The sequence below is a fragment of the Petromyzon marinus genome, unplaced genomic scaffold (genome assembly GCF_048934315.1).
Source record: "Petromyzon marinus isolate PM22_M1 ecotype Great Lakes invasive population unplaced genomic scaffold, UKy_Petmar_22M1.pri1.0 PM_Scaffold_71, whole genome shotgun sequence".
Classification (NCBI taxonomy): domain Eukaryota; kingdom Metazoa; phylum Chordata; class Hyperoartia; order Petromyzontiformes; family Petromyzontidae; genus Petromyzon; species Petromyzon marinus.
In genome coordinates, this window is record NW_027423679.1 from 9720 (window position 1) to 81808 (window position 72089).

Below are 72089 nucleotides of genomic sequence, written 5' to 3' on the forward strand. Positions count from 1 at the left end.
GAAAGCGTGGGTGCCGGTCAGTCCAGATGTCGCTCGCCACTGATACGTGCCGTGGGTGGGAATCGAACTCGGGTCGCCGGGTTTGTATCGTGATGCGCGATGCACTGCATCACCGCTTCCCAAACGCACGTATTGCACCATGTACCTGTACTGTGCAAAACAAGTGTTGGCACACGCGCATGTCCTCCTTTCTTACAATTGCCATGACGCTTCTCTGAATCCCCTTGCTGGCAGGTGCTCAAGTCATCCACTCGCTCACCATAGCACTCTCATGGGGCAGCTGCCGGGAAGAGGTTTCTGATGGGGGCGGAGTGGTATCTTTTAAACAGCGCCAGGCACACCCCCAAATCTCCATTTCACAGCCTCGAGACGTTTTGCACATTTGTAGATGCAGGGCTTTACATTCCTCGCTCTACATTCCCCCCAGGATGCTACTGTAGGCTGGCTCGGAGTGGGAAATATCAGCGTAAGGCACTACCACTAGAGTGTAAGGTATGCCTTTCCATAATAATGTTTCATTATCGTCCTCATAATCTTATAAGTCTATAAACAGGTTTATACAAAATTATGAGGACCAAATGAAGAGAGATTGATGTGGCGTGGCAAAATAATTCCCAGTTCAGCGATCCGGAGCCGTTCCGGCTGAAAGTAAACATTGAGCGCCGCGATGGAGAGAAAGAGCAGTCTAATCACGAGAGAAGAAGGAGCGATGAAGGGACCGCTCCTACCCTTTGTAGCAAGCCTCCCTTCTCACGCCTCTTGATACTTCACTGTCTATCAATGCTCACAACACGCTCGATTCTTTCCTTGTTTTTTTTATTCTCGTCGATTCTTTTGTATGGAAGCCCCCGTTTCAGTGAGCCCGGTGCTCTCCTCCATCCCGTAGGCATTAGGACGTGACTCGCCTCCTCCCGTGGAACGTCTGACCTCCATGCCCCTCCCTGCGCTCCGCTCCCACAATGCGCCCTCTCCTCACCAGTTCCCAAGTTCTCCATTCGGTGGCCACACTTCCCCTACAAGGTGAGCCTGCAAGCGGACCCGGGAAGCTGCGATCCTTCGTGAACTCGCCAGCGCTTTCCTTCAGCATCTTTCTCTGGAGGCTTCCTGGGGTTCGGAGCTCCGGGAAGGTGGGAGGGGGGTTCCAGGCAGCGTGGACCTGGGCTTCACGACTCGGCTACCCTTATGCCGCCCCCTGCTGGCGTGGGGTGGCGATGCCTGTTCATCACCCAAATTCGGAGTGCTCATTCCCCGCCGTTCTGGCCTTAGTGACGGAATAAGGAGGTGCTTCGGGATACAAATTAAATGAAACTAAATCGGAGTTGATGCCCCAATCATATGTGTCCCCCCAGTCCCTGGATGGCTTGGTGCCCTTCAAGTGGTCTCCAGCTCACATCAAATACCTGGGAGTGATGATTCCTTCCTCCTTGTCGTTAATTTTTCGGAAGAATCTGCCCCCCCCCCCCCGCTCCAGTACATCAGTGTTTCCCTGTCCACGTGGGCAGATTACCCTTTCTCGTTTAATAACAGGATGCATCTGATTAAAAAGCTGACTCTCTCAACTCTTTTATTACCTAAGGATGATTCCTTCCCGCATTATTTTTTGTACGGTGTGGCCAAAAAATCAGGACACATCGGGTTATTATTGTAGAGTGTGGCCCAAAAGTCAGGACACATAAGGTTAATTTTGTGCAAGGTGGCCCAAAAGTCAGGACACATTGAGTTATTGTCCAGGGTGGCCAAAACGTCATGGCACATCGGGGTTATTGTTGTACAGTGTGGCCCAAAAGTCAAGACACATAGGGTTATTGTACAGGATGGACCAAAAGTCAAAAGACAACTGGTTATTATACAAAGTCGCCCAAAAGTCTTGACAAGTCTCACACAGAAAGACATAGACTCACACTCAAACTCACTCAGGCGAAGACCCAGAGGCATTGGGACCATGGAGACCCCTAGATTTACATATAGCCTCACACCGAGACCCATCGAAACACAGACAATATACTTACACAAAGACACATAGACTCACAAAGAGACTCATATGCTCACACAGACAATAGACACTCACAGAGAAAAGACTCACAGAGATCCATAGACATACACATAGATTCACACTAAAAACCCATCAACTCATACAGAGACCCATAGACTCACACAGAGACTCATCCACTCGCTCACCCATTTATTCACTGCTTGTACACCCACCCACTTACCTACCGACTCACTCACAAGCTTACTCGCTCACTCGATCCCTCACCGACTCACACATCCAAACAGCCACTTACTCACGCACTCACTCACTCATAGACTATTTCAAAAATTCACCCACTCACACACTCAAATGCTCACTCACCCAAACATTGACCCACTCATCCACTTGCTCAACGACACGTGCCCAGACTCACTCGCACCCAGTTTCATTCGCTCCCAGACTGACTCGCTCCCAGACTCACTTGCTTTCAGACACACTCACTCACAGACTTGCTCAGAAGCTCACTTACCCACTAATTCAGAAACTAACTCAACCACCAAACCACCAACTCAAATAACTCCCTCAATCATCCGCACCCACTCACTGACCTATTTCTTCATACATTCACTCAGCCACTCACTGGCCAACTCGCTCACTCATCCACTCACTCAGAAACTCCTACAACCCCCGACCCATTCACTCAAAAACTCACTCAACTTCCCATTCACCCACTCATCCAATAACCCATTCATTAAAGTACTCACTTACTCACCCACTTTCTCAGCCACTCAATCGTAAACTCACCAACTCGCTCAGAAACTCACTAACTCAGAAAAGGACCTTCTCACTCACCCTCTCTCTCAATAACCCGCTCCTTCACTCAGAAAATTACTCAACCTTTCAGTCACAAACTCGCTCATCCACTTGCTCAAGCAGTCACTCGCCCACTCAATAATTTTTCCATTTATTCCCTCCGTCAATCATTCAGCAACCCAGCCAATCATTAAATAATGATTTAGTCACAAACGCACTCACAAACTCAGTTAACCACCCACCTTCTTACTCAAAAACTCAATTATCCAATCATTCTCCTACCCACTCATCCACCCTACTCGCTCACTCCCTCACCCACTCAGTCATATACAAACTCGGTCACCCACTCACTTATAAACTTACTCACTACTCATTCACCCACTCACTCACTCATGGACTCACTCACAAATTCACACTGTCACTCACTAAGAAACTCACTCATCCATGTGTAACGACCCCAGGAAACCATTCATCACGCGGTTTCCACCACGCGAACGACTGCGGCTGCTGATCGCGCAGCTCCGGCCACGACGATCCCCTCCACGGTTTACAGTGTTTCCCCCTCGTAACCGTGGAGTTTCTCCGGGTGCTCCGGTTTCCCCCCACTTTTGTAAGCGCTCGTCATTCATTGGTCGAAATATCTTAAAATGAAAACTCAATTCAGGACCTTACTATGACTCAGTGTGGCTTTCCTGGAGTAAATATATTATTATAAAACATTACAGGAAGTTAATATTCAATTCTGATTCCGCACCCCTCAATGCCCTTTTTAAGTTCAATTTGTGCATGTCTAATGACATGATGACACCTGCTGGTTACAAAAAGGGAAGCACGGGTACAGGCACCGCTGAAACAACATCCAATCCAAAAGGGAGAGGCATCTGGGCCAAAGGTAATGGGTGGGGCTGGCCGGGATGCTCCGGGAACCCACTCGAAGGTTCCACGATAGGGCGTGGCCAGTGGCGGAGCCCAGCCGCGCTTGCGGTGATATAAGCGGGGGCAGAGAAGGACTCTTGGGTCCGGACTGTGTCGCTGCTCGCCGTCATCTCTCTTTGTCGTCCGACCACGTGGAACATCTCCTGCGTCTTCCATCACCCTCCCCGGCACGCCACCAGCCAGCGGCCTGGCCGAGCGCGGATGGTGGAACCACGCCGAGTGATCGGCCATGTGTGTGTGTAGCCCGTAGAGATGCTAACATCCAGTGTTGTATTCAGAGTAAGAGATACGGTGTTGTGCCCGTATATGGATAAAATAAATACCCTCTACACGACGTGTCGCGGAAATCGCTCATTACACATGTAAGACTCACAAAAGCATCCATACTCAGAGACCCATAGATTCCAACAGACATCCACACACTGCAATACACACACACATAGACTCACACAGCGACCTTATAGACTCACAGCGACCTTATAGACTCACACAGCGACCTTATAGACTCACACACAGACCCATAGCCTCACAGAGATCCATCCATTCAAAGAGACCCAAAAACTTATACCGAAATCCATAGACTCGAGGCCAATAAGAATAAAAAATATGTATTTGTACTGCAGGAATCTAACGAGCGATAAAGATATTTTTCACAGATGTCCAGTCAGGGGGGTCAAAATGTAACAACAAAAATAGAATACAAAACACGACAGGAGAGGTATACAAATTATCTACAAATATACAAATGAAACTAAACAATTTTTTTATCTTATCACAGACCCCTTAGACTCAAAGAAACCTAAACTCCTTAATTACTAACCCTCTAAACCTCTAAGAATCGAAACCCATAAACCCGCCAAACCTCTAAACACCTAACCCTCTAAACCTATAACCCTCGAAACCTGTAACCTTCTAAACCCTAAAACTCTACCCTTAAACTTCTCATCCTCAAAACCGTAACTTTCTAAAACCCTCAATCCCTAACCTTCTAAATCCCAAACCATCTAAACCCCAATCCTCTTAAACACCTAACCTTCTAAACCCCTAACTATCTAAACCTCTATAACCCTAAATACTAACCCTCTCAACATGTAACTCTCTAATCCCATAATAAAGGGTTTTTGGGGTAAGTTCATATAAATGTGTCGTTACACCCGCCACCACACGACAGCCAATTCATAAATTTTATCACGTAACTAAAAAATGCCGATTTGTTTCTACTTTAGGACACTGGTGTGTTGGGAGACTAACCCAAAAACAACGTTTATTACAGATAATATTGTTGAGTGTAGGTGTTAAACCCTCTCATCCCTGGCCCTCTAATCCTTTAGACCCTGGAAAATTCTCAAACCCATAACCTTCTAATCCCTAGTTCCCTAAACACCCCGAAATCTCTAAACTCCTAAACCCATAACCTTATAAACGACTAAAGTCCTAACCCTCTAAACCACTAAAAATCTAAATCCATAAACCCTCTACACCTCTAAACACCTAACTTACTAAAACCCTAACCATATAAACCGCTCACCATCTAAAACACTAACCCTCTAAACCCCTTCACCCTTGAAACTCTAACCCACTAAACCCCGAACGCTCTAAACCTCTAACTCTTTCAACCCCTAACCTTCTAAACCTTTAAAAACCAACCCTCTAAACCCTCAAAACCCCTGGCATTTTAGGAACCGGGCCGCACAGCAAGAGGTGAGCAGTGGGCGAGCGAGCGAAGCTTCATTTGTATTTACAGCCGCTCATCGCTCGCATTACTGTCTGAGCTCCGCCTCCTGTCAGATCAGCGGTGGCATTACATTATCATAGGAGCGCAAACCCTACTGTAAACTGCGCATGCGAGGGATCTAGGTTGCGCACTCCTTATGAAAAGTCAGAATCCGACACTTATTTTAATCCGCGCGTGGCCTGCCCATTTTATTTACCACTTCCGTCCGCGAATCTTTCCCGCACTGCGCAGTTTTGGTAAGCCCACAAGCTAACCCTAGCCGAAAATAAGTAAAAAACAAACATCGCTGGAGAGTTTCTTTGAAACAGGGGAAAGACCCAATGATGAACCCCCCCACCTCTGGTCCATGAAAAAATTGTCTTCCACGAAACCAGTCCCTGGTGCCAAAAAGGTTGGGGACCGCTGCTCTAAACCACTCACCCTCTAAACCCCTAAACCAATAAAACCATAACACTTTACAGCCCTAACCCTCTCATACCATAATAATGGTTTGTTGGGTTAGATTGTGTAAATATAAATGTGTCGTTAAACCCGCCACCATGCGACAGCCAATTAGTAAATCTTGATTTGAAGCTTTCGTGACTGCAGGAATCCATACTCTTTGGTTTTTTTCGGTAAAGTCACGTAGTTAGAAATAAAATAAATTATGACGTTTCGATCACAACACAAGCTGTCATCATCAGGCAAAGGAGTCAGCCTCTAAAGGCAAACTGTTTATCAGGGTTTGGGATGGGCATATCCCAAGTGTATCAACAGCACCAGGAGCATGGGCGGTGCACGAGTGCCAATGCAGCAACAATGCCAATGCAGCAACAATGCCAATGCAGAAACAATGCGAATGCAGTAACAATGCCAATGCAGTGGGTGAGAGAGCTGCCGTGGCAAGAGGTTAGATAGGTAAGAAGCAAGGAGGTCAGAGAGAGGGAGGGGGGGAGTGGGGTAGGGGGATGGGGGGGGGGCTGCGTGAGCGCTAAGGGGAGAGAGGACGTGAAGCTGGGGGGGAAGTGGGCGGGGCTGCAAGTGGAAGGCTGGGAACGCTGGGGATGCGGAGGGAAATTAACTCTGATAAATAGACTAGTACCCGGCAGATGTGATGGAACAACCATCAACAGTTAAGGTTTTACTTGGTTAATAACATCCTTCCAATGATTGCTCAATTTGTATCCATCTTCTCGGTTGAAGTTATGTCTATGTTTATAAATCTGGATGGCTTCATGAACAAACCTTTGATGGTAGCCCAAAGGTTTGCAGAGTACCTTGGTATCGGAAAAAAACAATATCATGCGAGCTCACAGCATTATAATAATGGTCAGCCACGGCAGAGGTACTGCTTCTGCCGTGTTTCAGATGTCCCTTGTGTTCGCGAACACGGTCCGAGACATGTCGTTTTGTTTCCTCAATGTAGCTGCTACCGCAGGCACAAATCAGTTTGTAGACTCCAGATGAGATTAGATCACGGATTAAGAAGGTACTCCACTTCGGCCAATTGTTTCCACTATCAACTCACCTACCTACAAACTGGCCCGTTTTCTGTCTGATAACTTGCTTCCATTCACGGGCAAGACTACCTCAGCAGTACGTAACTCAGCTCACTTGGCCTCTCTAATCAAGAGAATTTCACTGTCCCCAGATGATTTGCTAGTCAGCTTTGATGTAGTTTCTCTGTTCACCACGGTTCCTGTACCTGAAACCTTAGCAATAATTGAAGATTTAGTCCAACATGGACTGAATCTTGATGTACCTACTCTGGTTAGGCACTGCCTTACCAACACTTACTTAACCTGGAATGGTACTTTCTACAAACAAAATGAAGGTACCCCCATTGGTTCCCCCTCATCACCAGTGATAGCGAATGTTTTCATGGAGAAATGTGAAACAGATGGCATCCAGACATCCACCCTAGATCCTTCCTTGTGGAAGAGATATGTAGATGACACTTTTGCCATTTGGGCACATGGCTTGCCAGCATTGACCCAATTTCTCAACCACATAAATTACATACACCCATCCATCAAATTCACCATGGAAGTGGAGAAGGATGGTAAGCTACCATTCCAGGATGTTTTGTTTGAGAAGAGACCTGACCGGCTCGTTGGGATACTCTGTCTACAGGAAAGCCACCCATACAGATTCCTATCTGAAACCTAATTCCCACCACCATCCGCCACAGAAGAATTCCCTCATCAAAACACTACACCATAGGACCCACTGCATTTCCGACCAACACCATCGAGCAAGTGAACTGGAACACGTACACCAGGCCCTCAAGATGAATGGTTTCTCGGACCACATTATTCGCAAAGCTGTTTCTCCAACCATTGGAGAAACAACCCCCTGAGAAGCCAATCAAAACCATTACATTACCATACATAGAAGGTGTTACCAAAAAGATGTCCAAAATCGTAAACAAACACAAGATCCAGGTCCGATTCAATACAGTACACAAAATCCGTGATCTAATCCCTTCTGGAGTCTACAAACTGAGTTGTACCTGCGGTAGCAATTACATTGGGGAAATGAAACGACACGTCTCGGACCGTGTTCGCGAACACAAGGCAGATCTGAAACACGGCAGAACCAATTCCTCTGCCGTGGCTATAACGCTGTGAGCTCGCATGATATTGTTTTTTTCCGAGACCAAGGTACTCTGCAAACCTTCGGGCTATCATAGGTTTGTTCATGAAGCCATCCAGATATATAAACATAGACATAACTTCAACCAAGAAGATGGATACAACTTGAGCAATCATTGGAAGGATGTTATTAACCAAGTAAAACCTTAACTGTTTATGGTTGTTCCATCATATCTGCCGGGTACTAGTCTATTTTTCCGAGTTAATTTCAGCCTGCATCCCCAACGTTTCCAGCCTCCCACTTGCAGCCCCGCCCACTTCCCCCCCAGCTTCACGTCCTCTCTCCCCTTAGCGCGCACGCAGCCCCCCCATCCCCCTACCCCACTCCCCCCCTCCCTCTCTCCCCCCTTGCTCCTCTCCTCCTTCTTACCTATCTAACCTCTTGCCACGGAAGCTCTCTCACCCACTACATTGTCATTGGTGCCACATTGGCATTGTTGCTGCATTGGCATTGTTGCTACATTGGCATTGTTGCTACATTGGCATTGCTGCTACATTGGCATTGTTGCTGCATTGGCATTGTTGCTGCATTGGCATTGTTGCTGCATTGGCGCTCGTGCACCGTCCATGCTCCTGGTGCTGTTGATACATTTGGGCTACGTCTATCCCCAAACCCTTATAAACAGTTTGCCTTTAGAGGCTGACTCCTCTGCCTGATGACAACCGCTTGTGTTGCGATCTAAACAGACAAAGTTTATCACATTAACAAAACCTGCCAATTAGTTTCTCCTTTAGCACACTGGTGTGTTGGAGACTAACCCAAACAACCTTTATTATGAATAATATTAGTTGTGAAAGTCTAGGTCTTAAATCCTCTACACCCCTAACCCTTTCAACCCCTAAACCTCATCACCCTATAAAACTCTAATTCTCAAAACCCCTAAACTTTGAAAACCCAAATCTTCTAATCCCCCAAACATCTAAACCCCTAAACTTATAACCTTCTAAATGTCAAACCCTCCAAACCAATAAATATCTAACAATCGAAACCCATAAACTCTCTAAACTTCTTAAACACCTAACTCTCTAAACTCATAAACTTCTAAACCCTAACCCAATGAACCCCTAACCCTCTAAAACCCTCACTAAGCACCTATACCATAAAACCTTAAACCTCTAACCCCCTAACCGTCTAAACCCCTAAAAACCCCCAACACTCTAAAACCTATAACCTTATAAACTACTAAACTTCTAACCCCCTAAACCTCTACATATCGAAACCCATAAAGCCTCTAAACCTCTAAACACCTAACTATCTAAATCCCTAACTCTCTTAACCCATAATATTCTAAACCCTAACCTTCTAAAACCCTATCCCTCTGAACCCCAAACCCTTTAAATCCCGAAAACAATAACCATCTAAACACCTAACCCTCTAAACCCCTTACGCTTGAAAACGCTCACCCTCTAAATCCCTAAAACCTCTTTACCCTTAAAACCCTAACCCTCTAAACCCCTTACCCTTTAAACCCCTCTCTCTAAATCCTTAAACCCATCATCCTTTAAACCTGTAAACCCCTAAACTCTTAGTCCAATAAATGTCTAACCATCTAAACTTCCAACCCTCTAAACCCATAACCCTCTAAACCCCTATACCCCTAAACCGCTAACCCTCTTAAACCCCTAACCCTCTTAAACCCCTAACCCTCTTAAACCCCTAACCCTCTTAAACCCCTAACCCTCTTAGACCACTAACCCTCTTAAACCACTAACCCTCTGTGTGGAGTATGTTGAGTAGTCGATATCACGCTGTGGGTGGGTGCAGGGTGTGTGTGGTGGGTGCAGGGTGTGTGTGGTGGGTGCAGAGTGTGTGTGGTGGATGCAGGGTGTGTGTGGTGGGTGCAGGGTGTGTGTGGTGGGTGCAGGGTGTGTGTGGTGGGTGCAGGGTGTGGGTGGTGGGTGGAGGGTATCACAGGGTGGGTGAGTGCAGGGTGTGTGTGGTAAGTGTGGTGAACGTGGTCATGGTTCACACCACGCATACTGTGAAGTGGACCGGCCACCACAAAGCAGCACGCGTCGGAGGAGTGAGCGGATGGCTCTCCCTATGCGGGCCAGGCTCCCTTGCTTCCTCTTCTCCTCTTGTACCGCCAACTCCTCCACCAGGATCTCCTCCTGTACTACCAACTCCTCCACAAGGGTCTCCTCAAGTACCACCAACTCCTCCACTAGGGTCTCCTCCTGTACCACCAACTCCTCCACCAGAGTCTCCTCCAGTACCTCCAGGTCCTCCACTAGGGTCTCCTCCTGTACCACCAACTCCTCCACCAGGATCTCCTCAAGTACTACCAACTCCTCCACAAGGGTCTCCTCCTGTACCACCAACTCCTCCACCAGAGTCTCCTCAAGTACCACCAACTCCTCCCCCAGGGTCTCCTCCTGTACCACCAACTCCTCCACCAGTGTCTCCTCCTGTACCACCAACTCCTCCACCAGGGTCTCCTCCTGTACCACCAGTTCCTCCACCAGTGTCTCCTCTTCCTCTTGCACCACCAGCTCCTCCACCAGGGTCCATTCTTCCTCCACAACCTTCAACTTCGCTTTAGAGGTCTGGGCGAGCCAGCAGGATGGGCACTGTGCCGGCTCCACTCTGTGAAGAGATGCGCACGACACCGTTCCAACTTCCTGCTCCAGCAGAGATCAGTCCCCCCCCCCCCTCCTCCCCCCCATCGTCCATGGGTGGACTAACTCTGTACCACAGAAGATTAACCCAGATAATTAACAGTGCCGCAATAATGCAGCATAGCTTTGCCCACCGTGAGTCTGGTTACGAAATGGGCATTAGTCTGGCGGTGTCTCAGTGGATGCAGGGCAACATGGCAAAGAAATTGCCGCTTCATTATCTGTCCTCACCCAGAAACCAATTATGGAATCTACACGTTCTTTATGGCTGGAACTCACAGCCAGAGAGGACCTGGGTTTGATTCTCTGTGTGGAATGTGGAGTGTGTTCTACCAACCCCCCTACACTGCCCCCCCCCCCGCATGGGTTTCCAGAATCAGAATCTTTATTTAGACTGGATGAAGAGGAGTCTGATGAGCTATGAAGCTCTTCTTTCACAGATGTCCCATCATGGCACAGAGTCAGCAGGTTACAACAACAAACAAAACAAAAGGAGTACAAAGTCTATAAGAGTCACTAAAAATAATAATAAAGTGTATAAATACAAATGTCATAAGTCAATAAAATCCTGTCGTTTTTCAACAGCAACAAAAACAGCCTCACACCACACCAAGACAATCCTTCAATAAAATTGCACATTAAAATTTCACTTCCATTCCTCTAGGTTTGGCAACTGAACCCTCAGAAACACGCCGTGCAACCAGTGTTGGATGGACATCTCTGCCAGTGTTGTAAATTGCACCTCCAAATCACTCAATTGGGATCATACAGCAGCAGTAGCAGTAGATGTGTTCTGTACAGCAAACAACTTGGCAGGACCCTCCTGAAAAAGTCTTGAGACTGAGTGAGGCTATTGCTGGTTAAATAAGCGTAAAAGTAGAATGAAGAGAAATCGATATTAAACACACACAGGACCAGAGTCGTCCCCTGGGTACGATGTATGGGGGTGACGACCCCGGGCCCTGAGCTTTGGGGGGCCCTGCGCTACGATGTCACGGTGTCAGACATGATATTTCCGTTTAACACATAGGCTCTCGCTCCGGATTGGCTCACAAGTGATGACATTACATTCATCCCTCTATTTAAGACCGAAAGAGGAGGATTTCTCCGCGATTCGAAAGCCCATACGGTGTAACTTGCCCCAGGCCCCGCACCCTCCTATAGACTGCCTTGACCACTGGACAAGCAGATAGTGGCTTACCGTCGCTTAGCAGCTCCAGAGCGCTTCACACTGCCAGGAGCAGCAGCGGTGGTGGTGGCTTTGCTGGCCGTGGTGGTGCTGGTGGCTGCGGTTCGGAGCCAGCTATGAGCCAACGCCTGCGCTGGCGTCATGCGACGATTTGGATCCCATCTGTTGAGAGATGCATGGGGGACACACGCGGCACGTGGTGAGAGAGGCATGCTGAGAGCTTTGATGTTCCTTCCTTTTCCCACGAGGTCCAGGAACGCACAGCAGCAGCGGAAGCTGCAGTAGCAGTGGGAGCCCTCTGATACCCAGCAGTGGCTTGCACAGACCTCCCACTCCTCCACAGAGGGCTAACTTCACAGAGGGCCAGTGGCACCGCTTATTGGCAGGTCCACTCAGCTCCACATCTTCCTGGTGATCGGTGCAGAGCGGTCGTCAATCAATTGGAGGGGGGGATCCTCGTGGGGAGCGGGGGGGGGAGTGGTGGGTGGTTCTTACCGCAGACAGCAGCTGATGAATTTGACAAACTCCGGGTCGTCGCTGTTGAGCACCTCGTGCAGTGGGAAGCTCCCAGGCACCCTTTTCATGCCTGGGCAGAACATCTTCCCCCGATGGTCTGCAGGAGCCATGCACAGCGGGAGAGACGAAGTCACCAACCAGCACGTCGCCCACCTACTCACTTACTGACCGATCCATCAACCCACTCATCCACCTACCCACGCATACTCTTCCACCTACCCAATTGCTCACCCACTCATCTACCCACCCACTCACCCACCCTCTCACTGACCCGCTGACCCACTCACTCACACACTCACCCATCCATTCGCGCAATTACCCACCAATCTACTCGCCTACTTACCCACATACCCACCCACTTGCCCACACACCCATTTACCCACCCACACACCCAAGGAATTAAAAATACAAAAACGCCCCCTCCAAAACAAAATAACAACAGCCTGAGGCTACTCCATAAAACTGAATCCGGTCTGTCACTCACCCCACGCTTCAACTCACCAAAGAACTGCATTCTGTCGGGTGCTGCATTCACCAAGTACCTTGGAGGCATCCCCAGAATCTGCACATGGTTGACATGAAGACAAAGGTCACCCGTAAACTGTAGGGGCAAGTGCTGTTAGATCGAGTAGCAAAAGCAGCAGCGTTTGTTGAGGGCCAGCACTGTGGCGCACAGAGACAGGAGTGGCGGGCCACATTGACCCAGGTACTTCACACACTCCACGAGGTACTCAGTTGAGGCTGACTCAAACTAGAGGAGGCTCAGGACAGTTCAGACAATCGTCACTGGTGTTGGCCATGAGCTGGAATCGAACTCTGTTTCTAGCACAGCAGGCTGACCGCTACACTACCGCTCCCCTACACATACAAGACACACACGTGTACACACAACATATGACGGCCGTTATTCACAGATCACCAAGTGACCACCCCCCCTCCTGCCACCCCCATAGCCCACGACTCCACGGAAAGAGAGGGGGATCACGAGCAGACAGACGCCGTGTGGGAAATACCTCTATGCAGCGCGGGAGGTGATCTTCGTGGCTGTTGGACCGGAATAATTTCCTGCCCGTCGCCAACTCCGCCACCGTGCAGCCCAGCGCCCACATATCCACTGCACATGTCAAGCTATAACCCAGCAACAGCTCCGGAGCCAAGTATCCTAGGGTCCCACCAACATTCTTAGCTGTACAATAATCACAAGAACAACAAACATTGGTGCGTGTGTACACACTGTGTCTTAAACAGCATCATCATTATACACATAAACAGTCACATGTACAGACACTCAGATACCCACACACAGACACACTCAGACAAACACTAACATATAGACACTCACCCGGACGCAGAGACACCCATGCATAAAGACAGCCATACAGACACACACACGCAGACACTCACACACCCAGGTGAGGTCACTCACGTTGATTTTCCACGAAAAAGCTCATGCCAAAGTCCGTGATCCTCACGGTGCCAGTCACGGTGTCTTTGACGAGAACATTTTGCTGCAGGAGGGGTAGAATGAATACAAACTCAGAGGTTACGCCAATATCATTCAGCCAGCAGTGGATCAATCACATACCACGACACGCACTAAACAGGGGAACTAGATGAGGCATAGCGCTGTCGACTAGCGTCAGTCAAGTGCAATATTCGCTGTTTTCTGACAGCTGTCACTGGGCTGTGCCCCTTTCAAGTGCGTCAAAATTGGAGATGTGAGTAGAGGCGTGTCACGTTCAAAGCACTCTCAGGCACCATCAAAGTAAAGGGGGTGGCTCTATTGACAACCGATTGCCGTTGCTCCAACAGGAGAGCTGCATGGAGCTCACAGCCGGATGAGTGCCCGTTAACGAGTTACAGACAAAAAGCCACTCACAAGAGAGTGCAAGGATTCCGTGATGCTTTCCACTGCACCTTTGTCTTTGGACGTTTTCAATTTGCAGATTGGAATTCGATAACGAGCAGTTGTCAGGCCAAAATGTAAGTTTCGCACGTCTTGAAAATTATTCTTTTTGACTCCGTTTTGTGTCTCCCAGGGTTTGGGGCAACGCTGATCAACGTTGCCGGTTTTGTCTTTGGTGAGTCCCCAAGAGCGACACGACTCTACACTATAGTTTAATTCATACCAGATCATCTTCACCAGAGGTAGCATGACCCTGCCTCCTTCCAGTGAGAAGGGCAGAGCTAACGTATCAACCTTGTGACCAACATGGCCGGATTTCTCTGTGGAACGAGTCCCCAATAAAGATACACCTCTGCACCAAAGTGAAAGCTGAACGCTGTGTCCACTCACTGGCTTGATGTCCGCGTGGACGATTTTCCTGGAATTGATGTGGCACAAGAACTTGAGGATGCCCCTGGTGTAGGTTTTCACCATCGCCATGTCCAACCGCCGGAGCCCCGCTTTTCTAATCACTTCATGAAGGCTCTCCCTGCGAGAGAGGCAGAAGCAGCAACAAAAACAGCATCAGTGCCATCCCCTACAATGCTGCACTGATTCTGATAACGAAAATCATGTTAATATTGTACGTTCATGTGCACGTTCATGACCAATATTAAGAGTTATAGTTCCGTGTGGGTTGAGGTCGTCAGTTTGCCAATAGACCAATTAAATTGGCATATATGCCAACTTGACAACTTTATATCATTGGCTTTGTTGCCGGGTGGTGGAGGGCTATCTATTGGGAGAAGATAAAAAACTCCACACAGAAAAGAAGCTCGGATTCTCGCCGAGAGACACAAGCATCACCACTGCCATCCAGCCACCCTGCTGATTGAGTGGAGGCGTGGCTTGGTAAAAGTGGCAGGGCTAATGGAGAAAAGAGAAGTGGCCTCCAATGCACCCATGACACATGGCAGCTCCACAGTATTGCAATGCATGGGTGGCGTGGGAATCTCAAAATTAACAGCTTGCCGCGGTGGCGAGATGACATCTCCCCCGCCTGGTATGGAGGAGGTCGTAGGTTTGATCCCCACCGTGACGCCTGTACATTTGGAGTTTGCATGTTCTCCCCGTGGGCATGTGGATTTTTCTGTGGGTCCACTGGTTTTCCCCTCCACATTTAGAAACTACATGCTACTTTTTAAATTTTGATTTAAAGCTTTCGTGATTGCAGGGATTCATATTCTTGGTTCTTTCGGTAAAGTCACGTAGAAGGGAAACAATAAAATAATAAAAATATAAAACAATAAAATTCTCACGACGTTTCGACGGCAACACAAGCAATCATCAGGTGTGAAAACCACAACAAGAAAATTTTTAAAAAGTGGCGGTTATTTTTAACGTCGTGAGAATTTTATTGTTTTATATTTCTATTATTGTATTGTTTCCCTTCTACGTGACTTTACCGAAAGAACCAAGAATATACATGTTACTTTGTTAAGGTCAGGTCGCTTCTAAAAAACTAACGAAAGTTTGTTAAGTAAGTTAACCACATTATTGGCGGAGGCGGGGGGGGCGGCATGCAGTACATACTTCAACAGCTCCAGGACGATACAGTGGTGTCCTCTGAAATAAAATTTATTCAGGACTTTGATGACGTTGAAATCTTCATCACTGCCCTTGCCTTGAAGTTCCAGAGCTATCTGGAGTTCCATCTTCTGGTATGTTTCTTCCTTGGAGCTGCACAGAGGAAGTCCACAAATGAAGATCCTATATTTGCTTAAGGGATATCCAGAACCAAATTCTAGTCAGAATAAATTAATTAAATATGAATTCACCAGGTCTAACAGCACCATGAGTTCCAGTAGTACACTCAACTATCATTGGTGAGGAGCTACCACAGAGGGAGCAGGAGCCGATGTAGGGCACCCGATAGGATTTGGAAGTGAAGAGCCATTCAAATCGGATTGGTCATTTGAGAAATCTAAATGCAAACGCATGTTAACACAACGCATATTCGCTTCAATGTGGCTCTTCCATTAGGGCACACTTTTCGCACAAAGCGGAATGTGCCCGTAATAACACGAACGCGCCCATTGCATAACGGAACGCTTCTCGTTTTAAAACAAAACACACTTGTTAAAACGTGGAACATGCCTGTTAAAGCACGGAACCCGCCCGTTATAACACGATTTGTGAGTAGTCGACAACGAACTACTTTCTTGAGCTGCAATGATACATTACTCGCAATGATAAAGTAACATGACGGTATACCCTCAGTTATTGGTCTCGTCATCTCAAGGTGTATGAGTGCATTGTATCTCGCCAAACATTATTACATTATTTATGGGGAAATTATTTTCGCTCAATACTTTTTTGCTGAACGCGGAACTTTTCAGGAATGTATGTACAGCATTAAATGAGGAATTACCATAATGTGCAGGTAATCCTTCAGCAATGGGATGTTTTATCCCCAATATTAGTTTACACTGTGTGTGTGTATTTTAAGCTTTAGGGAGGAAAAATCTGAGAACCCAGAAGGAACTGATGCAGAACAGGGGTAGAACATGCAAACTCCATACAGGAGGGCACCCGAATCAGGAGTCGAACCCAGGCCCCCCTTCTCACTTTGATGCACAAGTGTCACCACTGCATCGCATGGCTGCCCGTGGCAACGAACTTATAAACAACATCGGGCTCGTGACGGGGCGGCTCTGAAGTCTTACCTCGATGGTGACACCAGGATCTTAATGGCCACCAGGTTGTTCCTTTTGTGATCAAGGCACTGGATCACCTGGCCTTGACCTCCTTTTCCAATCTTCTTCAGCACCTCATAGCGGTAGTGGAGGTGCTCATGCTGGAACTGCACAAAAGGTACAATAATTTAAAGTGAATATAATTCAAATCACAAAGTTTAAGAAGTGAGAATGTATATTATTTGGGTCTTTTGGTAAAGTTACGTAGATAGATTCAAAGAAAATAACAAAAACTAAAACAAATCAAAGGGCTGCCAGGTGAAAATTAGCATGTCAATGAGAGATTAGCATGTTAATTAGAGATGAGCATGTTAATTGAAGATTTCAGAGCCGCAACCGAGGGGTTGGCGCGCGAAGTGGCTGTGTTCCTGTGAATCCTGTGAAAGCGCAAGTTCTAAATGGGCATAAAGCACAACTAACATCAGAAGGTGGTAGGATGGGAAGATCATAGCCAGTTATGACTTAAACTGGTTGATAACATCATTCCAATGATTGCTCAGTTTGTATCCATCTCGGTTGAAATTGTGTCTGTGTCTATATACTGTATATGGATGGCTTCATGAATGAATCTTTGTTGATAGCCAGTGGGCTTGCAAAATACCTTCGTATTGGAGAAATACATTTTGTGTGAGCCCACCGCATTAAAACAATGATCAGCCACGGCCGAGGAATCGGTCCATTCCGTGTTTCAGATCCTACCGAGTTGGCTGCCCACCACTTGAATTAATATTGGCTGCTGACATTTGGGCTACGCCCATTTTAAACCCTCATAAACAGTTTGCCTTTGGAAGCTAACCCCCCTTTTCCTGTGATCGAAACGTCATAGTTTTTGTTTCTTGTTATTTTCTTTGAACCTATCTACGTGACTTTACTGAAAGACCCAAATAATACGAATTCCTGCTAGTCATGAAAGCTTTAAGTCAAGATTTAAGTGAGAATGTAATTTTATAAAATATTTTCTGTAATTATTAAGTTTTATTAAAATCTGTCATTGTGGAATATTCTGATGTCTGCTGGCTCAGTCACCCTTAAAAAAAGAGCTTCTTGGCACAATGGGCTATACTCGGAAATACAAATTCTGATTCTGAAGTGCATTGGTGTGTGTGTGTGATAGCCCTGGTTGGTACTTCAGGTGCAATAACAAGAAGCCGCAAACCCCGCTACTGATGGACCCTGTGACCGCCCCCACAGTTGGTGTTTTGTGGCGAGCCTCACCAGAATGTAATTTCGTTTGTAGTCGTCGTATCCACCATTGTTGCATCCAGCAGATTTGTTGTAGAGTGCAAAGTACCACACTTCCTGCATGGCTGCGAGTTCCAGCTTCTCACGGTTGGTCAAGTGAGGGCCAAAGAGAGCTATGATTTCTGCAGACATGAGAAGAACAACAACAGCCGTGTGATCCCAAATTTGAGCAATTTGTAGGAAAATATTTCAGGATTGGGATGTTTTGGCCAATACCGTTATGTCTGTATGTATGTTGAACTTCTTTTGCACCATACGTAGCCAATGGTGGCAAATGGATACTCGGGGGAAGGACAATAAACTACACATGAAAAGAAGTTCTAAAGAAAGTAGTTTTCAATCTAGATGATTTAAAAGTGAACAGCTACAGTGGCTTCCTAATATCGGAAGCGCATCTGAAAGCGCGTGATGTGCTGAGGCCAGAGCACGCATAATTATCCCCATGCAACATGGCCACCATGATGCAGTCCCCCATGCAACATAGCTACCATTAAGTCCCCAATGCAACACGGCCAGCATGAAGTCCTCCATGCAACTTGGCCACCTGGATATCACCCATGCATCATGGCCGCTATGAAATCTCCACTGCATCATGGCCACTGTGACATCCACCATACAACATGGCCATCGTGATGTTACAGCATTCACCATGGCCCTCTGTTACATCCCTCATTACCGTTCTTACCTTGCGGTGATTTGCTGCAGGCGGAGGCGGTGCCCTCTGGGGACAGCGCACTCCACGTGGTGCAAGATTCGCCCTTACTCCTCGCCTCTCCAGCTCGGCTCATCTACACGCACACAAAGACAAAGGTCCACCACGTAAGCTTTAGCAAGATGTTGGGGAAAGCGCAGGAGGCGAGCACTGAGCCAGGATCTCTGAGATCCTGGGCTCCACAATCAGGAGGGTCCTGCTAAGATGTTGTCAGTTCTCAGCGTTGGGATATTTGGCCGATATCTGATGTCACACTTGCATTTACAATGAGACGCGTGTGGATTTAGAGGACACACGCAGGTGAATGGCATCCTTCAAACTGTTAAGAGAAGTGGGCCTGGACCAGGAAATGCCACGGCCAGGAGGAACAACGATGGCCGATGGTCAAGAACAATAACGGAGCTGCAGCCAAGTATCGGAGCATGTCTGAGAGGACCGCTGCCGGAAAGATGGAGCGACAAAATCGGCGCTTAGTGGATTATTCAATCCCAGGATCATGAGGGGTGGTAGCAGGGTCTCAGGGAAGGAGGCCTTCATCCAGTAGTGGATAGATAAACGTACTGTAGATTATTCACGTGTAGACAGGCAGGTACACAGACAGGATCTCGGGGGAGATACTCTGATAGATGCACACACACTCAGGCAGGCAACCAGATGCACACTCAGGTATATGGATAGGTGACAGGTAGCCACACGCAAAGTGGAGAGCTCACGTCCGTCCATACTTCACCACACGAGTGGAGGAGCCACACGTACCTCCATGGTGGCAACTTGCAGAGCAGGGTGCACAGAACTCGCAGCGTCTCTCGCACAGTCCGGGTCTCTGCATGCGGAGCAGGAGACGAAGGCGAGGATCACAAATAGTCGAGGGGGCGTGACGGCACCAAGATCTCAACACGAGGACTCACATCCTCACCATGAACCCACATCATCAACGCAGACTCACATCATCACCACTTACTCACAACACGAAACACAAAAATAACAACAACCGACATTCGCCACAAAGTAGCGGTAATGTCACCACGGCGCCTGTGCCGGGCCAGGTGCACTTTTAGGCCACGTCAAGTGCCGAAGGCTGTCAAGACGTCACGGGATAGACCCAGGTTCCAAAGGTTGGCTGAGATGACTGGTAGATACACCAGCTGTATCCCAAACTGTGCCAACTTGCTGAATTTTATCCGCCACTCGTTGTGAGCGTCACTCCTCTGCCCTCAGTTGTTGTTGGAGGGCGACTGCCTCCAACTGCCCAGTAGCATCCTTCACGAGCTTCCTCGTGAAGGATGCTATTTACACCGCTGATACCACTCTTCTGCAAGTCCACTCAGCTCCACATCCTCCCAGACAGCATCAGTGCATATTTTCGACAGCCCATGTCATGCCCATTTAGCCACCTTTATGCGGCCAAAAAAACTGCTTGAATATTCGGGCTACAAGACCCAGCCAACGCAGCCTTGCCTGCCGGAGGAGCTTACTGGTGGGAAAGTGTCCAGATCTTTCAAGGATTTGTGAGCCCCTCACACAATCCAGCCTGTTTAAAGCCATGACGGATCGTAGGAACCACCACTAACACCACCACCAACAACACCAGCACCACCACCAACAAGAATATTACCACCATCAACACCATCACCAAAAACATCACTAACACCACCAACAATACCAACACCACCCCCATCAACAACACCACCCCAATCAACACCACCTCCATCAACACCACCCCCATCAACACCACCATCAACAACACCACCAATACGATCACCAAAACCACCAACACCACCACCATCAACACAACCACCAACAACACCACAATCAATACCACCAACACCACGAACACCACCACGACCACCAAAACCACCACCAACAACACCACCACCAACACCACCACCATCAAAACCACCAACAACACCACCTCCACCACCACCACCAACACCATCAACACCAACAACACCACCATCAACAACACCACCACCAACTCGACTACCAACACCACCAACAGCACCACCAACAACACCACCACCACCAACACAACCACCATCAACACCACCACCATCAACACCACCAACAACACCACTAGCAACAAAGATAAAGATCCCCCTTATAGATGAAATAGACTGTTGGGGCAAGTGCTGTTAGCCAGCAGTACCTATGAAGGCCAGAACGGCACACGAGGGCGTGGGTGGCCAACACAACGCCCGGCCGCCTTTGTCTCCCTAGTGGCGACGTTTACACACCACACCAGGTACTCATTTGAGGCTGAGTCGACCTAGGGGAGGCCCAGGATCGGTTCACATAATCGTCACCGGTGTTGGCCTTGAGCGGGAATCCAACTCGGGGTCACCGGGTTCATAGCGCGGCGCGTTAACCACTACACACACACAGACTCACACACACACAGACTCACACACACACAGACTCACACACACACAGACTCACACACACACACACACAGACTCACACACACACAGACACACACAGACTCACACACACACACAGACTCACACACACACACAGACTCACACACACACACAGACTCACACCACCTCGCCGCTCCTCACCTTCGCCAGATGCTCTCCCCGCCTCTCTAACGGACAAACTGCCAGGAGGAAGCGCGTGGCTCGAGACGAGGGGGCGGTACCATGAGACCACGCCCACTGCGACGTAAACAGCCCTGAGCCCCTCCCCCCACCGGAGCTCCTCCCCCCCATGGCCACACCCCCTCGCCCCACCCCTTTACCCCCCTCACCCCGCCCCTCCCCCCGCTGCTTCTTCCGCTGAGGCCGGGGCGAGTGGAGGCGGCGCTGTGCATTGTGGGTGGCGAGCGGCCGATTTGGATTCCCGCTCACGGCCACCGTCGGTGGCTCGCGAGCTTCTGAAGCGGCGGCTCGCTGGCTGGGCCACCTCTACGTCGACTCAGCCCGAAGAAGGCGAGAAGCTTGCACGGTGTGGACACAGCAGCAGTGGCGGTGGTGCGGGGGAGGGGGAGGCAGAGGAGGCGCCTGGCCCACAGCCGTCACGCGCTAGGCGCCTGCTGAGTTCACGGCCCTGCTGCTGATGATGATGAGGAGAGGCACTGCCAGATTGCGGCTGATGGGATGAGTTAAATTTAGTTTTTTTGTGTCTCTGGAGGGACGGATTTGTTGTCGTGGCAGAAATGGCCTCCACTTGAGGCCGCGATGTGGAGTATTTGGTCTCCTCTTCCACGCTGGGCGTAGCCACACTTTACCCCTCCACACGCGGGCCGTGAGCTCACTGGACTTGCAATGCAGAGGTGCAGGTTCGAGTCCATTTCACACTCAGCCACTCACTCACCCACCCACTCAGCCACCCACTCACTCAGCCACCCACTCACCCACCCACTCACTCAGTCACCCACTCACTCAGCCACCCACTCACTCACCCACTCACTCAGTCACACACTCACTCAGCCACCCACTCACTCAGCCACCCACTCACCCACCCACTCACTCAGCCACCCACTCACCCACTCACTCACTCAGCCACCCACTCACTCAGCCACCCACTCACTCACTCAGCCACCCATCCACTCACTCAGCCACTCACTCACCTACCCACCCACTCACTCAGCCACCCACTCATCAAATCACCCACCCACAGAGGGATAGAGACCCTTCATGCAGTGGTTGTGTAGTATCTGCGTCAATATTTTTGTTTGGTTATGGTGGTGGTCGTGGTGGTGGTCGTGGTGGTGGTCGTGGTGGTGGTCGTGGTGGTGATCGTGGTGGCGGTCGTGGTGGTGGTTGTGGTGGTTATGGTGGTGGTTGTTGTGGTTATGATGGTGGTGGTTGTGGTGGTTGTTGTGGTGGTTGTGATTATAATTGTGGCTTTAGTTTTGGTTGTATAGGTGGTTGTAGTGGTGGTTGAGGTTACAGTTGTGGTGTAGGTGGTTATGTTGGTTTGTTATGGTAATTGTGGCTCTGGTTGTGGTGGTTTTGGTTGTGGTTATAATTGTGGTTGTGTAGGTTGTGGTTATATGTGCGGTTGTGGTGTTTGTGGTTATATTTGTTATAATTGTGTAGGTGGTGGTTGTAATGGTCATAGTTGTGGTGTAGGTGGTTATGATGGTTGTTATGGTAGTTGTATATATTTTGAACTTCTATCACACCCTACCCAGCCAACCGTGCTAATTGGAGGTGTGGTTTTAGTTGTGGTTATTTTATGGTTGTTTTGGTTATAGTTGTGGTGGTGATTGTGGTTGCTGTAGGTGCTGGGATGAAGGATCCGTTCTGGTTCCTCTGCCCATGCGACTCCAACAGCGATGGCTCCAGCCAGCACTGCCGCCCCTGTGCCGCGTTGGTCACATGACCTTGCCTCCCAGCATACCTTGCAGTCGTCGTTGATTCTGGACCATCTTTACCTCCTGCATCTCTAGAGGAGCTCTCGCTTCCTCCACGCACTCGCCTCCTACCTCTGCTTTCTCTCCCCGTGTCTCCCTCCTCTCTCTCCCTGTGTCTCCATCCCGCTCTTATATCTGGGTGGTCCAGGTTCAGGGGTCAGGAGTTTACTGGCTGCACTCCAACCTTTGACCTTGGCTGTCACTCGAGTGGATTTGTCGCACAGCAGTCAACCCATAGCATCAGGATCTGTCCCGTGACCTCCTCCTGCGCCTAGCCTGGAACAGCAGTCAACCTGTGGCACCCGGATCTGTCCTGTGACCTCCTCCTGCACCTAGCCTGGTACAGCAGTCAACCCATGGCACCTGGGTCTGTCCCGTGTACTCCTCCTGCATCTAGCCTGGTACAGCAGTCAACCCATGGCACCTGGTTTGTTGTGATATTACCGCCACGTAGTGGCGAATGGTGGCCATTGTTGTGAGTTGGTGGGCTTTTGTGTAAGTAATGGTGATTGAGTGTGTGACTATCATGTCGTGTGTGCGAGTTGGATAGTAATGGTGTGTTTATGAGGGTAAGTGTGTGTGGGTGTGTGAGAATCGTGGTGAGGATGTGAGTGATGGTATGTGACAGTGTGAGTTTGATGGTGATTGTATCATGGTGAGTGCAAGCAATACTGTGAGTTTGACTTATTTGCCCCCCCACCCTTTACCCACTACCCACTCTTCCTTCCTCTCTCCCCCCACTCTCCCCTACCCCCTCTACCTCCCTCTCTTTCCCTGCCTCTCTATCCCTCTCCTTTCTCCCGTAACTACCTCGCCTGTTTTACAGGAGGTCGTGGGTCGATCCCTACCCTCACGCCTGCTATATATTTAAGTTTGCATGTCTCTCTCTCCCTGTGGTCGCGTTCAGAGTGTTAGGTTTCTATAATGTCGACGTGATGATAAGCCACTTCGTTGACCGATAATTTTTGGCCTTTTCTATTCTGAAGAAGAGCTGTGTAGCTCGGTGGGCCTCACCTGGTAAAATATAAATAGTTTAGTTTCCTCTCTTCCTCCTCCCTTCCTCCCTCTCCACACCCCCTACCCCCCAGCACAACAACAAGAAGCAGGAGAAGGAAGGTTCGTCTCCCAAGCCGAGCGCTTCTGGGTCCACCTTCATGATCCTCCCTCTGCCCCAGGGTGGAAAGATCCCCTCGCACAGGGTTACGGTATCCAACCCACATACACACAGGGTTACGGTACCCCACCCACATACACACAGGGGTACGGTGTCCCCGCCACACATACGCACAGGGGTACGCCCCCTACTCACATGCCAGGCTATGTGCACCACACAGAGACCCAAAGACTCGCACATAGATCCATAGACTCACACAGACCCATAGACTTACACAGAAACCAATTAACTCAAACAAAGACCCGTCGAAACACCGACAATATACTTGCACAAAGACCCATAGACTCACACAGACTCATCCACTCGTGCACCCATCCATTCAACGACTCACAGGCTTACTCGCTCACCCAATCCCTCACCTACTCACTCAGCCACTCACTCAAGAACTCGCTCACCCATTTACCCACCCACTTGCTCACCCACTTGTGCATCCACTCACAGAATCACTCATAAACTCACCCACTCACACGCTCAGAAACTGACTCACAATATAATTCACCCACTCGTGCACTCACTCGCCCACTTCCCCATGTGCGCACAGATTCACCCACTTACTTACTCACTCACAGACTCCCTCTCTGATAGACTCACTCACAGACTCAATCGCTCACAGACTCACTCAGAAGCTCTCATCCACTAACTTATTCAGAAACTCACTCAACCACCGACCCACTTACTTAAAAACTACCTCACTTATCCGCACCCACTCACTGACCTACTTACTCATTCACTCGCTCAGCCACTCACTGACCAACTCGCTCACTTGCAGACTCACTCACTCATCCACTCACTCCGAAACTCATTCCTCCACCCACCGACTCACTCGCAACCATTAACTCATCCACTCAATCATTTCACCCATTCACTCATCTACTCACTCAACTACTCACTCATTCAACAACCCACTCACTCACCCATTCACTTGGAGACTCTCACCCACTCACTCACCTGCTCGCCCAGTCTATCAGCCACTCATTCAGAAACTCACTCACCTACGCACTCACCCACACAATCGATCAACAACTCGCATTCTCAATCAAGCACCCACCCACACACTCACTCACCCACTCACTCACCCACTCACTTATCCACTCTTCCATTCACTTAAGAACCACTCCCTCAACCACCAACTCAGAATGTCACTCCTCCACTCACCCATTTACTCCCCCACTCGCTCACCCACTCATTCAACAACTTTCTAACTCGTAAACTCACTTGCTCATCCACTCACTCATCCATTCACTCATCCATTCGCTCATCCAATCTCTCACCCACTCGCTCACCCACTCGCTCATCCACTCACTCACAGACTGACTCAGAAACTCACTCACCCAATCATTCACCCACTGACTCACTCACACATTCGCTCAACCATTCACTCACAGAGTCACTCAGACTCACTCGCTCACAGAAGCAGGAAGAAGCTCACTCACCCACTAACCTATTCAGAAACTCACTCAACCACCAAACCACCTACTCAAAAACTCCTTTACTCATCCGCACTCACTCACTAACCTATCTACTCATTTACTCAATCAGCCACTCACTGACCAATGCTTACTCACTAACTCGCTCACTCATGCACTCAGAAAATCACTCATCCACTCAGAAACTTCGACAACCACCGACCCACTCGCTGAAAAACTCACTCATCTACTCTCTCGCTCACTTTCTTATTGACTCACCCACTCCCTCACCAATTCACTCGTTTCCCCACTCATTCCTTCAGTAACTCACTCAATCAGCAACTCGGTCAATTATTATCTAATTCAATCACTCACCCATTCACTCGGAGACTCACTCGCTCACTCATCCTCCACTCACTCACCCACTAACCCACTCAGAAACTCACTCGGCTACTCACTCACCACTCATTCACCCACTCATCCATTCATTAAATAAATCACCCACTCGCCCACTTTCTCAGCCACTCAATCAGAAACTCATTCACCTACTCACCCACACACTCACTCACCCACTTACCTATCCACTCTTCCACTCATTCAAGCACCCACTCCCTTAACCACGAACTCAGAATATCACTCACCCACTCACCCTCCCAATGATTTCATCACTCACTCACTCCATCAGTCACTCACCCACTCACTCATCCACTCAATCAATAACCTGCTCATTCACTTACTCACTCACTAACGCGCTCATCTACTTGCTCAATTAGTCACTCACTCACCCACTTTTTCACATTTATTTCTTTCCGTCACTTCCTCATTCAGCTACTTCGCCAATGATTAACTTATTCATTCACTCAATCACGTATCCACTCACTCACCCACCTACTCGCCCATCCACCCAATCACTCAGAAACTCACTCACCCATTCAATTAGCCACTCACTCACTAATTCACTCAGAAATGCACTCACCCACCCACTCATTTATCAAATAATCCACTCTCTCACCTACTCACCCACTCACACACAAATGTACACACTCACTAACCCTGTCCCTCACCTACTCACTCACCTACTCACTCATCCACTCGCTCAACCACTCACAGATTCACTCACAGACTCTCTCATCCACCAATTCTCACTTGGTCACCCACTCATCTACTCAATAATTCACCCACCCACAAACGCACACACAAAAACACCCACAAAGATAAAGATCCCCCGTATAGCCATAACAGACCGTTGGGGCAAATGCTGTTAGCAAGCACCTATGAAAGCCAGCATGGAACACGAGGGGGTGGGTGGCCAGCAACAGGCACGGCCAACTTCGTCTCCCTAGTGGTGAGGTGTGTGCACATCACCACTAGGGAGATGAAGTTGGCCGTAGGTCAACACAGCCTCAAATGAGTGCCTGGTGATGTGCACACACCTCACCAGACACTCATTTGAGGCTGTGTTGACCTACGGGATACCTGGTTCAGATAATCGTCACCAGTGTTGACCATTAGAGGGAATCAAACCTGGGTCGCCAAGTTCGTAGCGCAGCACACTAATCGCTATACTACACACTCACTCTCACAAGCTCACTCTCACAAGCTCACTCACTCTCACAAACTCACTCACTCTCACAATCTCAATCACACTCTCACAAGCTCACTCACTCTCACAAGCTCTCTCTCACAAACTCACTCACTCCCACATGGTCACTCACAAGCTCACTCACACTCACAGGCTTACACTCACAAACTCACTCTCACAAGCTCACTCACTCTCACAAACTCACTCACTCCCACATGCTCACTCACTCTCACAAACTCACTCGCTCTCATAAGCTCACTCGCTCTCACAAACTCACTCGTTCTCACAAACTCACTCGCTCTCATAAGCTCACTTACTCTCACAAGCTCACTCTCTCTCACAAGCTCACTCGCTCTCAAAAACTCACTCTCACAAGCTCACTTACTCTCACAAGCTCACTCACTCTCACAAACTCACTCACCCTCACAAACTCACTCACTCTCACAAGCTCACTCACTCTCACAAACTCACTTTCACAAACTCACCCTCGCACAAACTCACTCACTCTCACAAACTCACCCTCGCACAAACTTATTCTGACTCACTCTCACACAAAGACAAATACATTCCCTGTTTGAGATTCCCTTTTAGCCTGAAGAGACTGTTGGGGAATGTGCTGTTAGCGAGCACCTATTGAGACCGAATCAGCACACTCGGGAGTGGGTGGCTTTAGAGTTCAGTGTTACTCACTGGGGCTTCCATAGAGTTCGGTGTTAATCATTGGGTCTCCCATAAAGTTCAGTGTTAATCACTGGGACTTCCTTAGAGTTCAGTGTTACTCATTGGGGCTCCAATAGGGTTAAGTGTTAATCACTGGATCTCCCATAGGGTTCAGTGTTGCTCACAGGGTCTCCCATAGGGTTGCATGTTAATCAATGGGTCTCCCATAGGGATCGTGTTACTCACTGGGTCTCCCATAGAGTTCAGTGTTACTCACTGGGTCTCCCATAGGGTTGAGTGTTAATTACTGGGGCTCCCATAGGGTTCAGTATTAATCACTGGGTCTCCCATCGGGTTCAGTGTTACTCACTGGGTCTCCCATATAATTCAGTGTTAATTACTGGGTCTCCCATAGGGTTCAGTATCAATCACTGGGTCTCCCATATGGTTGAGTGTTACTCACTGGGTCTCCCATAGGGTTCAGTGTTACTCACTGGGCATTCCATAGGGTTGAGTGTTACTGGGTCTCCCATAGGGTTCATTGTTATTTACTGGGTCTCCCATAGGGTTGAGTGTTAATCACTAGGGCTCCCATAGAGTTCAGTTTTAATCACTGTGTCTCCCATAGAGTTCAGTGTTAATCACTGGGGCTCACATAGGGTTCAGTGTTAATCGTTGGGTCTCCCATAGGGTTCGTGTTAATCATAGACCCATAGATTCCTAAAACCCTAACTCTATAAACACCTAAGCCTCTATACCCCTAACCCTCTAAACCTATAACCCTCTAAACCCCTATACTCGAAAACCATAACCCTCTAATCCCCTTCACCCTTAACACCCTAACTTTCTAATCCCCTTAACCCTTAAACCCCTCACCCTCTAAACTCCTCACCCTCTAAACCCCTATGCCTCTAACCCCCTAACCCTCTGAACCCAAAACCCTAACTCTTTGAGCCCCTAACTTTCTAAACCCTTAAAAACCAAACCCTCTAAAACCCTAACCCTCGAAACCTATATCCTTCTAAAGCGTAACCTTCAGAACCCTTAACCCTGTAAACCTCGAAACCTTAACATTCTACAACCCTAATCCCTAGCCTAAATCCGAACCCATCTAACCCCAACCATCTCAAAATCTAACTAACCCCTAACCCTCTAAACACCTAAGCTTCTAAACCCCAACCTTTTAAACCTCTAACCCTCTAAAAATCCTAAAACCCAAACCCTCTAAACACCTAACTCTCTAATCTCCTAACCGTTTAAACCCCTATACCCCTACAACCCAAACCCTAAAAAACCCCTAACCCTCAAACCTTTATTACACTAAACCCATAACTCTCTAAACCCCCAACTCTCCAATCCCATGTTTTTTTTTTGCGGTAAGATCGTGTAAATATAAATGTCTTAAAACCCGTCACCACCCGACATAGCCAATTAATAAAGTGCCAATTAGTTTCTACTTTGGCACATCGGTGTGTTGGAGACTAACCCAAATAAACCTTTATTATGCATAACGCCTCAACCCCATAACTCCCCCTGCGCCACCCCCCATGTCCCCCCTCACCCCCACACCCCCCTCACCCCCCACACCCACCACACCCCCCTCGCCTCCCCCCGCTGATACTTCCGCTGAGGCCGGGGCGAGTGGAGGCGGTGCTGTGCATTGTGGGTGGCGAGAGGCTGATTTGGATTCCCTCTCACGGTCACCGTCGGTGGCTCGCGAGCTTCTGAAGTGGTGGCTCGTTGGCTGGGCCTCCTCTACGTCGACTCAGCCAGAAGAAGGTGTGAACCAAGCGCAGTGTGGACACATCAGCAGTGGCGGTGGTGGGGGGGGGAGACAAAGGAGGCATCTGGCCCACAGGTGCCTCCTTTGTCTCACTCCCCCCGTGTCTCCCTTCTCTCTCTCCCCGTGTCTCCCTCACCTCTCTCCCCGTGTCTCCCTCCTCTCTCTCCCCGTGTCTCCCTCCTCTCTCTCCCCGTGTCTCCCTCCTCTCTCCCCATGTATCCTTCCTCTCTCTCCCCGTGTCTCCATCCTCTCTCTCCCCGTGTCTCCATCCTCTCTCTCCCCGTGTCTCCCTCCCCTCTCTCTCCCCGTGTCTCCATCCTCTCTCTCCCCGTGTCTCCCTCCCATCTCTCTTACGTGTTTCCCTCCTCTCTCTCCCCATGTCTCCCTCCTCTCTCTCCCCGTGTCTCCCTCCTCTCTCTCCCCGTGTCTCCCTCCTCTCTCTCCCCGTGTCTCCCTCCTCTCTCTCCCCGTGTCTCCCTCCTCTCTCTCCCCGTGTCTCCCTCCTCTATCTCCCCGTGTCTCCCTCCTCTCTCTCCCCGTGTCTCCCTCCCCTCTCTTACGTGTCTCCCTCCCCTCTCTCTTACGTGTCTCCCTCCTCTCTCTCCCCATGTCGCCATGTCCCCTTCTCTCTAGGTGGTGCAGGTTCAGGAGTTTTCTGGCTGCACTCTGACCTTTGGCCTTGGCTGTCGCCCAAGTGGGATTGTCGCACAGCAGTCAACCCATAGCATCAGTATCTGTCCCATGACCTCCTCTTGCACCTAGCCTGGCACAGCAGTCAACCCATGGCACCTGGCTCTGTTCCGTGACCTCCTCCTGCACCTAGCCTGGCACAGCAATCATCCCATGGCACCTGGGTTGTTGTGATGACATCACCGTCATGTAGTGGCGAATTACGGCTGTTGTCATTGTGAGTTTGTAGGCTTGTGAGTAATGGTGCATGTGTGACTTTCATGACGTGTGTTAGAGTAGGATGGTAGGGGTGTGTTTTTGAGGGTGAGTGTGTGAGTGTGTGAGTGTGTGAGTATCATGGTGAGTGTGAGGGTATGTGAGTATCATGGTGAGTGTGTAGGTGTGTGAGTATCATGGTGAGTGACCTGGTCAAGGCCTATGATACCATCAGTAGGCCTGGGCTCTGGGTCGTTCTTCGTGCTTTTGGAGTACCTGACCCTCTGCTCACGATTATTAAGGACCTTCATGATGGTGAGCGGGCCCGGGTAAAACTACGTGGCCGGGAGACAGAGCCATTCCCTGTACACCTTGGTGTGCGACAGGGGTGTCCTCTGGCTCCCACATTATTTAACATCTATTTTGACCACGTAGTTCGTGAAGCCTTCAATAGCTGTACCGGGGGAATCTCCATATGGTACAGATATAATGGGAGGCTGATCGATGCCCGGGTGCGGTCAAGGGATGGCTCCCTATTGCTCAACCACGTTATGTATGCTGATGATTTGGTAATAGCTGCTCAGTCAGAGGAGGAGTTGGAGACGCTGCTGCTGAGACTGGAGCATGCCACTAAGAGGTGGGGCCTTACCATCAGCCCCACCAAAACTAAGCACCTGCCTGGGTATTTTGTACCATCGGACACTCCACCCCCACAACTCATGATCGGTGATGGGGCAGTTGTGGAGAGAGTGGAGAGTTTCCCATACCTGGGCAGTGTGCTTATGACTGGCTCCAGTTTAACAGCAGAGGTCTCACTCCGAATCAGTCGAGCGGCAATATCTTTTCATCGGTTGTGTAACGCTGTGTGGAAGCTACCTGGTCTGTCGCTCCGCACTAAGCTTCAGGTCTTCTCGGCCACGGTCATTCCCTCCCTTCTCTACGCTTGCGAAACGTGGACCCCCCTAATGGAACATCTTCGCCGGTTAGAAACATTTAGGCTGGCCTGCCTACGATCCATCCTGGGTTTAACCAGACTGGATTGTGTGAGGAGCTCACAAATCCTTGAAAGATCTGGGCAAGGTCCCATCGGTGAGCTCCTCCGGCGGGCAAGGCTGCGATGGCTGGGTCATGTAGCCCGCATGCCCAGCCACCGCATGCCGAAACAGCTTTTGTTCGGCCGGATTGAGGGGGCAAAGGGGGCGCGGCACGGGCTAGAGAAGAGATGGAGTGATGTGGTACAGGAGGACGTGGAGCTGAGTGGACTTGCCGATGACTGGTAGCAGCGGTGTCAAGATCGGCCTCTGTGGAGGAGGCTCGTGAAGGATGCTACTGGGCAGTTGGAGGTAGTCGCCCTCCAACAACAACGGAGGGCGGAGGAGCGACGCTCACAACAACGAGCGGAGCGCCGGGTGGCTAAAGCACAGCAGGTTGGCACAGTTGGGGGCACAGGTGGTGCATCAGCCAGTCATCTCAGTCAGTCGATCCGTGGCACCTGGGTCTGCCCCGTGATCTCCTGCCAGCGGGCGTTCGACACTTCACGTGGCCTCAGGGTGCACATAGCCTGGCACAAGCGTCGTGGTGACATCACCACCACTTAGTGGCGAATGGCGGTTGTTGTTGTGTGGGTGTGTAAGTATCATGGTGAGTGTGCGTGTGTGTTAGATGGCTGGCAATGTTGATGGGTGGTGATGATGATGCACGCCTTTTGCTAGAGAATGACACACTGAAACTAATATCACGTAGCTATTTCTGAGTACCCTTCAAGTGCTGTCTGGTCCACATCGTGAAGGGCAGGACTTTCCCACCTGTTCTTTATTTAAGAGCAACGTTGGTCACAACAATGTTGTTTCTTCTTACAGCTGGAATTTATCCTAAGTACATGGAGAACCACATTGCAGCCATGTGATAGTTTATGTTGTGCAGTGAATGATGACCGGGCTGAGACCATTAACTCGCTAGACTTGAGAATATGCTTTGATCACAGGCTGCTGCCTGGATTCAAACCCAGGTACTCCGTGGTGCCAATTCAGTGCTTTGACCACTAGGTCCATGGGCCGCCTCTAAACACCCCCCACGTTAAAGACATAAGCAGCAACCTGTTTAGTGAGCAGCAGCATTCTTTGAATATTTTGCCAAAGCAATTGGGATTGTGGAGCAGTGGCACAGTCCTGCATTTGCTTTCTCTTTAATCCACCAAACGCAACTTGCCGCTTGATTGTTGCGCACCCATTTTCACTGGTTGGTGCACAGAGGCAGGTGGATTTAAGATACTCAATCATTTGTTTCAACTGCTGTGGCAGATGGTGGAGCAGAGGGGCAGTGGGCAGAGGGCCAATGGAGTGGTGGGGTAGTGTAGCTGTGGGGCAGAGAATGGGATTATTTGTGGGGAAGAAGGCGAATCACCTGAATGTTTTCCCACCACCGCTTGTATGTACTCTGAAGAAGAACCATTTCGTAAAACGTCTCTTATTATCTATTTGTCCTTGTACCGCCGCAAACATAGCCGGGACAGCGCACACACGAGCCAAGGCACATTTAACCAACCCAGGCAGCACTCGCAAGAAATGCAACGTTACGTTGTGTCCTCATGGGTTGATTTCACAGAGTTTATAGTCACAACAATAACAACAATGATATTGATCCTAATTCTTAACAGGGTGGCCTTGAGACTTGGCACGTGCAGGTTTTGTTCATTGTCTGCACCAGACCCCTCCAGCTCTCTCACACTGGGTCAGCTGCCCCTTCCACGTCCTAGAAACCATGGCAAGGTCATCCCATGAGGACTGCCCCTAATGAAAACCAGCATGGAAGGGGCCCAGTGTGGGGCCGGCTATGCTTATGGCATAGTCCCGTGTGTATGTGTGATGTGAGGTGTCCTGATAGCAGTCATTCTCCCCTGTAGTCCTGACATCTTCTGCTCAGCTTCATTCCCCAGCTGTGGCCCCAGTGGCACAGTCTCTCTGGGGAACCGTGCGGTGTGTGTGTGTGGCGTGTGTCACGGGGTGGGTGGGTCGTATGGTGATAGCGGTCATTGTTGGCACCGATCCACGACCACCGCCACCATGCCTACTCCTCCATCTCCTCCTCCTTTGTCTCATCCTCCTCCACCTCCTCTTCATCCTCCACCACCATCTTCTCCCCCTTCTCTGTTTTCTCCGTTCTCTCCTCCTCATCCTCCTCATCCTCCTTGTCCTCGGGAGGTGGTAGAGGTGGTGGTGGAAGCAGCGGTGGTGGCGGAGGTGGTGGAGGTGATAGCGGTGGAGGTGATAGCGGTGGTAGCCGTGGTGACGGTGGTGTTTGCCATGGTGGTGGCTGTGATGGCGGTGGCGGTGGTGGCGGAGGTGGCAGTGGTGGTGGTGGCGGTAGTGTCAGTTGCAGTGGTAGCGGCAGAGGTGGTGGTTGCTGCGGTGGTGTTGGCGGTGGCGCCACCTCTGTCTTCTCCATCTTCTCTGCCTCCACCACCACCATTGTTTCCGCTTTGTCCGTCGTCTCCATCTCCTCCACCACGACCATCTGTTCATCCTTTGTTGTCTCCTTGCCTTCCGTCTCCGTATTGTCTTTATCCTCTCCCTCCGTGTTCTCCTCCATTGTCACCATCACAATCTCGTCCTCCTTTGCCTTCTCTTCCTCCGATTTCTCCTCCTCTGTCTCTACCTCATCCTCCATCATCTCCTCCACCTCTTCTTTCGACTCCTCCACAACATCTGACTTCACTTCAAAGGCCTGGACAAGTGAGGAGGAGGGCTGCGCTGGCTTAGATCAGTGAAGAGACAAACACGACACCGTTTCACCTTCCTGCTACGGCAGACATCGCCATCTCCCCATCCGTGGGTGGAATGTGTGGTGGATTCATTCGAGCTTAATATAAACAGCAGTAACGACATGGCCAGTGAGTGTGCTTGGTATTGGCGCTGCCATTCTCATGGGGCAAGGCTATCCTTGAGATAGGTGCAGCTGTGTCTCACACAGACTGTTGTAGTTTCACAGTAGTGGGTGGCGTTGCTGTGTAAATTTAGCCGATTCATTTTTAGTGATATTTTATGTGTCATTCTCCCCTTGGACATAGTGGCCTAAGCATTTAAAATTACATCGGTGGAGATCCTGAACATCCGCTGTGACGGAATGGGTGTGTATCTTTGTGGTTAATGCAGCGGCAGTAATAACCAGGGCGGGAAGCAAGATCTGAACTGTAAGTGGTGAGCGATGAGTGTGCGACCCTTTGGCTGCTTCAACCCATCCAAAGATTTCGATAAAATATCCGACAGTGATTTGAGGTCGACAAAGCCGCCTCCTTTGACGTCAAAGGCATCTCAGAGTGCATTGAGCGCGATGAGCCACTCACATTTCGCATCTCAACGCATTTGAAATTGGACACCCCTCCCAGTGGTAGCTGTCTCTGTGCATTCCAAGGCAACTTGGCAGCTGGCCTGGAAACAGTCGTAAGAAGTCTGCCAAAATATCACGGTGTCTACATAAGGGAGAACCCATGGGTACCCCCATTGGTTCTCCCTTATCACCAGTGATAGCCAATGTTTTCATGGAGAAATTTGAATCAGACGCCATCCAGACTTCCACCCTCAGACCTTCCCTGTGGAAGAGATATGTAGACGACACTTTCGTCATTTGGCCACATGGCCTCCCAGCTTTGAACCTCTTCATACACCACATCAATTCCAGACGTTCCGCCATCAAATTCACCATGGAAGTGAAGAAAGATGGCAAGTTGCCGTTCTTGGATGTTCTGTTTGAGAGGAGACCTGATTGCTCATTGGGACATTCTGTCTACAGGAAACCCACCCACACAGATTCCTACTTGAAACCTGATTCCCACCACCACCCGACTCAAAAGAATTCTCTCATCAAAACGTTATACCACAGGGCTCATTGTATTTCGGACCAACACCACCTGGCCAGTGAATTTAAACACGTACATCTGGCCCTCAAGAGAAACGGATACTCTGACCATACCATCCGCCAAGCTGTTTCTCCCTCCATACAGAAACAACCACTTGATACTCCGGTCAAAACCATCACACTACCATATATAGCAGGCGTTACTAAAAAGATCTCCAAAATTCTAAACAAACACAAGATCCTGGTCCGGTTCAATACAGTACACAAAATCCGTGACCTGATCCCATCCGTGAAGGATGTCATTCTTGATTTACAGTACTCCGGGGTTTACAAATTGAGCTGCACTTGTGGTGATTGCTATATCGGGGAGACGAAACAACATGTCTCTGACCGAATTCGCGAGCACAAATCAGATTTGAAACACGGCAGAACGAATTCTGCCGTAGCTGATAATTGTTTCAACGCTGTGGGTGATCACGATATAATTTTCTCCGATACCAAGGTCCTTTGCAAACCGACAGGTTATCATCAGAGATTTGTTCACGAGGCAATTCAGATTTACAAACACAGACACAATTTCAACCGAGAAGATGGTTTCAAATTAAGCAACCATTGGAAAGATGTTCTAAATCGAACCAAACATTAAACTAATTTCAATGGTACAGTATATTTATTTCAAATAGTGGCTCTCCAAACTTCCAAGGTCGTGATTTTTGTTGTTTTATTTTTTACCTACGTGACTTTACCTAATAGAACCAATGAGTATGGATCCTTGCAGGCACGAAAGCTTCAAATCTAAATTTCAATGGTACAGTATATTTATTCTAGTAGTGGTATTCCAAACTCCCAGGGTGGTGTATTATCATCTTGTGCTAATTCCAAGCTTTGTCAGTGGTGCGTTTGATGCTAATTTTCTTTGTCAGGGCGTTTGCTGTTTGCCCCCTCACAGCTTAAAGGGAGGCGACCAGCGCTTGGCTTTCTTCACTCCAACGCTGTCCGCTGGACAGGTTGGTCCCTTCACCTGATGAAGGCCGTGATTTTTGTTGTTTTAATTGTTTACCTACGTGACTTTACCGAATAGAACCAAAGATAATTGAGCAGCGCGCTAACCACTACACTACCACTAAGCTACCACTACACTACCACTACACTACCACTAAGCTACCACTACACTACCACTACACTACCACTACACTACCACTACACTACCAGTACACTACCACTAAACTACCACTACACTACGCATGTCCATACGCACAGCAGTGTAATAGGATAACAGCGTTTTGTGATTATTTTCACAGGTTAAACATAAGAGCGCTAACCACTACACTACCACTAAGCTACCACTACACTACCACTACACTACCACTAAGCTACCACTACACTACCACTACACTACCACTACACTACCACTACACTACCAGTACACTACCACTAAACTACCACTACACTACGCATGTCCATACGCACAGCAGTGTAATAGGATAACAGCGTTTTGTGATTATTTTCACAGGTTAAACATAAGAACACTGAAGGACTTCATGACGATGACAAAAATGCACGCCATTCTAATGCATTCTGCATTCAATTACTACTGATATTGAGAAACTTGGCCTCGTGTTCAGCTTGGCCTCAGGTTCAGTAAATATTGTTTATGTGCGTCAAGTCTTTTTCAAGTCCATACTTCCATTTATTTGCCTTTTGCCGCAACGTACTGGGTCAGATTATCCTGCGCATTTGTAAAATATCTCTCATAATCCCCCCTGGGGATGCAAATCTTCGGTTGTAGACGTCGCCTTTCATGAACGTTGCATTCACTTGTTGATTTCGTAAATGTACAATCCGCATATTAATCAGCGCTCTTAAGCTAATGTGGTCATTATACTTATGCCTATGTGTGCTGTATTGTTTTAGGAATGGCCCATTTTTGTTTTTCATTTTGTAGTGGTGTTTTGTGTTGAGTTCCGTCTCTTGAGTGTTTAAGTTTATTCTAGACTTCGTCACGTTAAGGTGGTGCTTTGTAGTCCTTTGTAGTCCTATTGACGAATATCTTAAATCGAAAAGGACGTCAATTGGAAATGATTAATCGACGTTAACGTGTTTGATTTGAGAATATTTTATAACTGTTGAATTCCTGAAAGTGAAATAATTTTCCTAGTTCCTTAACTGTTTGACCAAGCTAATTAATACAGATTTTGATGCGAGTTTTAACATTAAAATTCTTGCAGATTAATTAAGACCTGATTTGTTTTTAAAGATGACTGATCGTACATTATTGATACCATATTCTTCCTTAAAAAAAAACACGGACGAGTAGACATGCACACGAGTGTGTATCCAAACACGACTATATATACAGCGGTGGGCATTCACTTACGAGTGTGCATATACAGGGGTGTACATACATACAGAGATACAATGCAGTGTACATGCATTGTATCTCTGTGTACATACACAGCAGTGTATGTACACAAGGATTGCGTTCCACTGCGAACACGACCGATTGTACCTACATACATATGCACACAAACGTGTACATACACAGACGAGTGCTCGTCTTGTGGTGTTTCCTATATTATGATTTGTTATACATACACGCAGAAGTACATATATACACACGTGAGTGTACATACACAGCAGTGTACACACGCGCGAGTGTGCATGCACAGCAATATTATCGTTAATATTTTTTTGCAGATGAATACAAATCAGATTTTTTTTAAGTTTTCTGATCGTTCGTTAACTGTACAATGCTTACAACAAACACCTGTACACACACACACGAGTCAAAGTCAAGTGTACATACACAGCAGTGTAAGTACACTCTCTTACAAGCCATACCATTTCGATGATCATTAAAAGTGTATTACAGCAATTGTAAAAAAATTCGTGGACAAATCACCTTGGTTGTTCCGACAAACAATTATCAACACGAGTGTCCATAAATATATTTATAAAACAAGGTCAGCACGGTATAAACTTGCACCTCAAATTCCAGATCACAATTTGAATACTGCATGTTCCTGGTAACGCCTTTGAATTGGCAGCAGTTTGCAGCACATTGCAGGGTGAATATTAGCAAATTAACGCGAATAATGCGGTGAGATGAACATACGTATTCAGGCTTAAGCTCAATGGCCAGATTAGCGAAGCTCTGTTGCTAGATATGCATATTGTAAATTCAAAAAATAACAATGGAATGTAAAGTTCATGAAATGCAAAGTCGAGAACTCCATCTTTCATCATTGCAACATCATTCCAAACGACCCCACCATTGTGTGCTGGTGTCATTGTCTCAATTCTAATAATACCTGTGACTTACGGCTTTCTACACCTTACGCCACGCTCCCACACCCCCTTCATTCGTTTTTTGTTTCTCAGAAGGAGGCACTCCCTGTTGTTTGTCATTCCCCTGCCACGAGTAAAGTTTTGCAAAAACAACCCTCTTCCTTCATTGACGGTGCCGGACGGTAACGCTGTGGTGGATGTGAGCAATTTCCCCCACCACAGTGGCCCACGAGGCCTCTGGACGGGTGCAAGGGGCTGGTAAACCCCTCAATATTGAATGTAATTACCATGAAAACACGTCCAACATATTAAACGTGCTAAATATTGAATACATACACTGGTGTATACACACACACCGAATGTCGTATGTTACAGACTAAAAGGTGACGATTGTTTTTTTTGGCGTTACGTTATTATAAACCATGCTTACAAGCTAAACCATGCAGATGATTATTCAAAGTTTATGACAGAAATTGGAAGCATAACCACCCTCGTTTTCTCGAAGCACCCTGCTCAACAAGAGTGTCCTTAAATATATTTATAAAACACGGTCAGCACAGCATAAACTTGCACTTCTTAGTCCAAATTGAACTCGACATCATTTTGATCCTTCAGACTGTATGTCGCTATTAAATCCTCTAAATCTGCAGAAGTTTACAGAACATTGCGGGCGTGAATATTAGCAAATTAACACGAAGTACAGAATTATTCAGTGAGATGTGCATACTTATTATATTTGAAGGACAATGGCCAGATTAGCGAAGCTATGTTGCTAGGAATGCGGATTGTAAATGTAAAAATTTACAATTGAATGCCAAGGCCATGATAGGCCACGTTGAGAACAACGAATTTGGATGCTAGAGGGGAGTTATAAGGGGCTTAAAATTACACATCAAGATCATTTGGAGAGGAATTTTCCTGAGGATAGACGCTCGACTCCTCGCCCTGCAGACTACCCTTCTGCGAGACCCAGCGTGTTGAGCACGATTGCGTGGCAACTTGTTGGCGACTTTGCTTCGGGAGAGGTCGTGTCGATCTCATCAGGGATATCGATACGCCGTGCATCAACAAGTAAGTTTCTTTGTTAGTGGATAATCTGGTAATCGCGTGTAGTTCCACTTACGAGACATTACTCTGTCTCGGTTAGACGTTATTTAGAATTTGCTTAGAGTTTGCCTTTAATTATCAACAATGGAAAAGATAAACTCTCCACAGTGCCACGCACACACGCGTAAGCAGCCGTTCAATTGCTGTGTGTGGGAAGGCATTTGCACATAAACCACATCTCCACCAGAAAACTCACACGGGCGAGAAACCGTAGAATTGTTCTCCGTTGGAGAGGACGTTTTCACGGTCATCACCCCGAAACAAGCATGAGAAGATCCGCAATGATAGCGAAGTGAAATCAAAAGGTGAAATACAAAGTGCTGCAATGAGTCCTGGAACAAAATTATCTTTCGACCCTATACAGGTGGATCCGGAGAGATGCGTGGATGTAGTGGATGTAATGAGCCCTGACGACAATTCCTCTTTCGACCCCATGCAGGTTGATACTGAGAAATGGCTGCTGGAGTGGCTGGATAATCAAAGTATTGAGTACTTCTGTTAAAGTCCTGGAATGTGCATGTTAGATCAATTAATAAGGCCGTCTTGTTTTAGGATTTGTCCATTCCTGTTATTCATTTTGTGGTGGTGTTTGTGTTGAATTCCGTCTTGTGAGTGTTGAAGTTTATTCTAGACTTCGTCACGTTAAGGTGGTGCTTTGTAGTCCTATCGGATTACTTGTTGATGTGGTGTGATACGCAGTGGTTGTGAGGTGGTTCAATTCCTGATTTTACTCTCGCGGTTAAGTGGTCTTGTTGAGCAAAAGTTGGAGAAAGTCTGTGGTTACAACTTTGCTCAATATTTAAAACATGTTCTTTAATTTTCATCATTGTGTAATGAATTAAATCACTTCAAATAATAGGCTTCAGAGTGTGCGTGGATTGTACGTTCGTTGTTCCTGTGTTTGATGGCTTGGACTTCTAGACGAATGGCTTCAGTCGAAAAGGATGTCAATTGGGGAAATCGACGTTTACGTCTTTGATTTTGAGATTATGTTTTAACTGTTGAATTCCTATTGGGAAATAATTTGCCTAGTTCCTTTCCTGTTTGAGCATGCGTATTAATAAAGATTTCGATACGAGTATTAACGTGCATTTTCTTGCATATTAATCAAGACCTTAATTGTTTTTAACGATGACTAATCGTACGTTATTGCTACCATATCCTTCCTTAAAAAAACACGGACGAGTAGACATACACACACGAGAGTGCATCCAAACACGACTATAAAGCGGTGTGCATGTGTTTCTACGAGTTCTAACGTTAATATACTTGCAGAACAATAAAGACCTGCTATGTTAAAGATGACTGATCGTCCCTTATTGCTACAATGTTCATAGCGAACACGTGTGGAGGCGAGTTTCAGGTGAAGCATCTCCATCACACAAGTTTACCCTTACCTGGTAGCATCGTGGCGGTCCGCTGGTCACACTCACTACGTCACACTCCTTACGTCACACTCACGAGCTGTAGGGGCGGGGCTCTGTCCGCTCAGTGGCGCTGTTTTCATTAATTTAGCACCACGAGCGGGGAGTCTCATCCCTGTAGTTCCCTGTCGTGGTGGCGCATTCATTACCACGTTGCCCCTCAATTCTTTGTACGACACAATAAAAAATAATTTGTTTGTTCCAATTCACAATCATACACGAGTACACATATACACTCCCATGTACACCCATACACGAGTGGACATACACAGCGCTGTAAAAACATACACGAATGTACATACACACCGCTTCATACATACACACACGGGTGCACATGCATACAAGAGTGCGCATACACACACGAGTGTACATACACTGCAGTGGACGTACACCGGGATTGCGTTCTACTACACGAACAAATGTGCGAACAAACGATTGTACATACCTATACACACATTCACGCATGTACATATCCACATAAACGAGTGTAAATAAACACACGAGTGGACATACACAGCAATACAGATTCATGTACATACAAACAGTAGTAGACTTGGATAGCAAGGTTTTGTGATTATTTTCGAAGGTTAAACTGACGATATGAATCTTAGATGCCCCACAACACTGAAGTACGTTATGGTATTGAAAAAAAAGCGTGCCATTCTAATTCATTCTCTGTTTCCACTACAAACGTTTGGAATTATTAACAATATCAAGAATATTGACCTCATGTTTAATGAGTAGTGAAGTTATTCGTTTAGTTGATTTGCATGAAGTCTTTTTCAAGTTCATACTTCAATGTTTTGCCTTTGCTTCGGCACACTGGTTCGGATTATTCTTCCCATTTATGAAGTAGCGCTCCTTATATCCAGCAACATACCTACGCTCATGTGGCCATTGTGCTAAGCCTAAATAGTAATGTGCATTTCACTGCATCATTTTTCGCTTTAGTTTGAATACGAATAAGCATCTCCTTGCATAATCATGTGCATGTTGTTAGTTTGCAAATTTATTTTGGCCAGTAAACTTCTATCAATTCATCGGCCCAAACTGTGAAATACCGTCTAAAATATTACAATGTTTATCGAGATACACTTAAACTAAGAGGTGCATGCTTCATAGCGTGTTGACGTGGTTTTATGAATATATGTAAGGACTCTTGTTGATCACTGTGTGTCTAGACAACGAAGGTGAATTGTTATATTCGATCATTTTAAATGGTTATAATTGCTGTGCTTACCCATTTGGATTGTATAGTTTGTAAGTGTTGTAGATTATTATAACCATTGTCAGCCTATAGCAGAAAGTCTCGTGTGTACTTACACTGTGGTGTATGTACAGTGCTGTGTGTACGTATGTGTGTATATATTGTCTACGCGTTTTCACGGTAAGTGCATTGAATGTTGAGGGGTTAAAAGCCCCTCGCAACAGTCCGGAGACCTCGTGGGCCGCTGTGATGGCTATCAGCCTTCCCTCTAGGCGATTCCTCACATTTACAACAGCTTTACCGTCTGCCACCGCCGATGAAGTATGGGGTTGTTTTTACAGAACTTTACTCGTGGCAGGGGAATGCCAAACAACAGGGAGAGTGGCAGTGGCTCTTCTTCTGAACAAAGCAATATAGGGGGCATGGGACCGTGGCGGTGAGCTGTAGGAAGCTGTATGCCCCAAGCGTCGAGTGGTGGTTGTTCCTGCCTGCACTGAAGGTGAACATCGGTGAGCTGTAGGAAGCTGTATGCCCCAAGCGTGGAATGGTGGTTGTTCATGCCTGCACTGAAGGTGAACATCGGTGTTGGGATGCAGGCAAGGCCGATAAGTCAAGTGCCTTTCGTAATTACCTGTATTAGAATCACACTGTGCTCGAATGAATACATTTTGTATGTATATATGCAAACTGCATGCTGTGGGATTTGAATTGCATTATCACTAGCATCACATTGTGGTCGTATTAAAATCACACTATCCACTGCTGGATCTGCCCTCTCAACGGATTCATATATACACAGTATGATTATTTGACGTTTACGTATTGTTTTTTTAACTGTTGAATTCATGAAAGCTTCCAGCTGTAAGTAGCAGCTCGGCAGGACTGTGGGGTTAGAGCGGGGATGTAAATGCGGCGCTTTTGGTACGTGCCTAATTTTCCAGGCTCACTTTATCGCCCCCACTGTTACATTTTTAATCAGCCAAAACTTGAGGCATTTCAAGAGGGTTGGTTTGTTTTGAATATTTTAGATCACCCACCCTGCGTAGCTCTGAGACCACCCGATACGCTCGCAATACACCGCAGAGTGACTCATCCCAACATTGATGTCTGGATCAAATCGCCAAAAAGCAAACTCTCACTAACGTCTAACCGAGACACAGTAGCGTCCCGTAAATCGGACTACACGCGATTTCAAGTTTATCCACTAACAAAGTCAAGTACTTGTTGATGCATGGCGTATCGATGCCCCTGTAACCCGTCTGAAGAGATCGCCACTAACTTTCCCGAAGCAAGTCGCCAACCAGACGCCACGCAATTGTGCGCGCCAGGCTGGGTCTCGCAGGAGAAGAGTAATCTACAGAGCGAGGAGTCGAGCATCTATCCTCAGTAAAATTACTCTCCAAATGGTATTGATGTCTCATTTTAGGCCCCTTATAACTCCCCTGTAGCATCCAAATCCTTTGTTCTCGACTTGGCCTATCATGGACTTTGCATTCAATTGTTAATTTTAACATTTACAATCCGCATATGAATCAACATAGCTTAGCTAACGTGGACATTGTAATTACACCTTAATATGTATGTACATCACACTGCATCGTTGTATGCTTCTGTTTGAATACAGATGTACATCTCCGTGCATAATTCCGTGCTTCCTGTTAATTTGCAAATATTCACCCGGTTATGTCCATTAAACTGCTGAAAGTTTAGAGGATATAACAGCGACATACAGTCTAAAGTATCAAAATGGTGATGTCCAGTTTGATTTGGACTGAGAGTTGCAAATTTATATTGCACTGCCTTTGTTTTATGAACGCATTTAAGGACACTCGTGTTGAGCGGAATGTTTCTAGAAAACGAGGTTGTTATGTTATAATTTCAGTCACACACTTTGAATAATCATCTGTATGCTTTAGCTTGTAAGCGTGGTCTAATATAACGTACCGCAACAAAATCAATCATCACCTTTTCGTCTTCAGTGCGTATGTATACTCTTGTGTATGTGTTCAATATTTTGCACGTTTTATATTTTGGACGTGTTTTTGTAACGGTAATTGTGTAGTGCCGTAGTTGGGCCACACTTACCGGCAGTGGCCCATCTGCAGGCGGGGTCGGGGACCACGTGGCTCCCTCCGCGCAAAACTAGTTTAGCACCAATGGATTTGACTAAAACCAATCATGCACAAGACCAGTTGAAAAACTATCCTGACATTTTTATAAATTAATACACACCGTGAGGAGGGTAATTCCTTAATCGGCATGCTCAAAGTGGTCGAGTGACACGGACGTATGTTCTCCTGTACGTGCATTACACGTAGTTATGTTCTCCTGTAAACGAGGGCTACTCCGAGGAAAATGTGCACAGCGCACGCTGCGCTCCCACGGTTTTGTCTTTATGATGAGCCGCGCTTTCCATGTCACAGCGATCTGCAGGTTCTGCGCTTGTTTAGCTTGAGGCTGTAGTCATCGCCGCGATGCCGCCAGGGAGTCTGCTGAGTGAGCTCCTGCGCCCCGTTATCAATCGAAGGCTCGCGTCGACGAGCCGCGTGCCGCCTGGCTCGTTCGTAACACGACTGTGGCTGGGAGGGCTCGGCGGGTTGTTTACAAGTTCTTGGGAGACGCCGCCGTGTTTACACAACCAATGGGGGAGCAACGTCGGCTCGGAATTAACTCGGCAAAATTATATCACTTGAGAGAGAAGGCTGCAGATTTGTGCGTGTCGTTGTCTCGTTACCAGCTTTTGGTGAACACTTGGGTGTCACGTGGTGCATTTTATCATTCTCGTGACAGACTGCAAAGGCTGAGGGGGAATTTCCTCACATCCGACATGACACAATATACGCGCAGACACACGTAAAATGTACCCCCTGTACTTTCCAATATTCCTATAACTGTGCTTGATTCAAGACACTTATTACCTTTTTATCGGTGACACATTTAATGGTCATGTTTTTTGCTGGCTGTTTTGTGTGCTTGGGTCTTTGGGACTGTCCGTGATGAACAAAAATAAAATTAGTTCCTTGAGTGTAATCCCCTCCATATACGTAGGCTTTGTTCGGGCACTCCAGTTTGCTGCCACACACGACAACCAATTCCGCTCCTGCCCTTGCCCTCAGGACCCTCTTGGAAATGCAGCTTGAGACCGCCAATCACTGCACCGCCACTCCCCGAATACATGATATTGCAACATTGGTCAAAAATAAAATCCATTCCAGTCGTTCTCAGCACACGCTGGTGAGTGCGAGTTACCAAAGCGTGGGTGCCGGTCAGTCCAGATGTCGCTCGCCACTGATGCGTGCCGTGGGTGGGAATCGAACTCGGGTCGACGGGTTTGTAGCGTGATGCGCGTAGCACTGCATCACCGCTTCCCAAACGCACGTATTGCACCATGTTCCTGTACTGTACGAAACAAGTGTTGGCACACTCGCATGTCCTCCTTTCTTACAATTGCTATGACGCTTCTCTGGATCCCCTTGCTGGCAGGTGCTCAAGTCATCCACTCGCTCACCATAGCACTCTCATGGGGCAGCTGCAGGGAAGAGGTTTCTGATGGGGGCGGGGTGGTATCTTTTAAACAGCGCCAGGCACACCCCCAATTCTCCATTTCACAGCCTCGAGACGTTTTGCACATTTGTAGATGCAGGGCTTTACATTCCTCGCTCTACATTCCCCCCAGGATGCTACTGTAGGCTGGCTCGGAGTGGGAAATATCGGCGTAAGGCACTACCACTAGAGTGTAAGGTATGCCTTTCCATAATAATGTTTCATTATCGTCCTCATAATCTTATAAGTCTATAAACAGGTTTATACAAAATTATGAGGATCAAATAAAGAGAGATTGATGTGGCGTGGCAAAATAATTCCCAGTGCAGCGATCCGGAGCCGTTCCGGCTGAAAGTAAACATTGAGCGGCGCGATGGAGAGAAAGAGCAGTCTAATCACGAGAGAAGAAGGAGCGATGAAGGGACCGCTCCTACCCCTTGTAGCAAGCCTCCCTTCTCACGCCTCTGGATACTTCACTGTCTATCAATGCTCACAACATGCTCGATTCTTTCCTTGGTTTTTTTTTATTCTCGTCGATTCTTTTGTATGGAAGCCCCCGTTTCAGTGAGCCCGGTGCTCTCCTCCATCCCGTAGGCATTAGGACGAGACTCGGCTCCTCCCGTGGATCGTCTGACCTCCATGCCCCTCCCTGCGCTCCGCTCCCACAATTCGCCCTCTCCTCACCAGTTCCCAAGTTCTCCATTCGGTGGCCACACTTCCCCTACAAGGTGAGCCTGCAAGCGGACCCGGGAAGCTGCGATCCTTCGTGAACTCGCCAGCACTTTCCTTCAGCATCTTTCTCTGGAGGCTTCCTGAAGTCCGGAGCTCCGGACTGATTAAGAAGCTGAGTCTGTCTAAACTCCTTTATTACCTAAGGATGATTCCTTCCCGCATTATTTTTTGTACGGTGTGGCCCAAAAGTCAGGACACATCGGGTTTTTATTGTAGAGTGTGGCCCAAAAGTCAGGAAACATAAGGTAATTTTTTTACAAGGTGGCCCAAAAGTCAGGACACTGAGTGATTGTCCAGGGTGGCCAAAACGTCATGGCACATCGGGGTTATTGTTGTACAGTGTGGCCCAAAAGCCAAGACACATAGGGTTATTGTACAGGGTGGCCTAAAAGTCAGGACACATTGATTTATTGTTCAGGGTGGCCCAAAAGTCAAAAGAAAATTGATTTTCATACAGGGTCGCCCAAAAGTCTTGACAAGTCTCACACAGAGAGACTGTGTGAGACCCAGAGGCATTGGGACCATGGAGACCGATAGATTTACATATAGCCTCACACCGAGACCCATCGAAACACAGAGACAATATACTTGCACAAAGACACATAGACTCACAAAGAGACTCAGACAATGGACTCTCACAGAGAAAAGACTCACACAGAGACCCATAGACATACACATCGACTCACACTGATACCCATCAACTCATACAGAGACCCAAAGACTCACACAGAGACGCATCCACTCGCTCACCCACTTATTCACTGCTTGTGCACCCACCCACTTACTTACCGACTCCCTCACAAGCTTACTCGCTCACTCGATCCCTCACCGACTCACACATCCACTCAGCCACTCACTCACCCACTCACTCACTCATAGACTATCTCAGAAAATCACCCACTCACACACTCAAATGCTCGCTCACCCAAACATTTACCCACTCATCCACTTGCTCAACGACACGTGCCCAGACTCACTCGCACCCAGTCTCATTCGCTCCCAGACTCACTCGCTCCCAGACTCACTCGCTTTCAGACACTCACTCACAGTTCTTGCTCAGAAGCTCACTCACCCACTAATTCAGAAACTAACTCAACCACCAAACCACCGACTCAAATAATTCCCTCACTCATCCGCACCCACTCACTGACCTATTTCTTCATACATTCACTCTGCCACTCACTGGCCAACTCACTCACTCATCCACTCACTCAGAAACTCCTACAAACCCCGACCCATTCACTCAAAAACTCACCTTCTCACTCACCCACCCATTCACCCACTCACTCATCCAATAACTCACTCACTCATTAAAGTACTCACTTACTCACCCATTTTCTCAGCCACTCAATCGGAAACTCACTTACCAACTCGCTCAGACACTCACTTACTCATAAAAGGACCGTTTTACTCGCCCACTCACTCAATAACCTGCTCCTTCACTCATAAAATAATTTAACCTCTCAGTCACAAACTCGCTCATCCACTTGCTCAAGCAGTCACTCGCTCACTCAATATTTTTTCCATTTATTCCCTCCATCAATCATTCAGCAACTCACCCAATCATTAAAGAATGATGTACTCACAAACGCACCCACAAACTCAGTTAACCACCCACCCTCTTACTCAAAAACTAAATTTTCCAATCATTCACCTACCCACTCATCTCGCTCACTTCCTCACCCACTCACTCATATACAAACTCGGTCACCCACTCACTTAGAAACTTACTCACTACTCACTTACTCACTACTCACCCACTCACTCACTCATGGACTCACTCACAAATTCACACTGTCACTCACTAAGAAACTCACTCATCCATGTGTAACGACCCCAGGAGACCGTTCATCGCGCGGTTTCCACCACGCGAACGACTGCGGCTGTTGATTGCGCAGCTCCCGCCACGACGATCCCCTCCACGGTTTACAGTGTTTCCCCCTCGTAACCGTGGAGTTTCTCTGGGTGCTCCGGTTTCCCCCCACTTTTGTAAGCGCTCGTCATTCATTGGTCGAAATATCTTAAAATGAAAACTCAATTCAGGACCTTACTATGACTCAGTGTGGCTTTCCTGGAGTAAATATATTATTATAAAACATTACAGGAAGTTAATATTCAATTCTGATTCCGCACCCCTCAATGCCCTTTTTAAGTTCAATTTGTGCATGTCCAATGACATGATGACACCTGCTGGTTACAAAAAGGGAAGCACGGGTACAGGCACTGCTGAAACAACATACAATCCGAAAGGGAGAGGCATCTGGGCCAAAGGTAATGGGTGGGGCTGGCCGGGATGCTTCGGGAACCCGCTCGAAGGTTCTACTATAGGGCGTGGCCAGTGGCGGAGCCTAGCCGCGCTTGCGGTGATATAAGCGGGGGCGGAGGACTCTTGGGTCAGGACTGCGTCGCTGCTCGCCGTCATCTCTCTCTGTCGTCCGACCACGTGGAAGATCTACCTCGGCTTCCATCACCCTCCTCGGCACGCCACCAGCCAGCGGCTTGGCCGAGCACGGATGGTGGAACCACGCTGAGTTACCGACCGTGTGTTTGTAGCCTAAAGAGATGCTAACATCCAGTGTTGTATTCGGAGTGAGAGATACGGTGTTGTGCCCGTATATTAATAAAATAAATCCCCTCTGCACAACGTGTCGCGGAAATCGCTCATTACACAAGTAAGACTCACACAAGCATCCATACTCAAAGACCCATAGATTCCAACAGACATCCACACACTGCAATATACACACACATAGACTCACACAGCGACCTTATAGACTCGCACACAGACCCATAGTCTCACACAGAGATCCATACATTCAGAGACCCAAAAACTCACACCGAAATCCATAGACTCGAGGCCAATAAGAATACAAATTAAAAATATTTATATGTACTGCAGGAATCTAACGAGCGATAAAGATATTTTTCACAGATGTCCAGTCAGGCAGGTCAAACATCGCTGGAGAGTTTCTTTGAAACAGGGGAAAGACCCAATGATGAACCCCCCCACCTCTGGTCCATGAAAAAATTGTCTTCCACGAAACCGGTCCCTGGTGCTAAAAAGGTTGGGGACCGCTGCTCTAAACCACTCACCCTCTAAACCTCTAAACCAATAAAACCATAACCCTTTACAACCCTAACCCTCTCATACCATAATAATGGTTTGTTGGGTTAGATTGTGTAAATATAAATGTCGTTAAACCCGCCACCATCCGACAGCCAAATTAGTAAATCTTGATTTGAAGCTTTTGTGACTGCAGGAATCCATACTCTTAGAAATAAAATAAATCATGACGTTTCGATCACAACACAAGCGGTCATCATCAGGCAAAGGAGTCAGCCTCTAAAGGCAAACTGTTCATCAGGGTTTGGGAAGGGCATATCCCAGGTGTATCAACAGCACCAGGAGCATGGGCGGTGCACGAGTGCCAATGCAGCAACAATGCCAATGCAGAAACAATGCCAATGTAGCAACAATGCCAATGTAGCAGCAATGTGAATGCAGTAACAATGCCAATGCAGTGGGTGAGAGAGCTGCCGTGGCAAGATGTTAAATAGGTAAGAAAGGGGGGTAGGAGCAAGGAGGTCAGAGAGAGGGAGGGGGGGAATGGGGTAGGGGGATGGGGGGGGGGCGCTGCGTGAGCGCTAAGGGGAGAGAGGACGTGAAGCTGGGGGGGAAGTGGGCGGGGCTGCAAGTGGGAGGCTGGGAACGCTGGGGATGCAGAGGGAAATTAACTTTGATAAATAGACTAGTACCCGACAGATGTGATGGAACAACCATCAACAGTTAAGGTTTTACTTGGTTAATAACATCCTTCCAATGATTGCTCAATTTGTATCCATCTTCTCTTTTGAAGTTATGTCTATGTTTATAAATCTGGATGGCTTCATGAACAAAACTTTGATGGTAGCCCGAAGGTTTGCAGAGTACCTTGGTATCTGAAAAAACAATATCATGCGAGCCCACAGTGTTATAATAATGGTCAGCCATGGCAGAGGTATTGGTTCTGCCGTGTTTCAGATCTGCCTTGTGTTCGCGAACACGGTCCGAGACATGTCGTTTTGTTTCCTCAATGTAGCTGCTACCGCAGGTACAAATCAGTTTGTAGACTCCAGATGGGATTAGATCACGGATTAAGAAGGTATTCCACTTCGGCCAATCGCTTCCACTATCAACTCACCTACCTACAAACTGGCCCGTTTTCTGTCTAATACCTTGCTTCCATTCACGGGCAAGACTACCTCAGCAATACGTAACTCAGCTCACTTGGTCTCTCTAATCAAGGGAATTTCACTGTCCCCAGATGATTTGCTAGTCAGCTTTCATGTGGTTTCTCTGTTCACCAAGGTTCCTGTACCTGACATTTTAGCAATAATTGAAGATTTAGTCCAACATGGACTGAATCTTGATGTACCTACTCTGCTTAGGCACTGCCTTACCAACACGTACTTCACCTGGAATGGTACTTTCTACAAACAAAATGAAGGTACCCCCATGGGTACCCCCTCATCACCAGTGATAGCGAATGTTTTCATGGAGAAATGTGAAACAGATGCCATCCAGACATTCACCCTACGTCCTTCCTCGTGGAAGAGATATGTAGATGACACTTTCGCCATTTGCCCACATGGCTTGCCAGCATTGAACGAATTTCTCAACCACATCAATTACATACACCCATCCATCAAATTCACCATTGAAGTAGAGAAGGATGGTAAGCTACCATTCCAGGATGTTTTGTTTGAGAAGAGACCTGACGGCTCGTTGGGACACGCTGTCTACAGGAAGCCACCCACACATATTCCTATCTGAAACCTGATTCCCACCACCATCTGGCACAGAAGAATTCCCTCATCAAAACACTGCACCATAGGACCCACTGCATTTCCGACCAACACCACCGAGCAAGTGAACTGGAACACGTACACCATGCCCTCAAGATGAAAGTTTTCTCGGACCGCATTATTCGTAAAGCTGTTTCTCCAACCATTGGAGAAACAACCCCCTCAGAAGCCAATCAAAACCATCACGTTACCAAACATAGCAGGTGTTACCAAAAATACGTCCAAAATCTTAAACAAACACAAGATCCAGGTCCGATTCAATAAAGTACACAAAATCCGTGATCTAATCCCATCTGGAGTCTACAAATTGAGTTGTACCTGCGGTAGCAGTTACATTGGGGAAACGAAACGACACGTCTCTGACCGTGTTCGCGAACACAAGGCAGATCTGAAACACGGCAGAACCAATACCTCTGCCATGGCTGAAAATTGTTATAACGCGGTGAGCTCGCATGATATTGTTTTTTCCGAGACCAAGGTACTCTGCAAACCTTCGGGCTACTATCAAAGGTTTGTTCATGAAGTCATCCAGATATATAAACATAGACATAAATTCAACGGAGAAGATGGATACAATTTGAGCAATCATTGGAAGGATGTTATTAACCAGGTAAAACCTTAACTGTTTATGGTTGTTCCATCATATCTGCCGGGTACTAGTCTACTTTTCAGAGTTAATTTCAGCCTGCATCCCCAACGTTCCCAGCCTCCCACTTGCAGCCCCGCCCACTTCCCCCCCCCCAGCTTCACGTCCTCTCTCCCCTTAGCACTCACGCAGCGCCACCCCCCCATCCCCCTACCCCACTCCCCCCCTCCCTCTCTCCCCTCTTGCTCCTCTCCTCTTTCTTACCTATCTAACCTCTTGCCACAGCAGCTCTCTCACCCACTGCATTCGCATTGTTGCTGCATTGGCATTGTTGCTACATTGGCATTGTTGCTGCATTGGCAGTTGCTACATTGCCATTGTTGCTGCATTGGCATTGTTGCTGCGTTGGCGCTCGTGCACCACCCATGCTCCTGGTGCTGTTGATACACTTGGGCTACGTCTATCCCCAAACCCTTATAAACAGTTTGCCTTTAGAGGCTGACTCCTCTGCCTGATGACGACTGCTTGTGTTGCGATCGAAACGTGGTGATTTGTTTTATTTTATTTCTAAAGACACAAAGTTTATCACATTAACAAAAACTTCCAATTAGTTTCTCCTATAGCACACTGGTGTGTTGGAGACTAACCCAAAAAACCTTTATTATGGATAATATTAGTTGTGAAAGTCGAGCTCTTAAATCCTCTACACCCCTAACCCTCTCAACCCCTAAACCTCATCACCCTATAAACCTCTAATCCTCAAAACCCCTAAACTTTGAAAACCCAAATCTTCTAATCCCACAAACATCTAAACCCCTAAACTTATAACCTTCTAAACTCCAAACCCTCCAAACCAATAAACATCTAACAATCGAAACCCATAAACTCTCTAAACTTCTTAAACACCTAACTCTCTAAACTCATAAACTTCTAAACCCTAACCCAATGAACCCCTAACCCTCAAAACCCCTCACCCTCTAAGCACCTATACCATAAAACCCTAAACCTCTAACCCCCTAACCGTCTAAACCCCTAAAAAACCCCCAAACTCTAAAACCTATACCCTTATAAACTACTAAACTTCTAACCCTCTAAACCACTAAACCTCTACATATCGAAACCCATAAAGCATCTAGACCTCTAAACACCTAACTATCTAAATCCCTAACTCTCTTAACCCATAATATTCTAAACCTTAACCTTCTAAAACCCTAATCCATAAAACCCTAACCCTCTCAACCCCGAACCCTTTAATTCCCTAAACCCCGAAAACAATAACCATCTAAACACTTAACCCTCTAAACCCCTTATGCTTGAAAACCCTCACCCTCTAAATCTCTAAAACCTCTAAACCCTTAAAACCCTAACCCTCTAAACCCCTTACCCTTTAAACCCCTCCCTCTAAAACCTTAAACCCATCATCCTTTAAACCTGTAAACCCCTAAACTCTTAGTCCAATAAATGTCTAACCATCTAAACTTCCAACCCTCTAAACCCATAACCCTCTAAACCCCTATACCCTCTTAAACCCCTAACCCTCTTAAACCACTAACCCTCTTAAACCACTAACCCTCTTAAACCACTAACCCTCTTAAACCACGAACCCTCTGTGTGGAGTATGTTGAGTAGTCGGTATCACGCTGTGGGTGGGTGCAGGGTGTGTGTGATGGGTTCAGGTTGTGTGTGGTGGGTGCAGGGTGTGTGTGGTGGGATCAGGTTGTGTGTGGTGGGTGCAGGGTGTGAGTGGTGGGTGCAGGGTGTGTGTGGTAGGTGCAGGGTGTGTGTGGTGTGTGGTGGGTGCAGGGTGTGTGTGGTGTGTGGTGGATGCGGGGTATCACAGACTGGGTGCGTGCAGGGTGTGTGTGGTGGGTGCAGGTTGTGTGTGGTGGGTGCAGGGTGTGGGTGGTGGGTGGAGGGTATCACACGGTGGGTGAGTGCAGGGTGTGTGTGGTGAGTGTGGTGAACGTGGTCATGGTTCACACCACGCCTACTGTGCAGTGGACCGGCCACCACAAAGCAGCACGCGTCGGAAGAGTGAGCGGATGGCTCTCCCTATGCGGGCCAGGCTCCCTTGCTTCTTCTTCTCCTCTTGTACCACCAACTCCTCCACAAGGGTCTCCTTAAGTACCACAAACTCCTCCACAAGGGTCTCCTCCAGTACCTCCAGCTCCTCTATCAGCGTCTCCTCCTGTACCACCAACTCCTCCACCACAATCTCCTCCTGTACCACCAACTCCTCCACCAGGGTCTCCTCTTGTACATCCAGCTCCTCCACCAGGGTCTCCTGCTGTACCACCAACTCCTCCCCCAGGGTCTCCTCCTGTACCACCAACTCCTCTACCAGGGTCTCCTCCTGTACCTCCAGCTCCTCCACCATGATCTCCTCCTGTACCACCAACTCCTCCACCAGGGTCTCCTCAAGTACCTCCAGAACCTCCACCAGGGTCTCCTCCGGTGCCTCCAGATCCCAAACCAGGGTCTCCTGCTGTACCACCAACTCCTCCACTAGAGTCTCCTCCTGTACCACCAACTCCTCCAACAGAGTCTCCTCTTCCTCCAGCAGCACCAGCTCCTCCACCATGGTCTCTTCTTCCTCCACAACCTTCAACTTCTCTTTAGAGGCCTTGACGAGCAAGGAGGATGGGCGCTGTGCCGGCTCCACTCTGTGAAGAGATGCGCATGACACCGTTCCAACTTCCTGCTCCAGCAGAGATCAGTCCCCCCCCCCCCCTCCTCCCCGCCCCCCCCCCCATCGTCCATGGGTGGACTGTGTGCCGCAGAAGATTAACCCATATAATTAACAGTGCCGCTATAATGCAGCATAGCTTTGCCCACCGTGAGTCTGGTTATGAAATGGGCATTAGTCTGGCGGTGTCTCAGTGGATGCAGGGCAGCATGGCAAATAAATTGCCGCTTCATTATCTGTCCTAACCCAGAAACCAATTATGGAATCTACATGTTCTTTATGGCTGGAACTCACAGCCAGAGAGGACCTGGGTTTGATTCCCATACGTGGGCCACTTTCTCCGTGTGGAATGTGGAGTGTGTTCTACCAACCCCCCTACCCTGCCCCCGCCCCCTGCATGAGTTTCCAGAATCAGAATCTTTATTTAGACTGGATGAAGAGGAGTCTGATGAGCTATTAAGCTCTTCTTTCACAGATGTCCAGTCAAGGCACAGGATCAGCAAGTTACAACAACAAACAAAACAAAAGGAGTACAAAGTATAGAAGAGTCACTAAAAAAAAAATTTAGGCGTATAAATACAAATGGCATAAATAAATAAAATCCTGTTAGTTTTTCAACACTAAATGCAAGCTTGGGCAAGGCAGCGAAACAACAACAAAAACAGCCTCACACCACACCAAGACAACACAATCCTTCAATAAAATTGCACATTAAAATTTCACTTCCATTCCTCTGGGTTTGGCAACGGAACCCTCAGAAACACGCCGTGCAACCAGTGTTGGATGGACATCTCCGCCAGTGTTGTAAATTGCACCTCCAAATCACTCAATTGGGATCGTACAGCAGCAGTAGCAGTAGATTTGTTCTGTACAGCAAAGAACTTGGCAGGACCCTCCTGAAAAAGAGTCTTGAGACTGAGTGAGGCTATTGCTGGCTAAATAAGCGTAAAAGTAGAATAAAGAGAAATCGATATTAAACACACACAGGAGCAGAGTCGTCCCCCAGGTACGGTGTATGGGGGTGACCACCCCGGGCCCTGAGCTTTGGGGGGCCCTGAGCTTTGGGGGGCCCTGCGCTTCGATGTCACGGTGCAAGACGTAATACTTCCGTTTAACACATAGGCTCTCGCTCCGGATTGGCTCACAAGTGATGACATTACATTCATCCCTCTATTTAAGACCGAAAGAGGGTGATTTCTCCGGGATTCGAAAGGCCACACGGTGTAACTTGCCCCAGGCCCCGCACCCTCCTATAGACTGCCTTGACCACTGGACTAGCAGATAGTGGCTTACCGTCGCTTAGCAGTTCCAGGGCGCTTCACACTGCCAGGAGCAGCAGCGGTGGTGGTGGTGGCTTTGCTGGCCGTGGTGGTGCTGGTGGCTGCGGTCCGGAGCCAGCTATGAGCCAACGCCTGCGCTGGCGTCATACGGCAATTCGGATCCCATCTGTTGAGAGATGCACGGGGGACACACGCGGCCACGTGGTGAGAGAGGCATGCTGAGAGCTTTGATGTTCCTTCCTGTTCCCACGAGGTCCAGGAACGCACAGCAGCAGCGGAAGCCACAGCAGCAGTGGGAGCCCTCTGATGCCCAGCAGTGGCTTGCACAGACCTCCCACTCCTCCACAGAGGGCTAACTTCACAGAGGGCCAGTGACACCGCTTATTGGCAGGTCCACTCAGCTCCACATCTTCCTGGTGATCGGTGCAGAGCGGTCGCTGATAAATTGGAGGGGGGAATCCTCGTGGGGAGGGGGGGGGGGGAGTGGTGGGTGGCTCTTACCGCAGACAGGAGCTGATGAATTCGACAAACTCCGGGTCGTCGCTGTTGAGCACCTTGTGCAGTGGGAAGCTCCCCGGCACCCTTTTTTTGCCTGGGCAGAACATCTTCCCCCGATGGTCTGCAGGAGCCATGCACAGCGGGAGAGACGAAGTCACCAATCACCACGTCGCCCACCTACTCACTTACTGACCGATCCATCAACCCACTCATCCACCTACCCACGCATACTCTTCCACCTACCCAATTGCTCACCCACTCATCTACCCACCCACTCACCCACCCTCTCACTGACCCGCTGACCCACTCACTCACACACCCACCCATCCATTCGTGCAATTACCCACCAACCTACTCGCCTACTTACCCACATACCCACCCACTTGCCCACACACCCATTTACCCACACACCCAAGGAATTTAAAATACAAAAACGCCCCCTCCAAAACAAAATAACAACAGCCTGAGGCTACTCCCTAAAACTGAATCCGGTCTGTCACTCACCCCATGCTTCAACTCACCAAAGAACTGCGTTCTGTCGGGTGCTGCATTCACAAAGTATCTTGGAGGCATCCCCAGAATCTGCACATGGTTGACATGAAGACAAAGGTCACCCGTAAACTGTAGGGGCAAGTGCTGTTAGATCGAGTAGCAAAAGCAGCAGCGTTTGTTGAGGGCCAGCACTGTGGCGCACAGAGACAGGAGTGGCGGGCCACATTGACCCAGGTACTTCACACACTCCACGAGGTACTCAGTTGAGGCTGACTCAAACTAGAGGAGGCCCAGGACTGTTCAGACAATCGTCACTGGTGTTGGCCATGAGCTGGAATCGAACTCAGTTTCTAGCACAGCAGGCTGACCGCTATACTACTGCTCCCTTACACATACAAGACACACACGTGTACACGCAACATATGACGGCCGTTATTCACAGATCACCAAGTGGCCACCCCCCCTCCTGCCACCCCCATAGCCCATGACTTCACGGAAAGAGAGGGGGATCACGAGCGGACAGACGCCGTGTGGGAAATACCTCTATGCAGCGCGGGAGGTGATCTTCGTGGCTGTTGGACCGGAATAATTGCCTGCCCGTCGCCAACTCCGCCACCGTGCAGCCCAACGCCCACATATCCACTCCACATGTCAAGCTATAACCCAGCAACAGCTCCGGAGCCAAGTATTCTAGGGTCCCACCAACATTCATAGCTGTACAATAATCACAAGAACAACAAACATTGGTGCGTGTGTACACACTGTGTCTTAAACAGCATCATCATTATACACATAAACAGTCACATGTACAGACACTCAGATACTCACACACAGACACACTCAGACAAACGCTAACATATAGACACTCACCCGAAAGCAGAGACACCCATGCGTAAAGACAGCCATACAGACACGCACACGCAGACACTCACACACCCAGGTGAGGTCACTCACGTTGACTTTCCACAAAAAAGCTCGTGCCAAAGTCCGTGATCCTCACGGTGCCAGTCACGGTGTCTTTGACGAGAACATTTTCCTGGAGGAGGGGTAGAATGAATTCACACTCAGAGGTTACGCCGATATCATTCATCCAGCAGTGGATCAATCACATACCATGACACGCGCTAAACAGGGGAACTAGATGAGGCATAGCGCTGTCGACTAGTGTCAGTCAAGTGCAATATTCGCTGTTTTCTGACAGCTGTCACTGGGTGGTGCCCCTTTCAAGTACGTCAAAATTGGAGATGTGAGTAGAGGCGTGTCATGTTCAAAGCACTCTCAGGCACCATCAAAGTAAAGGGGGTGGCTCTATTGACAACCGATTGCCGTTGCTCCAACAGGAGAGCTGCATGGAGCTCACAGCTGGATGAGTGCCCGTTAACGAGTTACAGACAAAAAGCCACTCACAAGAGAGTGCAAGGATTCCGTGATGGTTTCCACTGCACCTTTGTCTTTGGACGTTTTCAATTTGTAGAATGGAATTCGATAACGAGCAGTTGTCAGGCCAAAATGTACGTTCTTTTTGACTCCGTTTCGTGTCTCCCAGGGTTTGGGGCAACGCTGATCAACGTTGCCGGTTTTGTCTCTGGTGAGTCCCCAAGAGCGACACGACTCTACACTATAGTTTAATTCATACCAGATCATCTTTACCAGAGGTAGCATGACCCTGCCTCCTTCCAGTGAGAAGGGCAGAGCTAACGTATCAACCTTGTGACCAACATGGCTGGTTTTCTCTGTGGAACGAGTCCCCAATGAAGATACACCTCTGCACCAAAGTGAAAGCTGAACGATGTGTCCACTCACTGGCTTGATGTCTGCGTGGACGATTTTCCTGGAATTGATGTGGTACAAGAACTTGAGGATGCCCCTGGTGTAGGTTTTCACCATCGCCATGTCCAACCGCCGGAGCCCCGCTTTTCTATTCACTTCATGAAGGCTCTCCCTGCGAGAGAGGCAGAAGCAGCAACAAAAACAGCATCAGTGCCATCCCCTACAATGCTGCACTGATTCTGATAACGATAATCATGTTAATCTTGTACGTTCATGTGCACGTTCATGACCAATATTAAGAGTTATAGTTCCGTGTGGGTTGAGGTCGTCAGTTTGTCAATAAACCAAATAAATTGGCATATATGCCAACTTGACAACTTTATTTCATTGGCTTTGTTGCCGGGTGGTGGAGGGTTATCTATTGGGAGAAGATAAAAACTCCACACAGAAAAGAAGCTCGGATTCTCGCCGAGAGACACAAGCATCACCACTGCTATCCAGCCACCCTGCTGATTGAGTGGAGGCGTGGCTTGGTAAAAGTGGCAGGGCTAATGGAGAAAAGAGAAGTGGCCTCCAATGCACCCATGACACATGGCAGCTCCAAAGTATTGCAATGCATGGGTGGCGTGGGAATCTCAAAATTAACAGCTTGCCGCGGTGGCGAGATGACATCTCCCCCGCCTGGTATGGAGGAGGTCGTAGGTTTGATCCCGACCGTGACGCCTGTACATTTGGAGTTTGCATGTTCTCCCCGTGGGCACGTGGATTTTTCTGTGGGTCCACTGGTTTTCCCCTCCACATTTAGAAACTACATGTTACTTTTTAATTTTCGATTTAAAGCTTTCGTGACTGCAGGGATTCATATTCTTGGTTCTTTCGGTAAAGTCACGTAGAAGGGAAACAATAAAATAATAAAAATAAAAAACAATCAAATTCCCACGACGTTTCGACTGCAACACAAGCAATCATCATCAGGTGTGAAAACCACAACAAGAAAATTTGAAAAAAGTGGCGGTTATTTTTAACGTCGTGAGAATTGTATTGTTTTATATTTCTATTATTTTATTGTTTCCCTTCTACGTGACTTTACCGAAAGAATCAAGAATATACATGTTACTTTGTTAAGTTTTTATTTGTGGCCAGGTCGCTTCTAAAAAATAACGAAAGTTTGTTAAGTTAGTTAACCACATTATTGGCGGAGGCGGGGGGGGGGGGGGCATGCAGTACATACTTCAACAGCTCCAGGACGATACAGTGGTGTCCTCTGAAATAAAATGTATTCAGGACTTTGATGATGTTGAAATCTTCATCACTGCCCTCGCCCTGAAGTTCCAGAGCTATCTGGAGTTCCATCTGCTGGAATGTTTCTTCCTTGGAGCTGCACAGAGGAAGTCCACAAATGAAGATCCTATATTTGCTTAAGGGATATCCAGAGCCAAATTCTAGTCAGAATAAATTAATTACATATGAATTCACCAGGTCTAACAGCACCATGAGTTCCAGTAGTACACTCGACTATCATTGGTGAGGAGCTACCACAGTAGGAGCAGGAGCCGATGTAGGGCACCCGATAGGATTTGGAAGTGAAGAGCCATTCAAATCGGATTGGTCATTTGAGAAATATAAATGCAAACGCATGTTAACACAACGCATCTTCGCTTCAATGTGGCTCTTCCATTAGGGCACACTTTTCGCACAACGCGGAATGTGCCCGTAATAACACGAACGCGCCCATTGCATAACGGACGCTTTTCGTTTTAAAACAAAACACACTTGTTAAAACGTGGAACATGCCTGTTAAAGCAAGGAACCCGCCCGTTATAACACTATTTGTGAGTAGTCAACAACGAACTACTTTCTTGAGCTGCAATGATACATTGCTCGCAATGATAAAGTAACATGACGGTATACCGTCAGTTATTGGTCTTGTCATCTCAAGGTGTATGAGTGCATTGTATCTCGCCAAACATTATTATTACATTATTTATGGGTAAATTATTTTCGCTCAATACTTTTTTGCTGAACGCGGAACTTTTCAGGAATGTATGTACAGCATTAAATGAGGAATTACCGTAATGTGCAGGTAATCCTTCAGCAATGGGATGTTTAATCCCCAATATTAGTTTACACTGTGTGTGTGTATTTTAAGCTTTAGGGAGGAAAAATCTGAGAACCCAGAAGGAACTGATGCAGAACAGGGGTAGAACATGCAAACTCCATACAGGAGGGCACCCGAATCAGGAGTCGAACCCAGGCCCCCCTTCTCACTTTGATGCACAAGTGTCACCACTGCATCGCACGGCTGCCCGTGGCAACGAACTTAACAACAACATCGGGCTCGTGACGGGGCGGCTATGAAGTCTTACCTCGATGGTGACACCAGGATCTTAATGGCCACCAGGTTGTTCCTTTTGTGATCAAGGCACTGGATCACCTGGCCTTGACCTCCTTCTCCAATCTTCTTCAGCACCTCATAGCGGTAGTGGAGGTGCTCATGCCGGAACTGCACAAAAGGTACAATAATTTAAAGTGAATATAATTCAAATCACAAAGTTTAAGAAGTGAGAATGTATATTATTTGGGTCTTTTGGTAAAGTTACGTAGATAGATTCAAAGAAAATAACAAAAACTAAAACAAATCAAAGGGCTGCCAGGTGAAAATTAGCATGTCAATGAGAGATTAGCATGTTAATTAGAGATGAGCATGTTAATTGAAGATTGCAGAGCCGCAACCGAGGGGTTGGCGCGCGAAGTGGCTGTGTTCCTGTGAATCCTGTGAAAGCGCAAGTTCGAAATGGGCATGAAGCACAACTAACATCAGAAGGTGGTAGGATGGGAAGATCATAGCCAGTTATGACTTAAACTGGTTGATAACATCGTTCCAATGATTGCTCAGTTTGTATCCATCTCGGTTGAAATTGTGTCTGTGTCTATATACTGTATATGGATGGCTTCATGAACGAATCTTTGTTGATAGCCAGTGGGCTTGCAAAATACCTTCGTATTGGAGAAATACATTTTGTGTGAGCCCACCGCATTAAAACAATGATCAGCCACGGCCGAGGAATCGGTCCATTCCGTGTTTCAGATCCTACCGAGTTGGCTGCCCACCACTTGAATTAATATTGGCTGCTGACATTTGGGCTACGCCCATTTTAAACCCTCATAAACAGTTTGCCTTTGGAAGCTAACCCCCCTTTTCCTGTGATCGAAACGTCATAGTTTTTGTTTCTTGTTATTTTCTTTGAACCTATCTACGTGACTTTACTGAAAGACCCAAATAATACGAATTCCTGCTAGTCATGAAAGCTTTAAGTCAAGATTTAAGTGAGAATGTAATTTTCTAAAATATTTTCTGTAATTATTAAGTTTTATTAAAATCTGTCATTTTGGAATATTCTGATGTCTGCTGGCTCAGTCACCCTTAAAAAAAGAGCTTCTTGGCACAATGGGCTATACTCGGAAATACAAATTCTGATTCTGAAGTGCATTGGTGTGTGTGTGATAGCCCTGGTTGGTACTTCAGGTGCAATAACAAGAAGCCACAAACCCCGCTACCGATGGGCCCTGTAACCGCCCCCACAGTTGGTGTTTTGTGGCGAGCCTCACCAGAATGTAATTTCGTTCGTAGTCGTCGTATCCACCATTGTTGAATCCCTCAGATTTGTTGTAGAGTGCAAAGTACCACACTTCCTGCATGGCTGCGAGTTCCAGCTTCTCACGGTTGGTCAAGTGAGGGCCAAAGAGAGCCATGATTTCTGCAGACATGAGAAGAACAACAACAGCTGTGTGATCCCAAATTTGAGCAATTTGTAGGAAAATATTTCAGGATTGGGATATTTTGGCCAATACCAGGTATGTCTGTATGTATGCTAAACTTCTTTTGCACCGTACGTTGGCCACCTGGATATCACCCATGCATCATGGTCGCTATGAAATCTCCACTGCATCATGGCCACTGTGACATCCACCATACAACATGGCCATCGTGATGTTACAGCATTCACCATGGCCCTCTGTGACGTCCCTCATTACCGTTCTTACCTTGCGGTGATTTGCTGCAGGCGGAGGGGGTGCCCTCTGGGGACAGCGCACTCCACGTGGTGCAAGATTCGCCCTTACTCCTCGCCTCTCCAGCTCGGCTCATCTACACGCACACAAAGACAAAGGTCCACCACGTAAGCTTTAGCAAGATGTTGGGGAAAGCGCAGGAGGCGAGCACTGAGCCAGGATCTCTGAGATCCTGGGCTCCACAATCAGGAGGGTCCTGCCAAGATGTTGTAAGTTCTCAGCGTTGGGATATTTGGCTGATATCTGATGTCACACCTGGATTTACAATGAGACACGTGTGGATTTAGAGGACACACGCAGGTGAATGGCATCCTTCAAACTGTTAAGACAAGTGGGGCTGGGCCAGGAAATGCCACGGCCAGGAGGAACAACGATGGCCGATGATCAAGAACAATAACGGAGCTGCAGCCAAGTATCGGAGCACGTCTGAGAGGTCAGCAGAAAGATGGAGCGACAAAGTCGGTGCTTGGTGGATTATTCCATCGCAGGATCATGAGGGGTGGTAGCAGGGTCTCAGGGAAGGAGGCCTTCATCCAGTAGTGGATAGATAAAAGTACTGTAGATTATTCACGTGTAGACAGGCAGGTACACAGGATCTCGGGGGAGATACTCTGATAGATGCACACACACTCAGGCAGGCAAGCAGATGCACACTCAGGTATATGGATAGGTGACAGGTAGCCACACGCAAAGTGGAGAGCACACGTCCATCCATACTTCACCACACGAGTGGAGGAGCCACACGTACCTCCATGGTGGCAACTTGCAGAGCAGGGTGCACAGAACTCGCAGCGTCTCTCGCACAGTCCGGGTCTCTGCATGCGGAGCAGGAGACGAAGGCGAGGATCACAAATAGTCGAGGGGGCGTGACGGCACCCAGATCTCAACACGAGGACTCACATCCTCACCATGAACCCACATCATCAACGCAGACTCACATCATCACCACTTACTCACAACACGAAACACAAAAACAACCAACATTCGCCACAAAGTAGCGGTGATGTCACCACGGCGCCTGTGCCGGGCCAGGTGCACTTTTAGGCCACATCAAGTGCCGAAGGCTGTCAAGACGTCACGGGATAGACCCAGGTTCCAAAGGTTGGCTGAGATGACTGGTAGATACACCAGCTGTATCCCAAACTGTGCCAACTTGCTGAATTTTATCCGCCACTCGTTGTGAGCGTCACTCCTCTGCCCTCAGTTGTTGTTGGAGGGCGACTGCCTCCAACTGCCCAGTAGCATCCTTCACGAGCTTCCTCGTGAAGGATGCTATTTACACCGCTGATACCACTCTTCTGCAAGTCCACTCAGCTCCACATCCTCCCAGACAGCATCAGTGCATATTTTCGACAGCCCATGTCATGCCCGTTTAGCCCCCTTTATGCGGCCAAAAAAACTGCTTGGATATGTGGGCTACAAGACCCAGCCAACGCAGCCTTGCCTGCCGGAGGAGCTTACTGGTGGGAAAGTGTCCAGATCTTTCAAGGATTTGTGAGCCCCTCACACAATCCAGCCTGTTTAAAGCCATGACGGATCGTAGGAACCACCACTAACACCACGAACAACACCACCACCAACAACACCAGCACCACCACCAACAAGAAAATTACCACCATCAACACCATCACCAAAAACATCACTAACACCACTAACAATACCAACACCACCCCCATCAACACCACCTCCATCAACACCACCCCCATCAACACCAACAACACCACCATCAACAACACCACCACCAACTCGACTACCAACACCACCAACAGCACCACCAACAGCACTACCAACAACACCAATACGACCACTAAAACCACCAACACCACCACCATCAACACCACCAACAACACCCCAATCAACACCACCAACACCACGAACACCACCACGACCACCAAAACCACCAACAACACCACCACCAACACCACCACCATCAAAACCACCAACACCACCACCATCAACATCAACAACACCACCATCAACAACACCACCACCAACTCGACTACCAACACCACCAACAGCACCACCAACAACACCACCAACACAACCACCATCAACACCAACACCATCAACACCACCAACAACACCACTAGCAACAAAGATAAAGATCCCCCTTATAGATGAAATAGACTGTTGGGGCAAGTGCTGATAGCCAGCAGTACCTATGAAGGCCAGAACGGCACACGAGGGAATGGGTGGCCAACACAACGCCCGACCGCCTTTGTCTCCCTAGTGGCGACGCTTTCACACCACACCAGGTACTCATTTGAGGCTGAGTCGACCTAGGGGAGGCCCAGGACCGGTTCACATAATCGCCACCGGTGTTGGCCTTGAGGGAATCCAACTCGGGGTCACCGGGTTCATAGCGCAGCGCGCTAACCGCTACACTATCGCTCCCCACTACACACACAGACACACACACACAGACTCACACACACAGACTCACACACACACACAGACTCACACACACACAGACTCACACCACCTCACCGCTCCTCACCTTCGCCAGATGCTCTCCCCGCCTCTCCAACGGACAAACTGCCAGGGGGAAGCGCGTGGCGCGAGACGAGGGGGCGGTACCATGAGACCACGCCCACCGCGACGTAATCAGCCCAGAGCCCCTCCCCCCAACGGAGCTCCTCCCCCCCATGGCCACACCCCCTCGCCCCACCCCTTAACCCCCTTCGCCCCGCCCCCTCTCCCCGCCCCTCCCCCCGCTGCTTCTTCCGCTGAGGCCGGGGCGAGTGGAGGCGGCGCTTTGCATTGTGGGTGGCGAGCGGCCGATTTGGATTCCCGCTCACGGCCACCGTCGGTGGCTCGCGAGCTTCTGAAGCGGCGGCTCGCTGGCTGGGCCACCTCTACGTCGACTCAGCCCGAAGAAGGCGAGAAGCTTGCACGGTGTGGACACAGCAGCAGTGGCGGTGGTGCGGGGGAGGGGGAGGCAGAGGAGGCGCCTGGCCCACAGCCGTCTCGCGCTAGGCGCCTGCTGAGTTCACGGCCCTGCTGCTGCTGATGATGATGAGGAGAGGCACTGCCAGATTGCGGCTGATGGGATGAGTTAAATTTAGTTTTTTTGTATCTCTGGAGGGACGGATTTGTTGTCGTGGCAGAAATGGTCTCCACTAGAGGCCGCGATGTGGAGTAATTGGTCTCCTCTTCCACGCTGGGCGTAGCCACACTTTACCCCTCCACACGCGGGCTGTGAGCTCACTGGACTTGCAATGCAGAGGTGCAGGTTCGAGTCCATTTCACACTCAGCCACTCATTCACCCACCCACTCAGCCACCAACTCACTCAGCCACCCACTCACCCACCCACTCAGCCACTCAGCCACCCACTCACTCAGCCACTCACCCACCAATTCAACCACTCACTCACCCACCAATTTATCCACTCACTCAGCCACCCACTCAATCACCCACTCACCCAATCACCCACTCACCCACCAATTCAGCTACTCAGCCACCCACTCACCCACCCACACAGCCACCCACTCACTCAGCCACCCACCCACTCACCCAACCACAGAGGGATAAAGACCCTTCATGCATTGGTTGTGTAGTATCTGCGTCAATATTTTTGTTGTTTGGTCATGGTGGTGGTCATGGTGGTGGTCATGGTGGTGGTCGTGGTGGTGGTCGTCGTGGTGGTGGTCGTGGTGGTGGTGGCCGTGGTGGTGGTCGTGGTGGTGGTCGTGGTGGCGGTCGTGGTGGTGGTTGTGGTGGTTGTGGTTGTTGTGGTGGTGGTTGTGATTATAATTGTGACTTTAGTTTTGGTTGTATAGGTGGTTGTAGTGGTGGTTGAGGTTACAGTTGTGGTGTAGGTGGTTATGTTGGTTGTTATGGTAATTGTGGCTCTGGTTGTGGTGCTTGTGGTGGTTTTGGTTGTGGTTATAATTGTGGTTGTGTAGGTTGTGGTTATATGTGCGGTTGTGGTGTTTGTGGTTATATTATAATTGTGTAGGTGGTGGTTGTAATGGTCATAGTTGTGGTGTAGGTGGTTTTAATGGTTGTTATGGTAGTTGTATGTATTTTGAACTTATGTCGCACCCTTCCCAGCCAACCGTGCTAATTGGAGGTGTGGTTTTAGTTGTGGTTATTTTATGGTTGTTTTGGTTATAGTTGTGGTGGTGATTGTGGTTGGTGCAGGTGCTGGGATGAAGGATGCGTTCTGGGTCCTCTTGCCTTCTGGCTCCAACAGCGATGGCTCGAGCCAGCACTGCCGCCCCTGTGTCACGTTGGTCACATGACCTTGCCTCCCAGCATACCTTGCAGTCGTCGTTGATTCTGGGCCATCTTTACCTCCTGCATCTCTAGAGGAGCTCTCGCTTCCTTTAAGCGCTCTCCTCCTACCTCTGCTCTCTCTCCCCGTGTCTCCCTCCTCTCTCTCCCCTTGTCTCCATCTCCCTCTTATTTCTTGGTGGTCCAGGTTCAGGGGTCAGGAGTTTACTGGCTGCACTCCAACCTTTGACCTTGGCTGTCACTCGAGTGGATTTGTCGCACAGCAGTCAACCCATAGCATCAGGATCTGTCCCGTGACCTCCTCCTGCGCCTAGCCTGGAACAGCAGTCAACCTGTGGCACCAGGATCTGTCCTGTGACCTCCTCCTGCATCTAGCCTGGTACAGCAGTCAACCCATGGCACCTGGGTCTGTCCCGTGTACTCCTGCTCCTGCATCTAGTCTGGCACAGCAGTCAACCCATGGCACCTGGTTTGTTGTGATGATATTACCGCCACGTAGTGGCGAATGGTGGCCATTGTCGTTGTGAGTTGGTGAGCTTGTGTGTAAGTAATTGTGATTGAGTATGTGACAATCATGTCGTGTGTGCGAGTTGGATGGTAATGGTGTGTTTACGAGGGTGAGTGTGTGTGGGTGTGTGAGTATCGTGGTGAGGATGTGAGTGATGGTATGTGACAGTGTGAGTTTGATGGTGATTGTATCATGGTGAGTACAAGCAATACTGTGAGTTTGACTTATTTGCCCCCCCTCCCTTTACCCACTACCCACTCTTCCTTCCTCTTCCTCTCTCCCCCACCCCCTCTACCTCCCTCTCTTTCCCTGCCTCTCTATCCCTCTCCTTTCTCCCGTAACTACCTTGCCTGTAATACAAGAGGTCGTGGGTTCGATCCCTACCCTCACACCTGCTAGATATTTTGAGTTTGTGTGTCTCTCTCTCCCTGTGGTCGCGTTCAGAGTGTTTGGTTTCTATAAATGTCGACGTGATGATAAGCCACTTCGTTGACCGATAATTTTTGGCCTTTTCCCTTGTGTAGAAGAGCTGTGTAGCTCGGTGGGCCTTACCCGGTAAAATATAAATAGTCTAGTTTCCTCTCTTCCTCCTCCCTTCCTCCCTCTCCACACCCCCTACCCTCCAGCACAACAACAAGAAGCAGGAGGAGGAAGGTTCGTCTCCCAAGCCGAGCGCTTCCGGGTCCACCTTCATGATCCTCCCTCTGCCCCAGGGTGGAAAGATCCCCTGGCACAGGGTTACGGTATCCCACCCACATACACACAGGGTTACGGTACCCCACCCACATACACACAGGGGTACGGTATCCCACCCACATACACACAGGGGTACGGTACCCCACCCACATACACACAGGGTTACGGTACCCCACCCACATACGCACAGGGGTACGGTGCCCCCGCCACACATCCGCACAGGGGTACGGTACCCCCTACTCACATGCCAGGCTATGTGCACCACACAGAGACCCAAAGACTCGCACATAGATCCATAGACTTACACAGACCCATAGACTCACACAGAGACCCAAAACTCACACATAGATCCATAGACTTATTGACTCACACAGAAACCAATTAGCTCAAACAAAGACCCGTTGAAACACAGACAATATACTTGCACAAAGACCCATAGACTCACACAGACTCATCCACTCGTGCACCCATCCACTCAACGACTCACAGGCTTACTCGCTCACCCAATCCCTCACCTATTCACTCAGCCACTCACTCAGAAACTCGCTCAAAAACTCACCATTTTACCCACCCACTTGCTCACCCACTCAAGCACCCACTCACAGAATCACTCATAAATTCACCCACTCACTCGCTCAGAAGCTGACTCACAAAATCATTACCCACTCACTCATGCCCTCACTCGCCCACTTACCCATGCGCACAGATTCCCTGACTTACTTACTCGCTCACAGACTCCCTCTCTGATAGACTCGCTCATAGATTCACTCGCTCACAGACTCAATTGTTCACAGACTCACTCAGAAGCTCTCACCCACTAACTTATTCAGGAGCGGGTGGGGACCATGACGGACCAGCAGCGGGGGGGGGGGGGGGGGGTGGGAGTAGAGTGAGTGGAGTGAGGTGAGTGGAGTGAGGTGAGTGGGGTGAGGTGAGTGGGGTGAGGTGAGTGGGGTGAGGTGAGTGGGGTGAGTTGAGTGGGGTGAGTTGAGTGGGGTGAGTTGAGTGGGGTGAGGTGAGTGGGGTGAGGTGAGTGGGGTGAGGTGAGTGGGGTGAGGTGAGTGGGGTGAGTGGAGTGGGGTGAGTGGAGTGGGGTGAGTGGAGTGGGGTGAGTCGAGTGGGGTGAGTGGAGTGGGGTGAGTGGAGTGGGGTGAGTGGGGTGAGGTGAGTGGGGTGAGGTGAGTGGGGTGAGGTGAGTGGGGTGAGTTGAGTGGGGTGAGGTGAGTGGGGTGATGTGAGTGGGGTGATGTGAGTGGGGTGATGTGAGTGGGGTGATTTGAGTGGGGTGATTTGAGTGGGGTGATTTGAGTGGGGTGAGTTGAGTGGGGTGAGTTGAGTGGGGTGAGGTGAGTGGGGTGAGGTGAGTGGGGTGAGGTGAGTGGGATGAGGTGAGTGGGGTGAGGTGAGTGGGGTGAGTGGAGTGGGGTGAGTGGAGTGGGGTGAGGTGAGTGGGGTGACTGGAGTGGGGTGAGTGGAGTGGGGTGAGTTGAGTGGGGTGAGTTGAGTGGGGTGAGTTGAGTGGGGTGAGTTGAGTGGGGTGAGGTGAGTGGGGTGAGGTGAGTGGGGTGAGGTGAGTGGGGTGAGGTGAGTGGGGTGAGGTGAGTGGGGTGGGGTGAGTGGGGTGGGGTGAGTGGGGTGGGGTGAGTGGGGTGGGGTGAGTGGGGTGGGGTGGGGTGAGTGGGGTGGGGTGAGTGGGGTGAGGTGAGTGGGGTGAGGTGAGTGGGGTGAGGTGAGTGGGGTGGGGTGAGTGGGGTGGGGTGAGTGGGGTGGGGTGAGTGAGGTGGGGTGAGTGGGGTGGGGTGAGTGGTGTGGGGTGAGTGGGGTGGGGTGAGTGGGGTGGGGTGAGTGGGGTGAGGTGAGTGGGGTGAGGTGAGTGGGGTGAGGTGAGTGGGGTGAGTGGAGTGGGGTGAGGTGAGTGGAGTGAGTGAGTGGAGTGAGCGAGTGGAGAGAAATAAGCAGCTGTGAAAGTTTGGGATACCACTACTTGAAAAAACTTTACTGTACCATTGAAAATTAGTTTAATGTTTGGTTTGATTTAGAACATCTTTCCATTTATTGCTTAATTTGAAACCATAGTCTCGGTTGAAATTGTGTCCGTGTTTGTAAATTCGATTTGCCTCGTGGACAAATCTCTGATAAAAACCCGTGGGTTTGCAGAGAACCTTGGTATCGGAGAAAACTACATCGTGATCACCCACAGCGTTGTAACAGTGGTCAGCTACGGCAGAATAATTCGTTCTGCCGTGTTTCAAATCTGATTTTTGCTCACGAATTCGGTCAGAGACATGTCGCTTCGTCTCCCCGATATAGCAGTCACCACAAGTGCAGCTCAATTTGTAAACCCCGGGGTACTGTAAGTCAGGAACGACATCCTTCACGTATGGGATCAGGTCACGGATTTTGTGTACTGTATTGTTTGTCATAACTACTACTGTTACTACCACACTGTAGTGTTATTATAACTATCATAACTACTACTGTTACTACCACACTGTAGTGTTATTATAACTAGTATAACTACTACTGTTACTACCACACTAGTTAGTGTCATTATAACTATCATAACTACTACTGTTACTACCACACCGTAGTGTTATTATAACTAGTATAACTACTACTGTTACTACCACACCGTAGTGTTATTATAAGTAGTATAACTACTACTGTTACTACCACACTGTAGTGTTATTATAACTATCATAACTACTACTGTTACTACCACACCGTAGTGTTATTATAACTAGTATATCTACCACTGTTACTACCACACTGTAGTGTTATTATAACTATCATAACTACTACTGTTACAACCACACTATAGTGTTGTTATAACTATCATAACTACTATTGTTACTACCACACCGTAGCGTTATTATAACTATCATAACTACTACTGTTACTACCACACCGTAGTGTTATTATAACTATCATTACTACTGTTACTACCACACTATAGTGTTATTATAACTATCATAACTACTACTGTTACTACCACACTCTAGTGTTATAACTAGTATAACTACTGTTACTACCACACCGTAGTGTTATTATAACTATCATAACTACTACTGTTACTACCACACTGTAGTGTTGTTATAACTATCATTACTACTGTTACTACCACACTGTAGTGTTATTATAACTAGTATAACTACTACTGTTACTACCACACCGTAGTGTTATTATAACTAGTATAACTACTACTGTTACTACCACACCGTAGTGTTATTATAACTAGTATATCTACTACTGTTACTACCACACTGTAGTGTTATTGTAACTATCATAACTACTACTGTTACTACCACACCGTAGTGTTATTATAACTAGTATAACTACTACTGTTACTACCACACTGTAGTGTTATTATAACTATCATTACTACTGTTACTACCACACTGTAGTGTTA

At 48.3% G+C, this 72089-nt stretch overlaps 1 long non-coding RNA gene across 1 annotated transcript; it reads left to right on the forward strand.

Moving 5' to 3' along the window:
* Window positions 1–21773: 21773 nt before the first annotated feature.
* On the forward strand, window positions 21774–41183 carry LOC116937054 (uncharacterized). Its single transcript, XR_012940845.1, has 5 exons — window positions 21774–21951; window positions 24454–24570; window positions 29819–29966; window positions 36633–36716; window positions 37223–41183. It is a non-coding gene; the product is annotated as an uncharacterized LOC116937054 (long non-coding RNA).
* Window positions 41184–72089: the final 30906 nt, after the last annotated feature.